The sequence below is a fragment of the Sus scrofa genome, chromosome 18 (assembly GCF_054392235.1).
Source record: "Sus scrofa isolate SSC_HxYL_T2T_F1_AM1 chromosome 18, Sscrofa_HxYL_maternal_Yorkshire_Landrace_v2.0, whole genome shotgun sequence".
Classification (NCBI taxonomy): Eukaryota; Metazoa; Chordata; class Mammalia; order Artiodactyla; family Suidae; genus Sus; species Sus scrofa.
Window position 1 is genome coordinate 41,542,894 of NC_139400.1, and position 72,089 is coordinate 41,614,982.

Here is a 72,089-nt window from a genome sequence, read left to right on the forward strand (position 1 = left end):
CCTTCAAGAACCAGCCACCTCAAGATCTCAACATCATGATCTCAGTTTCAACCCAGTTGTTCTTAATTCTCTTTTCATTGCTTTTGGTGCTGCCTGTTGTTGAAGCAGTAGAAGCTGGAGATGCAATCGCTCTCTTGTTAGGTGTGGTTCTCAGCATTACAGGCATTTGTGCTTGTTTGGGGGTATATGCACGAAAGAGAAATGGACAGATGTGACTTGGAAGGATTTCCTGAACCAAACCTTGCCCTGAAAACCTGTGTGCTATTTGAGGTTCAAAACTGAGCTTTGGTGTCTGAAAGTTACAGTTAAATAGAGTAGTTTCATATTCTTGGTTATTTCCCTATGAATGGGAACAAATTGATATACTAATGGTCAAATGGAAAACAAAATGTTTTCTTCACAGCAAATAATGCATTGAAAAATGCCGTCTGTAATTTGTATTTGCTAGTTAGAAAGAGGGCCAAAAATGAAATGATTGAAATTTGCATTAAGTGCTATTTCATAGTTTCAGAATTCTCAATAGGAAGAAGGAAACACTTGCCCAGAATCCCTGGTAGTTGCCACTGTTAAGTTATAATCACTGCCTCCTACATCGTTGAGGAGTCTTTTCTCTATATTTTTACTGGATTTTTTTGTTGTTGTTGTTGTTATCTCCCAAGTGAATGTTATACTTACGTATTAAATACAATTGGTCAAATATTAAAACATTTCTTAGCAGGGAGTGAAAAGTGTAGAAATTGTATTCAGTGTATCTAACATTGAATTAAAGGAAAGATATAAAGATATGTAAAAAAAGTACTTTATATTGACATTGAAATGGAGAAGAGATTTAATGTTAAAAAATCTTTATATTAACTGACACTCTATTGCGAGAAGTACTATATTAAATATAAACCCATTATGTAACTTAATGTGTGGTGTCCATTTCTGTTTATTTCAGACTGTCTTTATCTTTGTGTGAACTTTTTATAAGCTAAGTGGAGACAAACAAATAGGATACCTTAACCTTAACTGATCACACTAGCTTGTAGAGATACAATCAGTGAAAAATGAGAAATAAGCATCATCAAAGCAGGGGAGAGGCCTCTGGTAGAGAATCTCTAGCTGCAGAAGGAAAATGTAATAGCCTCTACTGATTTACATACCAGACAGATGAGACATATTCTCCCTGATGTTGCTACTTAAGTATCTTCAAACCAGCAATATCACCTGAGGACTTGTTAGAACTGCAGAATCTCAGGCCCCAGCCAGACCAATTGGATCGGAATATGCTTTTGTTTCAAGAGCCCAGGGTAATTTTTATGCACATTCCAGTTTAAGAATATTGTTCTTTTTATTTATTTATTTGTCTTTTTGTCTTTTGAGGGCCGCACCCTCAGCACATGGAGGTTCCCAGGCTAGGGGTCGAATCAGAGCTCTAGCCGCTGGCCTGCGACACAGCCACAGCAACGCCAGATCCAACCTGTGTCTGCGACCTACACCACAGCTCACAGCAATGCCAGATCCTTAATGCATTGAGCAAAGCCAGGGGTTGAACCCACAACCTCATGGTTTCTAGTCAGATTCATATTCACTGCACCACAACGGGAGCTCCAAAGAAGATTGTTCTAACTTGTTTGAACCCCAGAATCACCTGAAGCATTTCATAAAAACTCAGATTCCCAGGTTCTTCTGGTTGTATTGTAGTAATTGTAGGTTGGGGCCTGGAATTTTATGTTTAGAAAAGGATCCCCAGTGATTCCTCTGTATAGATGCAGCCAGCATAGGATTGTATGAGTAAACCAAAATTCTGTAAAGTCTTAATAGAAACATGTCAAGTTTTTCCCTAAAATAATGCATTGTCCAATCTTTAGCTCTCCAAGGGACGTTGAGAGCCTTAATTTTGATCAGAAAGCAGGCAGCAGCAATCTAAAATCCTTTCTGTGCATTTCTCCAGGAGTGAGCTGACCTGGCTTGCGTGATGGATTTGGTTGAGGGTACAAAGACGGACTGCCACGCTATAAAGACATTATAGAAACCACACGGATCTGTTTTTGCCATAGCTGTTTTGTTTTTTCACCAAACACTACACATTGTGTAATTAATAGAACTTTTTTACATGCCTTTTTTTTTTTCTTTGAAAGATAAAAGAATGCAGATTGGGAGAGTCTGTCCTATCTCTTGTAAACCAGCCCATTGGTATTGATGTATAGAAGCTGCTGCTGCTTCCTTGTTGTATGTCTGAACTTGTCCATTGGCATTGGGAGAAATCAAACCTAAAGTGCATTTTTTAAAAAAATAATAGGAAAGAAGTTCCTGTCGTAGCTCAGTGGTTAACGAACCTGACTAGAATCCATAAGGATTCGGGTTCATTCCCTGGCCTTGCTCAGTGGGTTAAGGATCTGGCATTGCCGTTGCCCTGAGCTGTGGTTGTAGGGTACAGACACAGCTTGGATTCTGCCTTGCTATGGCTCTGGCATAGGCCGGTGGCTACAGCTCAGATTGGACTCCTAGCCTGAGAACCTCCATATGCCATGAGTGCAGCCCCCAAAAATAAAAATAATAATAAATACAAAATAGGAACTGCCATTTTCCTATTTTCTCATTAAAAATAGAGACTTGTGAGGTGGCATTCCGGAATTTTGATGTATATAATGGGGAATACTTTTAGCTCTTGTCTTGTCTATCTGGGTTGGATTATATGGTTTTGCCTGAAAAGAGCAGAAACTCTTATGGTGGCTCTTAACATTTTTGAGGCTATCATGAGGGATTTGGTTGAGGGATTCTCCTTTGAGAATCTGAAATCTATGGTTCTTTCCCTAGAAAAATGCACTTACATGCTGGCATTTTTCAGGGTGTTGACAGTGCTAAAGCCTATCTAGAAATCTCTGATTTCTGCTCTCATTCTTTTTTTTTTTCTTTCCAATACTGAAATTCCTTCATTTGCTCTGAGGGGTAATACCCACTGTGGAGCAGTTACAGAAAGAATGGGATTAGCAAATGTCCCCTGAGTGCCCATGATAATTTGTAGATGTCTAGTAAATGCTCCATACGTGTTAGCTTGGTTGAGTCCAGTTAAAAAGAAGACTGATAGCTGAAATATAGCTGAAATCGACAGAAATGCTGATAACCAGTCTATTCCTCTAATGCCAAAAATCAGTGAATTTCCTGTATCATTTCTCTCTGGCTGCTTTCAAGATTTTTTTTCTCCATTCTTAGTTTTTAGAAGGTGATCTATGATGTGTCTTGGCATAAGTATTTTTGGATTTATTCTGTTTGAAGTTCCTTCAGCTTGAACCTATATATTTGTGTCTTTTCCCACATTTAGGTAATTTCCAGCCATTATTTTTTCAATCCTATTGACTACTTTCTTTCTTGGAATTCCTGCCTTATTACTGCCAGATAGAGGTAAAAGTCCAGGGAAAACCTCATTATTGTTCCCTATGTACTCTCACTGACCTTGCATGGGGTACCTGTGGCTATTGGGTCAGAATGGAAGTTCACACTCCTTACAGGGTCTCTACTGGTCCATGGCTATGTGTGAGCCCATTGGCATTTCTGGGCTGCCAGTTTCTCCAGTACTAGTCAGAGATCTGTAAGACAAAAGAAAATCTAGAGAATTCACCATCTTTCTTGTGGGAGGTCCCTAGCCAGTCTGCTTTCTTTCTACCTATCAGAATCTTATTTTGTGCATAAAATGTAGGATTTTTAGCTGTAATTAGTGGGAGAAATAAGAAAAAAAGATGTCTACTCCATCTTCCTGGAAGCATAAGTCTCCTCAGTGCATATTTAAGGAGTGGACTTTCTGGAGGGATAAAACACCAGGTAAATTATCGACTCAAGATATCTTACTCACAAACCTTTTTCCTGTAATCTCCCACATCTACCCTCCTCTTTTCAGCCATCCAATAATATATTGTTTATTCCTATTTTTAACCCGGTAAGTTCAATCAAGAATGCAGGGGTGCACCCCTAGATTCACTGCAGCACTACTCACACTAGGCAAGACATGGAAACAACCTAAATGTCCATCAACAGATGAATGGGTTAAGAAGATGCAGTACATATATGCAATGAGATACTACTCAGCCCTGAAAAAGAATGAAATAGTACCATTTTCAGCAACATAGATGCAACTAGAGATTATCATACTAAGTAGATCAGACAGAGAAAGATAAATACTATATGATATCACTTATATGTGGAATCTAAAATATGGCACTAATGAACCTAACTACAAAAGAGAAATAGACTCACGGACATAGAGAACAGAGTTGTGGTTGCCAAGGGTAGGAAGAGGGAGTGGTTTAGATTGGCAGTTTGGGATCAGTAAATGCAAACTATTACATTTAGAATGGATAAACAAAGTCCTACTGTGTAGTACAGGGAACTATATTCAATCTCCTGAGATAGACCATGATGGAAAATAATATTTAAAAAAGAATATATAGGATTTTCCACTGTGGCACAATGGGTTAAAAATCTGACTGCAGTGGCTCAAGTTACTGCAGAGGCACAAGTTCATTCCCTAGCCTGGCACAGTGGATTAAAGGATCCAGCATTGCCACAGCTGTGGCATAGTTTGCAGCTGCACCTCAGATTCGATCCCTGGCCCAGAAACTTCCATTTGCTGTGGGTATGGCCACTTAAAAAAAAAAAAAAAGTGTGTGTGTGTGTGTGTGTGTGTGTGTGTGTGTGTGTGTGTGTGTGTTGCTGTATTGCAGAAATTGGCACAACATTGTAGATCAAATACACTTTAATGAAAAAAAGAATGCATGGGTGCAAATGAAGTTTTAAAATGAACTGTACCCATATTTTGATTCAGCATTGAAAGTGCAAGTGGCCAAGTGGCAGCTTGTTGAAAAACTAATGTGGTACCACATGTACCAACTGTGAAGAACAAGCCAGGCCCAGGAAATCTCAGAAGCTATACATCACATGCACCTTTACCCTCTAAGGCTTTCTAAGCTCAACAGAAGCTTGTCAAATTCCATTTTCAACCTGAATGTAGGAAAGGTAACGTACCTATATAACTTGAAGCACTTAATGAAGGGAGGATTCACTGCATAGGAACCAAACCATCCCCTCCTGGAGTCACATAATCAGTCTCTGGTATCACAATAGGGATTAGAAGCCCATGCTCTGGAATCCCATAGATCTAGATAAATAACCAGATTCCATCACCTAAAAATGTGATCTTGGACAAGTGACTTAATCTCTAATATGTTAAAAGGGAAAAATATAGTACCTGTCCCATGAATGAAGAATACATGAAATACTAACTATGAAAGACTTAGCATGGTGGATGTTATTACTATAATTGGTATTTGGAGATATTTTCTAGACATTAGGGGAAAAAAACTAGCATCAATTTTGCACTAATACATAGAGAGCATCTTTAGAAAATTATATAAACAAATTACATTTTAAACGGTTTGTTATATTTTAATTTTGACATTTTCCTTTTTGTTTTCTTTATTACAGTTTTCCCCTCATCATCATAGGCTTACAAACTGATAAAACTCAAAGGCATCTGTGAAGAAAAGAAAATGCGGCTTCCCTAAAGTTTCCTCAAGCCTTCCTTTTTGTACCTGAGTCCCTTGAAGAAAAGAAAAAGAGAGAGAAAATAATTGAATCTAGGAGCTGGGAATTCCTGTTGTGGCTCAGTGGGTTAAGAACCCAACCAGAATCCATAAAGATTCAGGTTCAATCCCTGGCCATGCTCAGTGGGTTAAGGATCCAGCGTTGCCCAAGTGCAGGGTAGGTTGCAGATGCAGTTTGGGTCTGGCATTGTTGTGGCTGTGGCGTAGGCCAGCAGCTGAAGTTCCAATTTGACACCTATCCTGGGAAGCTCCATGTGCCACAGGTGCAGCCCTAAAAAGAAAAAAAAAATGAATCTGTTTTAGTAATTCCTAACATTCTCAACCATGTGTCTTTCCTAAGTGAAGTAACAAAAGTTTAGCAGCAACTGCCCAGGTCATTTAGGACATACAAGGAATCTACTTCTGTCTGTGCAGGAAAATAGAAGATCTGGTCCATTTTCCACCAGGAAAAATACTCTTAACCTAGCTTTTCTAATTAGAAGTCAGAATGATATAAGCAACATAAAATTTGTTTAATATTTGTTTCTTATGTGGGGAGTGTAGAGGAAGCCCATATTTTGACTTACATCAGACAGGATTTTTATTCAGAGGTAATAATAGGTCCAAATCAATAAATATACATGCAGAATACCATATTTAAGTTTTTTTTCTAATTTCTAGTAACTTCATTTTTCTAAATCATTTCTATAAGTAATATTCATTCTAACATCCAAAGGCAAAAAGCAGAAGACCAGAAGAATATGACTGCTTAAAAACACTAAAATGTGGTTTTAGCTTCTCACTGAATTATAATATCAGAGCTACAATACCCCCTCTCACACATATTTTCACTAAATCTGTTACATATGAGTGATTAAATTTTTGAAAATATTAGTTAGCATTTGATAATCTGAAATGGAATTATGAAATTTTATATACAAGAGGGTTAATTATTTTTAGAGGGCTAATCATGAAGTACTATTAAACATGGGATCATAAATACCATATTTCTCAATATTAATCAAGATAATTATGCTCTGGATAAATGTGCATAAATCACTTAACAAAAGAAGTTAGAAGCAGGCATGATCACCAAGAATGGAAAATATACCCATATTCCATTTCAGATGATTTAGCAGAACATCCCTTTCATTTTGCCACAAAAATTATCAGGGTATTTTGATACCAACATAAAACAATTGTATAGGTCCTATGATGACATCTACTCCTTTTCACTTGTTTAATCAACACTTTTCAAGACATCATCAGTGCTATTTAGAAAGAAATTAATCAGCTACCGGTGACTGACCTTGAGCCAATAACTTAATCTCCACAGTTTTTTCATTTGTAAAATTATTTATTAATAAAAGGTTCTAAAAGGCTTCCTGGTGATAGAAATTGCAGCTCCATATAAACAGTTTTCCTAATATCAAAAATAATAAGGCCTGGGAGTTCCCTGGTGGCCTATCAGTTAAGGATCCAGTGTTGTCACTGCTGTGGCACAAGTACTACTCTATCATGGGTTTGCTTCCTGGCCCTGGAACTTCCCCAGGCCACAGGTGTGGCCAAAAATTAAAAAAAAAAAAAAACAAGGCCTAATGTGTTTAAAAAATATTGTAATTACCCATTTTCATATGTCAGCATGAGGACCTGATTTCCTCTTGGATGAAAACTGTAGTCTAGTCATTTGGTACATTTTTGGACTTCAATTTAGTGAAGCAGAGGCAGTTCATTTTCTGTACTGAACTCACATGCTGCATTATACTATACAGAGTATGATTCCCTAATCAAGAAGGATTGTCTCAAGAAGGAAGAGTAAAAACAAATTGTAGTCCTGCCACTCCCACTCACAGCAAACACGCAAGCACTAATTGATGTCAGCCTGACAGAATCCAGGAGCAAGCAACTTTGAAGTTTCATGGGCTCAGTCCTTTCTTGCACTGCTGGTGAGACTTAGCTAAGAGACACCATCTCCCCAGTGGCCAAAACAGACATATGAGAGGATGCATGACCCCCTCCTCTCCCTCATACTCCTCATCCAGTCCATCTCCAAGACGTATGGACTCCACCTCCAAATTATGCCTAGGATCCACCCACTTCTCTCCATCCTCAAGGCTCCTCCCCAAGTTCAGACCACCATCATAATACGGATGAGATCCACAGCAGCTCCCTAGCTGGTCTTCTGACTGCTCATCTTAACCCTCTACAGCCTTTTCTAAACACAATGGTGCACATCTTAAAACGCAAAGCTGGGAGTTCCTGTCATGGCTCAGCAGAAACGAATCTGACTAGTATCCATGAGGATGCAGGTTCGATCCCTGGCCTTGCTTAGTGGGTCAGGGATCCTGTGTTGCTGTGAGCTGCAGTATAGATCAGCTCAGATCATGCATTGCTATGGCTCTGGCATAGACTGGAAACTGTAGCTCCGACTCAACCCCTAGCCTGGGAACCTCCATATACTGGAGTGCAGCCTATAAAGCAAAATAACGACAACAACAACAACAAAACCCAAGGACTCAGAAATCTGATCCCGTTACATCCCAGCTCACAACTCTTTAGCATGTATAAATGGGTCTCTATGCTGTACAGCAGAAATTGATACAAAACTGTAAATCAACTGCACCCTTTATAAAATCCTTAACAAGCCTTAGCACTGTTAATCTACCCTGATTTCCTTCCCTACTTTTCTAGTCTCATCTATGTCTATGACCCTCTACCTATCTTAGAGTCTAGTTTCAACTACATTAAGCTTTTCCCTTCTCAGGAAAAAACACCAGGTGTGCTCCTTTCCTCCCTCCCTCTCTCTCTCATTCTCCCCACTTACTCTGCTCTCTGTATGTGCTTGTTGTTTCTTCTGCCCAGCCTAGCTTTCCTCAGTTCCCCCACCTTATTCCTAACTTCTTAGTTTTGAACAGCACTTCTTTAGGACATCTCCCCTGACCCTTTCTCCCTGAACCACATAGCCTACTGTATGCTCACACCGTAGATGTTCTTTGTATCTCCCATCAGGAACACAGCACTCTGTCATTGAATCTCTATTTATCTTTATCTCAATCAAGATCAACCCGTCTTAGGATTCTAAGCTCTGTGAGGACAGAGACTGAATCACTAATTCGCCGATGTATTCCTAGCTTCTAGCACAATGCCTGAAAAATAGAAACTGCTGCTCATTCAATCTTTTGCAGACTGAGTATATGATACAGAGTTAATGTGGCAAAGGGATGCCCCAACCCAGGATACGCAGTGGATCATGGCATCCTCTCAATGCACCTGTATGTGCACCTACCATACTCAGATGGTACCAATCCTTCATGTTTCCTCTAAATACCATCCACTGAAAAACGTCCATTGTGAAGTAATCACAAGACAGTTGTCAGAACACTGTAGTTCTTAGATGATGCTACCCACAGGTGATGTCAAAGCCTATATTTCCTTCAAGTAAGAAGCCTTTATCAGACAAAAATTTACAAAAAGAAGAAAAGATAAGTGGTGCCGCAAAGTCCTTTTACATTTCCAAAGATGACTTTCAAATAAAGAGTCCCCAATCAGGGTTCTACTTCCTGCCTTTAGCTATGGCAAATGGATCATGGAGCCACTCTGTGATTCCACAGAGTATTATACTGGGTCTTTCACCTGGGCCCTATGACTTTCCCCTTCTGAAGAATAAATCAATTTGGTGCCTAGCTATGACTAAAGGTACAAAGAAACAATAAAAGTCATTTAAAAAAAAAAAAAACTTGTTCATCCAAATGTTTAGGCCTCGATAATATAGTTCTCTTAGTTCTCTTATTATACTGGAGTGCAGCCTACAAAGCAAAATAACGACAACAACAACAACAAAACCCAAGGACTCACAAATCTGATCCCGTTACATCCCAGCTCACAACTCTTTAGCATGTATAAATGGGTCTCTAGAAAAATGTGAACCTAATTTCATTGATGCTGCCATTATTCAAAGCATATTTGATAGTCATATTTGGCCTGTGATATGCTCCTTCAAGTATCCCCAATGCATGGAAGATTTTACCATTGAGCATTTGGTTTTGGAAATGCCCCAGAAGTAGATCAACACTGAGCCCTCCGTGTGAATGAGGTAGGTGACCAGAAATAGAAAGAACAACTTGATGAGCTAATTCTCAAATTCTCTGAGAGCTTTGTGCTTCACATTTTACAGACGAAGACACTAAGGCTTGGACCTGTTAAGTTACCTGGAGAAGTAAAGTTGCATAGTTTGATAAAATCAATGACAAGTGACCTCAAAGAAACAAAAAAAAAAAATTTCTGCAACTTATAAGCCAAATTAACGAGTTGTTATGCTTTGTAATGTATTACATTTTTAACTAAAAAGATATGAAATAGCATGAAATAATAATATAGCACAACAAAAAAATGATGCATACCCCCTGTCCTCAGTAAAACTATTCTTACTTTTGCATGCCACCATCCACAAACATAAACTTAACAAAACTGTAATAGACCATACATACCATTTTTTTCTAGCTTTTGTTTAATATTTAAGTATTTAAAAGATATTTTAGCAACCAAATAATATTACATCCTATACTTTCATCATTATTTATTCAATATCAATTTTATAAATAATGTTGGATGTTTCAGTAGCTTCCAACATCTTATCATTTATCGATAACACTGTACCGCAAACACCGTAAGCAAAATAGGCAGTTCTTACCAATTACCAAACAAATATTCCTGTCCTTTGAACCAGCCTAGAAATGAAATTTTCTTAAATTGAGATATAGTTGATGCACAGTATTATATTAGTTTCAGATATATGGCATAGTGATTCAAAAATTTTATAGATTATACTCCAGTTAAAGTTATTATAAAATATTGGCTATATTCCCTGCACTGTACAATATATCCTTGTAGCTTATTTATTGTATATATAGCTGTTTGTACCTCCTAATCCTCTCTGCCTCTGTTTTGTCCCTCTTCCCTTCCCTCTCTCCACTGATAACCATTAGTTTGTTCTCTGAGTTTTTGTTTTGTCTTGTTATATGCATTCACTTTATATTTCAGATTCTACATATAAGTGATAACATACAGTATTTGTTTTTATCTGACTTATTTCACTGAGCACAATACCCTTTAGATCTATCTGCATACATCTTACTGTACTCAAATGACAGTACTCAAAAAATAAAAGAAGGCAGGAAGGAAGGAAAGGAGGGAGGGAGGTAGGAAATTATTCTATTTAAGAGAATCCATAATCATTTTAAAGATCTTTTACTATAATGAGTAATTGTATAGACAAAATAAATTTTCACTTATGCTTTTATTTGCTATAAAAGCAAAAAACAAAAACAAAAAGCATACATACTTGTCCAATTACAAACCTGCTACAGTGGCTTTAGAAAGAGTCTGGTCCTGTTTTCAAGAGAGCCTCAGGGAGGGGCTGAGAATGATTGGATTGTTTTCCTCATACCTCTTTGTTGCTCCTTTATTTATTTACTATCTTAACTGGTTTTTCTTGCCCTTCTGATGCCTTAATACCCATTTATTCTTCAAGTCTCAGACTGGCCTTCTCTTCTGTCTATTCTCTTTATTAGGGAATTCCTTTCTCCATATTACTTCCCCAAGAGTGTGGTCCCAGGGCTTTCTTTATGAACAGACAACTCCAGATGGCTAACCCTGACTCTCTGAACCAACTAGCACTTATAAATGATGCCATGTGAATGGAGAGCTGTTACCTCATGTACACTTGCTAAAATTGAACATCTTCCTGTCAAAACTGAATGCTTTGTCTGATTTCACCCCCTGTCCCCGCTTCTCTCTCTCTCTGTGGGTGGGGGTGTGTGTGTCCCCATCAATCTACTACCCAACCAAGTCTGAACTTGGTCTACTCTCATACCCAGGCAATAATTCTGACCTACCTTGGTTCTTTCTCATTACAGTTCTTTCCATGGACTGCTCTAGCACTCTAGTACTCACCCCTGGACCATTTTTCATAAGGTCAAATATTTTAAAATTGTAAGTCTCTGGCTATCATCAGTCTGTCAAGGAGAAAAAATGAGGGGAGTGGTATGGTACAGGCTAAATCACTGTTTTTCACTGTGTTAATTAGATATCTAGGCTCCACAGAGCTGCCTTGGCAGCTGCCAAGTCAAACAATAAAAGACCAACAGAGTATTGCTCCAGTCCCCAGAGTATGGCTCCTGCCCCAATCCCACTTCACTCATAGCACTTCCACCATCATCTGCTTTTTGTGTGAATCCCAAGTATGAGCACATACAAAAAGGATTTATACCATTACCTTAAGGGGAAAAAATTCCAAAGCCACTGTTAGGTGCCTTTTTAAGGTCTTGTGACTTTGAAAATTCAAGTCCTATGGAAAATAGTAATATAATTGTTAAGATAGAATTAAAGAAATCCCTAGTTTAAGCATCTACTTATTAATATACACCTTAAGTCAGTTCAGCTCTGGCAGCTCGAAAGGAGTATAAAAAGCCTCTAAGATTCCACAGTGTCTGTGACAAAGGTGAGCAACATCTTTTAGACAGCACACTTTCTGAAATCCATAGCATTCTAGCCTTCTTCCCAGACAGATGCACGTTACAATGACATGTTTTCCACTGCCCATTTCTATTTAAACAGAGCAAATGAATCTATGAAAAGAGGATGTTTCTGGGCTCCGATGTTCTATGGAGATTTAAACTTTTTTTTCTTTTTCTTTCTGTTTTGTGCAACTTGGTAACAGTAAATAAGTAAACAAATAGGGTTTAACAGTGTTCCACTAGAAAGTAAAATCAGCTAGTTTGGCCTTTAAGGTTTGGAAGATGAGATGTAGTATAACAGGTTCTGGGCGTTTAGGTCCAGAGACTGGCTTCTGAGAAAAACCATGCAGGAGAAGGTGTCTCAGAGCCATACCTCACACAGTAGAGCAGCAGAGGTTTCATGGGCTTCAAGTCTTGGCAACTGATTTTTTATTTTATGTCTGGTCATCAATTCGACATTTATGCATCTGATTAACTCTGAGTATGGGAATTCATTTCTCTGAGCTTATGATTCTTATCAATACATAAAGATTTTAAGCTTGATGGCTCAGATCTGGTTTGCATGCTGGAAATGTGGCTAGACTAAATTTAGATGCCTTGTAAGTTCTGCAAAGCACATAGTGGATTTTGGAGACATAGAAAAAAATATATAAAATATCTCTTTAATCCTTTTGAACTAACTACACGTTGGCTTAATATTTTGGGTACTGTTTTAGGTATATGGTTCAATATACTTAAAATATTGTTTAAAATACATTTAAACAATATGTATTATTACAATTAGTTTTACTTGTTTCTTATTACTTTTTTATTTTGGCTATTAGGAAATTAAAAATTACATATATGTCTCACATGAAATATCTCTGGACTGGTTTGGAGTCTAGAGGCACTGTGGTGCATCGAAAGTATATAAGATTTAGCATAAGAAAAATCTAAATCAAGTTGCTGGTTTTACCACTTCTTGAGGTTAAGTCATTTAGCACAAATTTCAGCTTTTCCATTGACCTTGGGCATGTTCTTACATCTCTCTGTGCTTCAAGTTTCCTCACCAGTAAAATGAATCATGAGGCCTACCTGATAAGGTTTTGTGAAAAGCAAATAAGAACAATACCTATCACATTATAAGCACTGAATAACTATTAATTATTTCTATCTCTGAACTTGTTTTTTACTATATTGAGAGGAGAATAATACTTCATAGGATGAAGTTAAAATCCAATAAAATAATGTATTTAAAAAAATCATAAAAACTAGGTAAACATTGGAAAATGTTCAGCTCTAAAAGTCAACCCAGGAGTTCCCATCGTGGCGCAGCGGAAACAAATCCGATGAGGATCCATGAGGTTGCCGGTTCAATCCCTGGCCTAGCTCAGTAGGTTAAGGATCAGGTGTTGCCAGGGGTTGCGGTGTAGGTCGCAGACACAGCTCGGATCTGGCATTGCTGTGGCTATGGCATAGGCCAGCAGCAACAGCTCTGATTAGACCCCTAGCCTGGGAACCTCCATATTCCTTGCGTGTGGCCCTAAAAAGACAAAAACCAAACAAACGAACACTTTCTTAAAAAAAAGAAGTCAACCAATCTGTGCAATTGTAGTGGTCATTACAAAATTTCAGTCCTCAAGGATAAACATGAGTCCAATTATTATAGTCCTTCACTGGAGAGTATCAGTATATTGGTTTACTGCACATATTTTTTTTGTATTTCACTAGAGGCTATTTTCAGAATGACTTCAGTAGAAAGTCAAGAGCTCAGGATTGATGCCAACCTTATTCTCAAAGTTGTGTATATACACATATACTGGGCATTTAACTTACTCCCCTGATTTTTTTTTTTTTTTTTTTTTTTTTTGGGTCTCTCCAGGGCCTCACTGTAGCACATGGAGACTCCCAGTCCAGGGGTCGAATCAGAGCTGTAGCCGCCAGCCAATGTCACAGCCACAGCAACGTGAGATCCAAGCCACATCTGTGATGTACATACACCACAGCCCACAGCAACGCTGGATCCCCAACCCACTGAGCAAGGCCAGAGATGGAACCTGCATCCTCATGGATACTAGTCAGATTAGTTTCCACTGAGCCACGATGGGAACTCCCCTTGATAATTTTAATATAGCATAGTTTTCAAGTTGACTTGGAGCTTTCTCAAACATATTGTACTTTAGAGGTAATTTAACATATTGTGCAAAAGAGTTTAGTCATAATATATGGTGCACCTTCTGAGAGGAAGGAAGAGATTATTCTTTAATTCATATTTAAAGTACCACACATACTTGAGGACTTAGTAGGAGAAACAGGTATAAAAGAAAAAGCATTTAATTATTAATTACAATGATTTTTTAAAGGGAAACATTACTCCACCATTAATTACTAAATGCCTGTTACATGCCAGGCACTATTCTAGGCAACAGGGACACAAAAATAGTCAAAATAGACAGAAGTCTTGCCCTTCTGAAGCTATTCAGTACCAAAATCATTGAGAGAGGATTTTTGTTGTTGTTGTCGTTGTTGTTGTTATTGTTGTTTTGTTTGTGTTTTTTTGCTTTTTAGGGCTACAGATGACAGCCTATGTCACAGCCACAGCAATGCCAGATCCAAGCCGTATCTGCAACCTATACCAGAGCTCACCACAGTGCCAGATCTTGAACCTGCACCCTCATAGAGACTAGTGGTATTTGTAACCCGCTACACTACAACAGGAACTCCTGAGAGAGAAAATTAAATATTGAGCATATGCGTATGTGCCCAAGTTAAAGAGTGGTTGTTGGCATGTATCAATACTGAGCTTTTTCGACTTTTTACTAAAATATCATTTTGAACATAGTCTGTGAGTATGATCAAACGTCAGCCCACTCTTCATCAAATCTCAATGTATGTATGATCTTCTATGGTAGTAAGGCTCACCCTGAAACCCCAGCAAGAATCTCACCAAGTCAATACCAGATGGCACAACAAACAAACAATTTATAGGGTAGATTACATGTAAGCTATGTACAAAAGTGATCTTTCTACATGATTCCTAGTTGTTCAAACAAGTGCCAAGCATTTATGTACTTAATTCCCATTAGAATTTATGGGAATTAACAATGCATGAATAGGAAAAAAATATATTTAAATGGAAAGCGAAATCTTGACAAGCCCTAAGATAAAAGTGCCCATTTTATATATGTTGTTGATAAGGATCTCATAAAGTTAAATTTTAGGCCTGTTTAGGTTGTAAGGAGGGGAGCAGATTAAGCATGTACTGACTTGGCTTAATGGAGGCTGAATGTTGAAAAGGCTGCATGATGTAGTGGAAAATATCCCCTGGGCAGGATATCTACAAATAAACTGGTTTTCAGTACCTGACTCAATAACTTACAAGCTTTTGGGGGCAGGAGAACCAAGGCATGTGAAAGTGATTTATATAATGCTAAGTGATAAATATACCTGGACCTGCATGCAGGATATCCCTGGGAGAAGTGAATATCTAATGGATAAAGAATTTATAATTTTATATGATGGATTTGTTGTGTTTAATTAACTGACCAGATTTGCTATGAAGGAAATGCAAGAGACCCATGGTCTATTGGAAAAAAAAACCTGATAGTAAAGACCTGGAAGCTTAAACAGATTTGGTTAAAGGATTTCATACAAGCAGCATACCACAAACCCACAGAAACCAGAGGAGATGCTACACCAACTAAAACTGTCAGAAATTTCCACACTAAGAATTCTCACAGGAGGACAAAATATTTACCTAGGACTAACATCAGTCTGGAACTCTCCACCTTACTTAGATGACTGATTGCCCAAACAACTGGCCACTACAGTCATAACTCTATTCTACAGTTTTAATTAAGATTAAGTGGCATGAAATCTATATTCAAAAAATATTTCAAATCTTGGAACTCTTGGCATGGAACTATTTCCATTTCCACCTCAAAAACCTGTTCACCTGCCCATGTCTACGCAATGCAGTGACATTCAAGGAAATGGTGGATAACAGCTAGTGGTACAGATTATAGAGTTTGTAGATGTAAGGCATTTGGTGTTTTGAATCTCTATAAATAAGACTCACATTTTTCATAATGCATGCAAGTAACAGTATTCCTTATACCCCATGGAAATGATTAATGACCCATTAAAGATAGCTGTGGAAGAGAAAAACTGCTATAAATCACATACCAACTGCCAATACAGGATGCCACGATTCTAGATCAAATCAAGGAAAAAGGTAATCTGAACCAAATTCTATACAGCTAAATTGCATACACCCAGCCCCAGTTATTACCACTTTCTGAAAATGAGCTACCATCCTATCTAAAGTTGGAAGCATTATTCCATGCCTTCCTCATTTTGAAGATTATAAACACTATCATCAACTCTGGCCTTTGTTCAAGCTAAGGGGACTTAAAAGAGTGATTTAGCTTTCTTATTGGATTCAATTAATAAGATGAATCAGCACTATTTTATAGAAGAACCTCTTATATCTAGCTCTGATTTATGTCTAGTAAAGGAGGGGAAGGACTATCTTCCAAAAAGAAGGCAAAGAAAATGCAAGAAAAGATAATCCTGATTTTCACCTAAGAGTCATATCCTTATGAAGTTTTTTTTTTTCCAAGTAGCTAAATGGTCAGTTTCTGTTTCAACCCTTTTCCTGTCTGTGCTAAAGACAATTATGAAAATCCATTTGCAAAATTAAAGAGTATTCATCATTTAAATTTTTCTTTTTATATTATCAAGTTTTCACTTACATATTGGTAAATCAGATTTAATTTTGTTTTTAGGGTATACCATCCTTTCAGCTGTTAAAAAAGTAATGAGCATAAGTCCAAAGCCAAATAAAAGCTGAGCTATTTTTACATGTACTTGAGCACCAGGTTAAGAGCTCAAAGCATTAAATATCTGCTCTTGTCTCATAATCTGCATAAGAGACATTAAGTTATTAGAAAATGGTTTGAAATTACTAAGTAGTAAGGCAAATAAGGAATCATGTAAATTCTAATGTAATAAGGATAAGAAGCAAATAAAATTTCCCCAAATCCAGGGTAAATCCTTGGCCAAAAAAACTTTCTGCCCATAATACAAATAATTATCCCAACCTTATTAAATTAAGAAACATAGAGTTTAGCTGGAGCCTTCTTCACTATTCTTTTTTTTTTTTTCTTTTATGTCCTCCTCACAGTGCCTACCACATCACCCTTTATGCAATAGGTTCATAATCATCCATTCAACAAAAAGCGTGGAGTGCCTTCTCTATGCCAAGTGTGGGCACCAGGGAAGAATAGGGCAAAATAAGATAGCATCTGAACTCTGATAGGTTTCATGTTCTGATGGAGACTATGACATTTGCAGAATGAATGAAATAGTGTTGCACAGGATTTACTCTTATGTTCTTTTACATGTAAAATTAGGCAAAAATCACACTTATTTTCACCAAATGCCAAGCTAATAATGAAGTATGGGAATTACGGTTTTGTCTTTGTCTTGTAGAAATATTACTCTGTAAAGAGAAAATTATAAACTTTAAAAGTAGGAGAAATGAAAGTAAAGGGCTGAGTGGAAAATTAGAAAGCAGGGCTGGATGGTTAATATGGGAAGCTCTTAAATTAGAGTCTAAGGTAACATTCTTTACTTTCAGCCACACTTTAATTATGCCCATTTATCAAAGAGCTAAACACCACAAAAACTTAAGTAACCATAATCTGCTCATATTATCATATAACTGGTGCTTATAATGATAGCCTTAACACACTGTAGGATTAAAGTAACTTCTGAATAATCAAGAAAAAAATGCCTTATACTTCTTGAGTTTTAAAAATCAGGTTGTACTTTTATTCTGCAAAAATTTATAATCCATATAAAATACATATGACTCTCCATTAACCTGAATATTAAATTAAACTTCCCGATTCTTAATTATTTTACCGACACTTGTTTTGCCTCCCTACCTCCTTCCAACACACACACACAATTCACTCTCATGCCACCCCCACATGGGTCACTTTTCTCTTTTTCATGGTTGAGACTAAATTTATCTAAGAAGGAGAAGGAGAAGAAGAAGAAGAAAACTTAGAATATTTTAATAGGACAAGGTCTTTTGATCAAATCGATAAAGTTTTTCAAGACATTGGTAGGGAAACAGATTTGCTCTCATTCACATGATCACATTTAAATAATGTATAATAGAAGAAGAGTTTTACAAGACTTCCAGAAGAAGACATACCATATTCATTTTTGTAATTAATATTCTGTTCGTGAAACGTCAAGAGAATTCATCAAAACCTTCCATTGACAGTGCTGTCCTTAATAGTCCAATAGTTTCTGAGCCTGACCTTATAAGCCTTTAAGCCTGTGTCCCTTTCAGTTTGACTTGCTCTTCTGAAACTATTCTCTCCAAGGTTGCTAATGATTTCCTTATGACCAGATCCAACTGATAGGTTCTAATCATTGTCCTCTTAAACCTCCTAAATATGATTTAGATTGATGACCACTCCCTCCGTGAAATACTCTCCTTCCTCAGAGTCTATGACACTGGTGCTTTTTCCTTTCAGTTTGTTCTAGCTCTGGTTCTTGCATGTTTCCTCTTGTTTCTTAAATGTAGGTATTCGCTTAGCCTTTCAGTTTGTCCAGAAAGAATGGACATGTTTGTTTATTTATTTAACCTCACCCTTATCTTTCAACATTCTGTCCCTTGGGAGTGTAATCCGCCATTTACCCTAGTTCCACCATCACCTACCTATAAGTACTTGAATTTGGGGTCTTCACTGCCAACTGCATATACGATATAAGCATTTCATGTTTCACCAGCATTTCACATTCAATATGTCTAAAATTAACTCATTGTCTTTCTTACCAAACCAGCTCCCTCTTTTAACTTTTGCTATCCCCTAGTGTATGGCATCTCCTACCTCCCAGTTATCTAAGCTCCAAACATTACAGTTCTTATTCCTCATTATCCTTTGTTTCCCTTATTTAATCACTTGATTTAAAAAATATGCTTCTGTCTCCTCTTACCAATCAGATTTATCCCTTTGTTTCTGTTCATTCTACCCACTCTATTTCTACAAGTTCAGGCTTTCCCTGCATTGATGCAACCCCCTATACACTGATCCTATCTCTTGACTTTTCCTTTCTTTTTTTTTTTTTTTTTTTTTTTTTGGCTTTTTGCTATTTCTTTGGGCCGCTTCCGCGGCATATGGAGGTTCCCAGGCTAGGGGTCTAATCGGAGCTGTAGCCACCGGCCTACGCCAGAGCCACAGCAACGCGGGATCCGAGCCGCGTCTGCAACCTACACCACAGCTCACGGCAACGCCGGATTGTTAACCCACTGAGCAAGGGCAGGGACCGAACCCGCAACCTCATGGTTCCTAGTCGGATTTGTTAACCACTGCGCCACGACGGGAACTCCGACTTTTCCTTTCTTGCAAGATCTAGCATAATTATTCCTACAGAGTAAGCGCAACAAATGTTTGTTAAGCGAATTAAATAAAGGAATAAGTTTTAAAGTTTTCAGATAGGAAATTGTCAATACAAATATCAGAAAATTTGAATAGCCTGGATCTTAAATTAAGACGGAAGGTCTTAGAGATGCTGGGTTTAAAATTAAAAATGTATTATATTAACACTTTGGAACCTGTTTTGTGACAGAGTAAAGAGAAAAATCTGACAAATGAACCCATTAGCAGTTTGGAAAGGAACATTCTATATTCTTAATCTTCAAAACATTAAAATTCCGAAGAAATCTCACTGTTTGTGGTGTTCACAATTATGTTCATTCCAGACATCAAAGGCAAGGTTTTTAAAATCTGATGGCAGTCTTCCAGGTCTAGTATATTTTTTCACCATTCTGTTTTTCAAGCACATGAGCACAAAGCCCTAGAAACTTTCAGTTACCTGGATGTCTGTGAAAAAGGGTCACTCTTTTGCTGCAAGCTAGGTGAAAATCATTATCAAAACATAAATGTATACACTCTCTTTCTGTTAGTCACATGTTCTAGGATAGATAATTTTTTTTTTTAATGGTGGTATATGGAAGTTCCCAATGCATAGAACAAAAATACTGCATGTGTCCATCATGAGACTGTGCATCACTTGGCAAAAATCTGAAATGTCCAATTAATTTTGAGAAGAAGATAATTGCTGCTTTTAGATAAAATTGCATATATTTATTACAAGAACCAAATAAAGCAGATTACATCAGTTTTCCTAAACCACTAATCAATAATAGTAAATGTGATATGCTAAGAGCTTAAAAACCCTTAGACTTCTTCAAACTTTTAGAACCCTTCGAATCCAGGGTGTATAGTATTTTGTGGTTTGCTTTGTCTCTTAACTCTTAACCTGACAGTCAACTTTTCCAGGTTTAGTGATATAAGGAATGAAAAAAATTAGCTATGATCAAATAAGGTTATGATCTATACAATTTGAAGCAATAATTTTACATTTTAGAACTTGTAGATGATATCAAGCCTTTGTCTATTAATATAATAAATAATTTCTAAAAATTCTGGTTGATGGAAGATAGAGACTTCAGTGTTTTCTCCAGTAGTTAATGAACTAAATGTAAAATACCTCATTAATTTCTTAAACCCCCTTGTGAGGCAAGAAAATGACACTCTCATCTAACAGCTGGGAAAACTGAAGAGCTAGTGGATGTAACTTCACACAGTTACAAAGGAAAATAATGGCTCTAGTATATCCTGAATTGTGAGCATGAAAGAATATTACACACACTATCCCCTCCCTTGTTTTTAAGGAATCAATCCCTGCTTCTTAAAATTTAAGGATATTTTAATTTTTGGATCTTCTCCCTATACCTTTCGGCAGAGTAAATTATTGCCTCATGGTTAGGCCATGCAGTCACCCTTTTAATTTACTTTTAAATAGCTTTTCCCTAATCCATACAACTGAAGAACTGAACAATCATGAAATTTAACAAACTTAAGTCACTTATTCTATAGATTTCTTTTAACTGTAAAATTTCAGGAAATAATAACTCTTTGCAAAGTACATTTGGACACTAATTGGGAAATAAAAGAAAGCAAATTGATTTGTAGTTCCACAAAAAATGAATTTGACATTTTACTTACAAGTTGCAAACCACTGTATAGTTTTGAGTACTTCTGAATTTATTTCTTTGGAAAAAATATGGAATATTTCCCTCAAATGGAAATGCCTTCAAATTACTTCCAGTACTGCTGTAGAACTGATTTTTCTAGGTTAAGGGAATGCCAAAGTTAGGCATTTAATATACATATATTTGATCATTATGTGTTTTTCTTAACTGGGTTTAGGACATCCCAAAACAGATCAGGAAGGAAAATGTAACATCATCATTTCAGTATTACCAACATTGGGCTTTGTTTAATGACTGTGACATCATGAGAGTGAAGTACTCATTTTTAAGCTTTAAACAGAGAAAGCTTTACCTCCGTATGTCCAATAGAAATACAATATGTAAATTAACCCATTTTATCTGTATGCTGATTGGCTTGAGTTCCCCCGAATGTCACAATCTCACCACCCAGCAATGAGGTATTTTACTGCTGTCTGGAGATCAAATTATTGCTGTAGAAAAGATCTTTTTTTTTTTCCTGTTTCATTAACAGATTATTATAAAGCAATAAGCATGCAGGAGGAAAAGCAGACGTTCTACTTTGGGAGTTAATGAAAGCATGTCTTTTTTTTTTTTTTTTTTTTTTTTTTTGAAGTGTGGTCCTTTAAAATCTTATACCACCCCCCACAAACAAAATTATTCGGAAACGATGAAATAAAGAACTGTATGATTCCAGAGACATCCCTAAGGACCCAGGTGTCAGGCTATGTGGTGTCTTGTGATATCATCGGATCTTTTGGACTGGTGTAAGTTTTATGAATTCGTTATATTCCTAGTATTTTTCTTCTGTAACGACAAAGGGGGGAAAGAAACTCACATACACACATGTGCTTTGACATTTCCAGTCTCTTGCTCAGCCACACCAGCAAAAAGGAAAAAGGCTGTTGCTCAGCGGGGCGAAATGTGAGGAATAGTCATTTAAAATTTGTGTAAGCCTGATTCTATTGCCAGATTCGTTAAGACAGAACGGACATAAATCATTTTGCAGTTGTCCTCAGAACTTAGCTTCTTCTTACTTAAGGCATATCTGCGTGCATTGGAGAACAGAAGATTACCAACAAAGACAGGGCTCCCCTAACCTGCTTTCCCTTCTTCCCCATTGACAAGATTTTTCCTGACTGTGCTTTTTCTTTTCTTTTCTTTTCTTTTTCTTTCTTTTTTTCTCCCCTCATCCCCCTCATACACACCTCCGCCCCCCAGCTAACCTGCAAAGGCAAGGGTCAGCTGAAGAGATCATTAAAGAAGAAACCTAAAAGAAGCTTTCAATGCTTTGGACCACACTAACAGAGCATGGAAGAAAATGCTTGGGGAAAAGCGAGGGTTCCAGGAAGCTAAGGAGGGGGCGGCACCCCGCGGCACCATCGTGTGCTGCCCTAAGGGAAGAGGGTGGGCCTGAGGTCCTAAACAAGCCTTTCCAAACCCCTACTTCCTACGCAGAGAGGGAAAAGTTCAGAAGCAGCCACAAGGGGACAAAAGCCCAATTTCGCCAGTTCAACAAGACAGGACTTTCAACAAACCCAGCCTGCTCTGGAAACGGGTTGGGGCCCCTGTTTGCTCCACAGAGGCTTAAGAAGCCCCTGCCGCCGCCCTCGACACCGCTGCCGCCGCCGCCGCGCGGGCCCCTGCGTTACTGGGGGAGTCGGTGCCGCTGCGACAGGGGAGGACGCGGCTGGAGCTCAAGGAGGCTCCAGCGCGCAGGCGCCGCCGAGCCCTGCCTGGATGCTCAGTCAAGGCACTAAGGCAAAAAAAAAATCAGCAATTTATAGAAAGAAGAAGCTATAGTCTGTCGGGATATCCAACACCAACAGGTAGGAGGATATACTCTCGGTTAAGTTGAGGGGGGGGAAGGGGCTCACAGTGTTGATGAAACTGCAGGTTCTCTGGGAAAGAGCCCTCCTTGAGTGGGTTTTTTTTTTTTTTTTTTTTTGACAATAAACTGCATAATGGAAGTACATTCAGACAATGCATCTTCAGTAGGGCTTATTGAGAGCTGCATTTCTGGAAAGCGTTGCAAGACTGAGGAATATCGGACTGCGAATCACCGGGAACAACAGTTCCCTTGCAGCACAGAAGCAATCTCTCTCCCCATCTTCGCGTATGTAATGCATGTCTCTCTCCCCCTCCCCCTCCTCCACCCCCCATTATAAATCCAGGGGTGGCAGATTTCAGGTTTCGTAATGTTGCATGATGAGATCCGGTATTTACCCGGGGATGTACCGGTGGGGAAATTAAAAGCATCGAACGCAGTTTTGCCTGGGTTTCTATCAGCATATTCTGGGCAAGTGAAAAGTGGCAAAGGAAACATGCTTCGTGGGAATAACAGAGGAAACCGATTTCCCTGGTGGGGCTCCTAGACACCTAGGAGACAATGTGCATTTTGTTTTAGAATGAAGCCACTTGCGATTTGCAACAGAGATTATCAGTGTAAATGGGAAAAGCTTAATTGCCCAAGAAATACAGGTTCATGTCAAATTCTTTTGAATCCAGTCAGCCAAGGTTTACAAATGGAAGTGCTTATTCCTCTGGGTGTTTCCCTGGCCAATATTTACATTAATCATTTTTAATAATCATGTGGGCTTAAAAGAGAAAAGATTTGCCAAAAATGGGGAGTGGGGTGAGGAGGGAAAGACAAAAGATTAAATCGCATCAAATCCTGGGACAAGTTCCTATTAATTTCCAAAGTCTAATGGTGAAATTATGCTTTAAGATGAATCAACAAATACTCCTCTTATAATATGCAGCATGAATAGTGGCACTTGAGTTAAAAGATAGATATTTTGCAAGGGTTCTTTGGATTCATGTCAGCAGAGAAGCTGCCGGGAAAACACTGACAGATACTAACAGACCTCAAATAAATGTGGATAGTCTCCTCTCTGTCTCCTATTAGCAATCTTGTAGATTCCATTGCAACACTAGTGATTAATTCCTGGAGTGGCAGATTTTACAATTGGGGAACATTTTATTCCTTCTCACTTCAAGATGCCCAATCAAATACATGTTCTTTTAAATAGGGACATTTTAAAATCCACCTATCTCGGAAAACTAAACAAGCCAAATCTCAAACAAAAATACTAAAGCAAATAACATTATTCAAAATTAAAACTTTATTTGCTTCCCCATAAATGAACAGTTTTATGTTGGCACTGCCTGACATCATCGCTTGTTAACTTAAGAACTGATAGCTCTTTTCTTTTTTTTTTTTTTTTCCAGATATTCTGATGGCAAATCAAATGGAAGAAAAGAAGAAGCATGACTGCAGATCGGATCACTTCTCTTTGTGGATTACATTTTCAGTAAAATGTATGGATCTATCTTTTCCTTGTTCTTATATCTAGATCATGAGACTTGACTGAGGCTGTATCTTTATCCTCCATCCATCTATGGCGAACTATAGCCATGCAGCTGACAACATTTTGCAAAATCTCTCTCCTTTAACAGCCTTTCTGAAACTGACTTCCTTGGGTTTCATAATAGGAGTCAGCGTGGTGGGCAACCTTCTGATCTCCATTTTGCTAGTGAAAGATAAGACCTTGCATAGAGCACCTTATTACTTCCTGTTGGATCTTTGCTGTTCAGATATCCTCAGATCTGCAATTTGTTTCCCATTTGTATTCAACTCTGTCAAAAATGGCTCTACCTGGACGTATGGGACTTTGACTTGCAAAGTGATTGCCTTTCTGGGGGTTTTGTCCTGTTTCCACACTGCTTTCATGCTCTTCTGTATCAGTGTCACCAGATACTTAGCTATCGCCCATCACCGCTTCTATACAAAAAGGCTGACCTTTTGGACGTGTCTGGCTGTGATCTGCATGGTGTGGACTCTGTCTGTGGCCATGGCATTCCCCCCAGTTTTAGATGTGGGCACTTACTCATTCATTAGGGAAGAAGATCAATGTACCTTCCAGCACCGCTCCTTCAGGGCTAATGATTCCTTAGGATTTATGCTGCTTCTTGCTCTCATCCTCCTAGCCACACAGCTTGTCTACCTCAAGCTGATATTTTTTGTTCATGACCGAAGGAAAATGAAGCCAGTCCAGTTTGTAGCAGCAGTCAGCCAGAACTGGACTTTTCATGGCCCTGGAGCCAGTGGCCAGGCAGCTGCCAATTGGCTAGCGGGATTTGGAAGGGGTCCCACACCACCCACCTTGCTGGGCATCAGGCAAAATGCAAACACCACGGGCAGAAGAAGGCTACTGGTCTTAGACGAGTTCAAAATGGAGAAAAGAATCAGCAGAATGTTCTATATAATGACTTTTCTCTTCCTAACCTTGTGGGGCCCCTACCTGGTGGCCTGTTATTGGAGAGTTTTTGCACGAGGGCCTGTAGTACCAGGGGGATTTCTAACAGCCGCTGTCTGGATGAGTTTTGCCCAAGCAGGAATCAATCCTTTTGTCTGCATTTTCTCCAACAGGGAGCTGAGGCGCTGTTTCAGCACAACCCTTCTTTACTGCAGAAAATCCAGGTTACCAAGGGAACCTTACTGTGTTATATGAAGGAGCATCTGTAAATCTTTAGCCTTGTGAAACACTAACCTTCTCTGCTAAGCAATTGTGGCCTGTAGCCATTTCTTGAGAAGAAAATCAAGAATGGGATCAGCAGTCATAAGGATGTGGGCAACATTCTGCAGTCTTTGCAATAGTTCACCTATAATCCTATTTTAAATCTCAGAGTGATCCTGCTGACTGCCGGCGAAGGTTTGTAATTAAGAAAGGACTGAACCACTGCCCTAAGTTCCTTTATGTGGTTGAAAACTAGATAATGAAAGTAGCAGGTGCTAAGTATCAGTGCTAAATGCTGTGTATATCACTACTTATGAAAAAAAATCAAAAAAACCCAATTAGCATTGGACATCTTAATAAATTAAGTTGACATGAGGTAAATGTGTTGATAAAAACTAATTTTAGAAGTTTGAAGACTTTAAAACATTTCATACTATTATTGTTTTGCAAGGACTAAAATATTTGGGGACTTAAAGTACTGTAATTCACTAAAGATATGCCATGAATTACTGGATTATCACTTTAAAAAAATCGCCTTGTAAGTTTTGGGGAGCATTCCAAAGCAGTATATTGGTTCAAAATAGAGTTTACTTTTTTTGTATTAATACATTACTATTTCTAAATACCACTTTCCTTACCTACTAGTGAAATTGCTAGCATCAAACTGTATTATGCGGTTTTTGTTGATTTGGTATAAAGTTTTTTCCAGTTCATCTCTATTTTATGAATACTAGATATTGGACTGGGAGGCAACATTAATGGTACCAACTGGTCACAACTGAGCAGTTCTAATAATGCAGAATAAACACATGTTGCCTTAAAGGGTTATCTAGTATCTTTCATCTTATTTAGCATTGGAGCAAAGTGGAGTCAAGGGAAATCGAATCAGGAACTGGTCATGGTCATGCCTCTGGAAGTGCATGGGCGATCACTTAATACTTTTTCCTTTTTCCTCACATGGTTTGAAAATTAAGGTGCACATCACTGGGATAATGAGATTTTCTTCTGAGGTGTGATACCCATTCTAGTATGTTCTAAGAAGCAGGCAGTTGATGTGTGTTTATATTTTAAGCCAGCTGTCAAGGGGAGACCACAGCCTTAGTATGACATCCTGCACAATTTGTGAAGCATTTATTCTACTGAAGGCACAGTCTTGTTTATACTTTCTGCACATTCAGTGTATTGGTCGTTTAAATTATTTCAGTTTTAACTTGTGAAAGCTTATTATATGATTTCTGGTATTTTAGAAGTACATTAGAGTCTGTGAGTCTCATTCTTTAAGATACAGATGTGTGAATTTCAATATAAAGTTGCATTTGCCAAAATTTACTTGTGTAGCCTGTTACTTTTTTGGAATAAATTTTACATTTTTTGGCACTTAATTTATTTTTATCTGGGAGGCAAGCACAAACTAGGAAGATTAGCTTTATTATGGTTTCCTTTTTTTTCTTTTTGTAACTGCTATATTCTGGAATTGGAAATCATGAATGACAGGGAGCATAAAGCTGATTAAACTGACAAATAATATCTTCAAAAGCATTATTTGGAAGCTAATCATAATTATCCCTCTATTTATTCTTACAAGCCAGTAATATTTAAAGATGTGTACTTGCTTAGTTGATTGGCTCAGAATTTTAATATAAATATCACATTTTAATTTGAGCCACAGTAGAAATTTTGGATTCCGAATATATGACTTGTAAGAAGAATGGTTTACAATTACATATGACAAAACCAGAAAAGTTGTTATTGTTTTTGTTAATTTTTCATTGTTTTCATTTGTTTGGAATTTTTTTTGGTACTTGAAAAATAAGATTAGGAATCTAATGGAATATAATTCTTTACTGTTAGTGCCTCTGTAAAGAAAGTATAAACATAAGTAAGGAAAAATAAATCACTAAAATCTCAATGATATATGCAACTATTTAGTTTTGCTCATATAAGGACAGCTGAAGGAGTGATTTAGTGAGCACTCTGTTTGAACTCATTTTTACTTTATACCAAAGTTGATTAGATCAGAGACAGTGTAATGTACAACATTGAATTGAATCTAGCAATAAAAGTCCCTGTTGATACTAAAATCATTATCTAAAATATGATAACGGAAATGTTATCAAAAGATATCCTGATAACATTATGTTTCCAACTCAAAAAAAATCTGCAGCAGACATAGTTACCATAACTATATTTTCAAGAACTTTGCTTAAAGATTCAAATATCACCAGCATTCAGGAGATAATTCAGCAATGATCTTGAGGCCAGAAAGACCAGGTTTTATCAACCCTAGTCTCCATTATATAGACAAAAACCCGAAACATGAATTAAGAGTAAGAGATTGAAGAGTCAAGAGCAACAACCAGTGAGACTGCCTGACTCCACCTAGCTATTTGGAATAACATATTTCAACAGTTTTGGTAAGTGACCAGCCCCAGTGATCAGTGAATAATACTGAAATGTAGTGATTTTCATTTAAGCTTACTCTTGACTAACTTGGTATTTCAGCTCAAGAGGCAAGCAGTGTGTGAGAAAAATCCCCAGGTAACCAATGCCATTTGTAAGTGAATGAGTAATGGTAGCAATCATATAAAATAAAAGTCTACTTGAATGTCTTAATGGCCAAATTACATTATCTATTTTGGCACCCATTCCAATATTCAGTATTTAAAAACAGTTGTAACTAATTCACCCTGAAAATGTTATTAATCTTCAACCCATACAAATACATTCCCACTGGGGAATCCAACTTCCCTGTGAGAAAAACCCATTATCAATAATAATGTGTCCCTCTTGGACTAATTATATGATTTGAACAGACTTTAAATTGCTTTCCTTAATAGTGATGATGTGTTTGCATGGATGGTCTATACAATCTCATCTGGTTCCTTTTGGGCACAGTGGATTTATTTGCGAGATTCCTGCCAGAAGCTAGGCATTCACTCTGTGATTGTGAAATCGTATTCAGATATTAACTGAGTCATAAGGAGAAAACCAGCTCAGTTTCCCACATAGTCTCCAATTAAATAATACAAAATTATTAGATTTTAAAATTATTTGTAGGACAACCTGTTGACTGAACTATCTTCTTCAAATGTTAGCTGATTGGATTTCAACACCAGGATTTTTCATAGAGGACAACTGATTTGTTTTTATAGGGATATATGTTGACCCATCATCTATTTGCCTCTATGCCCATAAATACTAACTGAATTGCTTATTCATTTATTCATTCACTCAGTAAATATGTGTTGGGCCCTGGGCTTGGTGCTGGGAGCATAGTGTAAAACAAGGCAGAACAGAATTAAACACGTAATAGCAACAAGTGTTATAACAGTAAATATTTCTAAGCTAATGGCCATAAATAGACTGTTCTCTATTTTCCTGTCAGTGCCTTATCTCTCAGAATCTTTTCTCAGTATCCCCTGAGATTTTTGTATATTTTCTATATATCATACTTCCTCAATTCAGAAGGACCCCCCCCAACTCTGCTCACATTTCATTTAGATGAATCACCATGTTGTGTTTTCCAACTCTGAGTTCCCATGTTGTTAGTGCTATACACAAAATAACAACAAAACCTAAGAGTTAAAGTCTTCCCCTGTTCTGACTGTCCGCTTCCACGTGAGATATTTCAATTCTTTTAAGAGACAGGGAGGAGTTCTTTCTTCCATTCTCAAAACTTCCTGCAAGTTAGTGCGAGAATGCCTGGGTAAAGCGCAATCAAAGAAAGTCTCTAAAATGCCCAAGGGCCCTTCCATGGTGCTCAGGCAAAGATGGGAATGACCTGTGAAACAGGATAAACATCTTTTATCACGGAGTTCCCGTCGTGGCGCAGTGGTTAACGAATCCGACTAGGAACCATGAGGTTGCGGGTTCGGTCCCTGCCCTTGCTCAGTGGGTTAACGATCTGGCGTTGCCGTGAGCTGTGGTGTAGGTCGCAGACTCGGCTCGGATCCCGAGTTGCTGTGGCTCTGGCGTAGGCCGGTGGCTACAGCTCCGATTCAACCCCTAGCCTGGGAACCTCCATATGCCGCGGGAGCGGCCCAAGAAATAGCAACAACAACAACAACAAAAGACTAAAAGACAAAAAAAAAAAAAAAAACATCTTTTATCACAAAAGCATGCTACTCCTTCAATGTTTTTCTTATTCCTTACTGGAGATGCCGCCAAACTCCCCAACCCAGCCCCCACCCCATCAGCTGAAAATTTTGGCCTCCAGAATTTACCTTTATTGCAAATACAATGAAATGTATTTACAACTATGGAGACATATCTTTTTCAGCTACAGCAAGAAAGAGTTTTGTTGCAACTGGGATTACTATAGCTCTTCACTTCTGTGTATTCATCATTAAATTTACTTTGTCCCTTTATTACACGTGTAGCATATACTGTACTGTTATTAAAAAAAGCAAAACAAAACAAAAACTCTAGCTTATATTAACTCCATATTAAAAAGAAAATTTTTAAAAAGGTGATAAATGGTAGTGTTTCAAATACTGGCTAAACACAAGGTAGTATTTATCAGAATTACGGGTTATTTACAATTCTAAAGTCTTGTGAGTTTGGTTTTCTATGCAAAAATTCATCACTTTCATGTTCGTTAATATTCTCTCCTAAATGTTTTGAATGGAAATTACAGGGTCTACTAAAATAATTGTTGCTGACATTTGTTGTTGTTCTCAGTTCTGGGCATGCTAGTATTCTGTGACTTTCCTAATTCTCTCAGTAACTTTTTTCATACCATATTAAAATAATAGAATTGCTCAATTTTGAGGCACACATTCATAATTAGTCTGTATGGTGTTTAAAAAAAAAGTACCATTTGGAAATGACTGGATTTTTTTTTTTTTTGGTCAAAATAGTCAAATAAGCTAAAAGTCTATTGAGGACTGGGGCAATGGAGAGAAGATTGTTTTGATCATTTTGCTATTACTGCACTGTAACAAGCTCTAACAAAATATATTGAAACCAAGAGGCTTTAACTTTATAAAAGGATTATATAAAATAAGAACTTATTTTTAAAATGGAGGAGTTTTTGTATCATCTCCTTTTGCAAATGGGATAATGTCCATTAGCTGCTCAAACTCTTTGGATTAAAAGGCTTTTTTTTTTTTTTTTTTTGTCCTTTTAGGGCCGCACCCGTGACATATGGGGGTTCCCAGGCTAGGGGTCGAATCAGAGTTAGAGCTACTGTCCTACACCACAGCCACAGCCATGCAGGAATGTGAGCCAGGTCTGCAACCAACACCATAGTTTACAGCAATCTGGATCCTTAACCCACTGAGCAAGGACAGGGATCGAACCTGCAACCTCATGGTTCCTAGTCAGGTTCATTTTCCTCTGCACCACAATGGGAACTCCCTGGATTAAAAGGCTTTTAAAGCCAGTTTTTCCTCCCACCTGATTAGTCAACTAATACAAGGGCCGGATCTCTGAAAGGCCCAAGAGGAAAGTAAAAAGAATGCGTTTCCCTCTGAGTGATTGTGAGAAAGGCCTTAAAAGAGTCACAGGTGGTTTAGGGTTTGAAATTATTCACACCTGTCAGTCACAGCTAGCCCACTCCCCCCACTTCTCATTCCACAGGACTTCATAATCCTCAGAAAGATACAGGCTCTCAGGCTTGGCTTGGAGGCAGAAAACAGTTCATCTTTTTTCTCTGTGTATTTAGAAAATTATAGATTCTTGATATAAGTATTAAAATTTAATATTTTAATGTAATGCATGTCCTGGATTTGGGGGTTTTGAATAGACAATAAAATCGCATTTAATTTATAGGGATATTCAAGATCATGGGACTAGTAATCATGGGAAGTAATTTATTGTAACATGGAGAAAAGTTACTATAATCCTAAAAAACCTGAAAGCTAAATTGATAATTGAGCTTCAACTAGTTAAAGTTAATTAGTTATTTCTTTTCATTGCTTTAAGAAAGCAAAAAATTGGACTAAAGAGGAGTTTGTTCTTCTCTTCTCCATCCAAAAAGATTTTGAATTGAGAGAGTTGATTTTCTCTAGGGGGAAAAAAGGAGTTTTTGATCATTTTATAAGCATTTTTACTTAGATATAATTCAATTCAACAATAATTTATTGTGTGCCTACTCCACATATGATCTTGGGCAAGTTATTTAACCTTTCTCTGCCTTCTCAATAAAAAAAGGGGTAATAGAACATACATACACCTTAGGGTTATTGAAGGGATTCAATGAGTACATCTTTGTGAAGCCCTTAGAAGAGAGTCTGGCATCTTAAATTTTACTTTTCATTGCTTCTCTCATAGTTTACCATCTAGCAGCAGAGACATGAACAAATTATGAGACAATGTGATAAGTGCTGTAAGAGAGATATGTGAGATAAGTGTAAAAGAAACACAGACAGGCAATTAACTCTGAAGATGGGAGAAGGAAGGTGAGATAGAAAAGGTGGCAGCTGAACTCAGGCTTGAAGGATAATTTTAATTTTATCTACTTGACAAAGTTAGGAAAGCCATTTCAGGGAAAGGAAATAATAAAGTGCGCAAACTCTAGAGAGATTTGAAAGCTCATGATGAGTTCAACCTAAGAGTCCACTACTAATCAGAGAAGTTTAATGTGGTGCGGCTAGAATGTGGTGTGGCTAGAGCTGAGGTGCCTGAAAGGGGAGGACCAAAATGGCATAGATGTTAAAAAGCACAAGACTTGGCAGTTTAAATCCTTATTCTGTCCCTTACTAGCTTTATGATCCTGAAAAAGTTCATTAAACTCTTTGAGTCTCAATTGGGTTATCTGTAAATTGGGGAGTAATAGCAGCATCCACTATTTTGAAGATTAAATGAGATAATGATGACAACTATTATTAAGTACTTACTATGTGCTAAAGACTTAACAATTTTCATATATGAATTTATGTGATAATCAGGATACATAGATATTATTATTTTCCATACTTTACAAAAGAAACTGAAGTACAGAGAAATTAACTAACACAGAGCAGTAAAAGTCAAAAGATGGTTATAAAGCACTTAGTACAGCATGCAGCCCAGAGTGAGCATTAAATAATAAATATTGGCTCTCATTATTGTTGTTATTGCTGCTGCTATCGCTGTTCATTTTAACAAAACAATGAAAGAAGGATAGAGATGATTCGGAGCTAAAGTGAGCAGAAACAGAGCTCCAGCCTTCAGATTTCAGTTTCATCTTAAGGTTCTCCTTTTCCCACAAAAGGAAGCAAAGAATACTAGGCAGTTGCCTACCAGCCCTCTCCACTTTTACTTAGGATCATATTACCACGGAAATAGGAGAATCCACCTGAACTTTCAAATGATTGGGACATTTAGAAGGACACTGCTCACATCACATCAATCAAATTTTAAAAATGGGCTACACGACTCATCCCACATGGAGTGTTTTACCTACATCTGGCTCATACTCTTCAGTTCTAAATCAGTTTTGTCACATTTTATACAAAGTGGAGATCTGAAAGGGTCTGTTTTCATAGGCTGGGTAAATTCCTTTCATGGAGTCTGTCATCTAGCCTCCCTTTAATGTCCACCTTTCAGATCACCATTCCCAGCCATATCCAAACTACTTACACTTATTTCCCTACTCAAAAAACTCTCCAAAGCCTTCTGTAAATGTAGCATTTATAACTATACAGAGTAAAGGAATGATTAGTGGAGAATGTAATGGCAGAATTCTCTCTCAAGTCCTGCTTACTTAGCATTCACTCATCTCCATGGTCCTCACACTTTCATAACTATCGACTTATGGTCAATTGTTTACACGCCTGGCCATCCTTTGCTGTATTTTCTAAAGGTGCTGTGTTGCCCATTTGAACCCCCCAGTTCATCCCAATTGTTTCATTCGTTTTATTTGATCTCTTACTTTACCTGTAATTGTACCAAGGTGATTCCATATTCTAAAGTGACAACCACTGCCATACTGCCATTCCACTTTGGTGATATTTGTGGTCTCAGTTAACATAGTTTTTATTTCATTATCCTGTGCCATATGGAAAGGGGTGCCAGCCTAGGTGTCAGGAGCTGAACTGCTAACCAGCTATAGGCCATGGTCCATTCATTTGGCCTCTTAGTTTGCTCAGTTATAAAATAAAGCAGTTGATCCCTAAAATTCTTCCAGCCTGGACAAATCTGTGGTTTTGTGTATCTGAGTCAGATGTGTCCCTAGGACATTAATGGCGTGATTATTTCTAACAAACATAGTTTCCCATGGCTGACACTGGCCCACTGAGAGCCATTTCGTACATATAATATTTTATATAACTAGGTTCCTATCTAAGCAGTTATAGGCTCGAACTGATCCCAGCTTGTTGATATCAACACTAGAGAATATCTATAGCACATTAAAATATTCCTTCACTGGGCTTCTGCTTTATTCCTGTGCTAACTTCATAATAGCACTTTTAATTTTAATCAGACAGGCTTGATGCTCTGTTTCCATTTCTAACGACCAAATTATGGATATTCGTGCCCTGTTATTCCTTTTTATATTCTATTCTCAATTATAAATAATTCATGGATTTCTTTTAGGGGGCACTACATTTGTTCCAAGTTCCTGTTTCAAATATATAAAACTTAGACTTTAGGAAGATATTTTAGTACCTCCACAGTTTGTGATTACAGAATGATCTGTCTTTGAACTGTTACTTAATAAGCACCTACTCTGTATAAGGAGCTTTACTGTGTGCTTTAAAAATCTTTTTATTGAATTTAGTATGGCTAAGATCTTTGTATTAAAGATGGGGCTTTTTTTCATTTTTTAAAATTCTATTAAATTAGAGTTGATTCACAATGTTGTATTAATTTCTTCTTACAAGAAACTAATTCAGTTATACATATACACATATCCATTCTTTTTCAGATTCTTTTCCAACATAGGTTATCATAGAATATCGAGTAGAGGTCCCTGTGCTATACAGCAGATCCCTGTTGGTGACTGTCCATTCCGTGTATAATAGTGTGCCTATGCCAATCCCTATTTGTACTTTCAGTTTAAAGACTTGTGAAATGAACACAAGTCTAGTTTTCTTTTTGCAGTTATTTTTGCTGTGCTTTGCATGCATGAAAAAATTGGATTTTAAATTCAACCTGGTACAAAAGTGTTTTTCTATTATTTTTAATCACACTCTAGACTTAGGTTCAAGTGGCTATAATTAACTGCACATTTTACATTTACAAATTCTGATTTACAACAACAAACTGATTTAGTTATACCCATTTTTAATATATCTTCAGTCTAGTAGCTTGTTGACTTTTAAGAGAATGAACTAGAAAAAAAAAATTCTTATCATAGTAGTTAAATTTTTAGCTGCTAAGAAAGAATTTGGTAGGTAACATGGGAAAATATTCATGAGTTCTAGAATTTGTAATTCAGGGAAACAAATGTTCCCATTTTTACATGCTCCTGATACAACCAACTTGCTCCAAGAATTCTGTAAAATTATTGCATCAGTGCTTTTAGATATGATGCCTTTCAGTTCCCTGATACAGAAAGAACCTGCATTCTTCTCTGTGGTACTAATATTTGTTATGCTTGGAAGGTCTTGAGCATTTTCTGCAGTGCCAGAGTTCCAGTGTCTTGTATTTCTATCATAGGCATGAAAAAACTATCATTGTTAGGAAGAAAAAATAGCAAGAAAAAAAGACTTTTTTTTTTTTTTACTGTATTTAGATTTGCTGATGAATATTTGCTCTCTGTTATAATTTTAAGACCAACTTAAATGTATGTATATGACAAAATAGAGCCTCATAAATATTCATCCAAGAACTATTCTATTTTCAGTTAACTAAAACTATCCTTATATCAATAATCATGATCAATTATAGAGTCTTCATTATAATGAACAGGAGGAAATATAAAGAAAATTCCAGACCCAACTTACTCCGTAGATGTTTCTCTACGGCAGAAGACAGAAAAATACAGTTTTGGTTTTTCTTTTTTTTTTTTTTTTTTGTCTTTTTAGGGCCGCACTCGCGGTATATGGAGGTTCCCAGGCTAGGAATCTAATCCGAGCTATCGCCGCCGGCCTGCGCCAGAGCCACAGCAACGCCAGATCCGAGCAGCGTCTGTGACCTGCACCACAGCTCATGGCAACAATGGATCCTTAACCCACTGAACAAGGCCAGGGATCGAACCTGCAACCTCAGGGTTCCCAGTCGGATTCGTTTCTGCCGTGCCATGAAGGGAACTCCAGAAAAATATAGTTAAGTCCATTGCACCACTAGTAGCAGAAACCAAGATGTAGCGAGACACATGTAAGTAATCACCAAAAATATGCCACATAAGAAATGAGGGAGAATGGTAAAGTTGTTCTAGTGACGTGAAATAGTGTTCCTAGGGGGAAAAAATCTTCAACTGTAAGAGAGTTAGAAAAGTATGAAAGTTGGAAATTCCTATTGTGGTGCAGCGGAAATGAATCCAACTAGTATACATGAGGATGCGGGTTGGATCCCTGGCCTCACCCAGTGGGGAACCCCCGTTGCTATGGCTGTGGTGTAGGCAGTCAGCTACAGCTCCTTATTGGACCCCCAGCCTGGGAAACTCCATATGCTATGGGTGTGGCCATAAAAAAAGCAAAAAAAATATATATGTGTGTGTGTATGTGTATATATATATGTGTGTGTGTGTGTGTGTGTGTGTGTGTGTATATTTATATATGAAAGCAATAGGAAAAAAGCATGGGGCTAATATTTTAAGCAGATCAGAATTTGATCTTATTTTAAAGAAACTTCAACCTCTGTTGTGCACATAAGATCAAGTTCAGACTCCGTTATAAGACATTTTATGATATAGCACTGTTCTCCTTTATCTGTATTCTTCTCTCATTCTTTTCTATTTTCCAGTTCTTATCCACACCATATAAGCGCATGTGCACATACCCACAAACACACACACACCACCCCTCCCCTAATGTTGAGGCACATGCTTCTCTTTGTCTCCCAAGCTAACCACCCAATCTATAGCCCCACTCAAATTCCATCTTTGATCACTTTGACCCATGTCAATTTCTCAGTTCTCCATAGGCCTAGATTATATATGATCTGTGTAGTTCTATATGACATGATGCTATTCTCTTAATTTCTTTAGATTTCTCTAGTAAAATTGTAAGGTCATGGGCCTCGTCATCTGCCTATTTTCCACCCATACAAAGTACCTTAGCTTACTACTAGATGATAAATAAATGCTTAAATGTAGAAATATTATTTGCACATAAGGATAGAAGAGCAAAAATATTAATTTTAGAAAATTTTAAATCAGAAATCCTTTTGTGTTGTCCCATTTGAGGTGTTAACTCAAATGCTATTTCCGGGAGTCCTGTTGTGGCACACCGGGATCAGCAGCATCTCTGCAGTGCCAGGATGCAGGTTCGATCCCCAGCCCATCACAGTGGGTTAAAGGATTCAGCATTGCTGTAGCTGTGTCAGAGGTTGGAGTTCTTGCTCAGATCTGATCCCTGGCCCAGGAACTCCATATGCCCTGGGGTGGCCAAAAAAAGGAAAAAAAAAATGTTATTTCCAAAATAGGCAGAGAGAAATAGAGAGAGAATTTGTAATCAAAATCTGGATAATCCTGCCCTCTTCTTTGTAAATGAATATGATACTAATCTTTTAAAGGCAAATGAACTTTAAAGTTTTCTTTAGTGGTGATGAATTTTGAACTATCATGCTTTCTCACTTGGCTCCTTTGTGATCAGTTTCAGACCAATGGCCTACTCGGTTAGAAAAGCTATGTGATGTTTTATTTACAATAGCTCTGCAATTTTAACATAAACATGCTGAAGTAATATGGAAGCTATATATTCAAATTTTAAAGACATTTTTATATTGACAAATTATTCATATTCTTCATATTGGACAACATTCATAGGCGGGCATGTTGTACTAATCAAAGACATCCCTTAATCTCTTCTTCAACAGGGACTTAGTCTCTAATACATCACTTATCATGACTTCAAAAACATCATCATTTAGCTGTAGCAGAATAAGGCACATGAAGGCATTTTTAAATCACTAAGAATAAGATCACGAACAAGAATTAGGCTTATCAAGTAGAAATAAATATTGTTTTAACATCAGTATATTTTTCCTAATAATTAAAATAAAATTGTAAAATGTATTCTAGAGTAACCCAATTTTTACTAGATTATTCAAATGCAGTGAATGAAAAATCTCTTTGAAATACCATTAAGAATATGAGCTTATAATTTTATATTCCATTTTTATGTGCTGAAAATACTAACTTTCTAATAGCAACATTTTTTAATGTACATTCCAGTACCCCTAGAATAATTTTGTTTCATTTCAAATATATTATAGACTGTTAACAACAACATAACAACATAAATGCTGTTGAGTTTGGTATATGAGGCCACTTATTTTATTAAATCATTATTGCGATCATAATTATATATTTTCAGCTGCTCTTGCAGCATGTGGAAGTTCCCGGACCAGGGATTGAACCCATGCCACAGCAGCAACCCAAGCTGCTACAGTGACAATGCCAGATCCTTAATCCACTGAGCCACACAGGAACTCCATGATCACAGCTATTTTAAAGCAAAATAAAAGGGGACAATTTGGGTGTCAGTTAGACATAACTGTAAGAGAGCCTTAAAATCTCATTACTTTGTTAGAGAAATGAATACTCTGGATATTAATCAGTGATAAGTAAAACTGAATGGTTGAACTTCTTGATTTTACAATGATTTAAAAGAAAAAGAAAAAAAAAGGCATATGTCTATATAAACTCCATTCCTATAGCAAATACCTTTTTAAAAAACAAAAAATATTCAGTTCAGAATCTCCCCTGAGAGTTAGTTAATTGTAAGAATCAGGGACAAATAATTATAAACCTTTATTTTATTAACCCAGAAAAACTAGAGTAATGAGTATTTCTATTCAGCTAACCGATCTTAGCTGGTGGTTTATTTCTGAAGGAGTGATCATAAAGATTGTTTAATGATTGTAAATCAATTATCAAGAGAATTTATTCACTCACTCAGCAAATGTTTACACACCATCTACTACGTTCCACTCTATTCAGTGGAATGATACAATAGTGAATAAAACACAGACACAATACACACTTCATATAAAATTGTTCTTATAAATATAGAATAACTTTACATGTTTTGTTAATCTGGACAACTGATTAGCTCAACTCCAAAAAGAATTACACCACTTAAAAAAAATATTGCCATAACTAAGGTTCTCACGCTCACTTTAAAATTTTAATGATTAAAGAAAACAAATTTAACTCATTTATTTACATCTAAAACAACTTGTCTCCCAAATCTGGAAAGCAAATATTCCATCCTTCCCAAAAGGATTGCATTCTGGGTACCTTAACTTCAGGAAAACATCAATTATATCAGAAAACTGCATTTCACAGATAGCAGGCAATCCTAGAGGAATGAGATTATTAGCTTCTAATATATGGGTATACGATTTTGTGCAGTGATAAGTAAAATCATCTTTCTGGCCAGCTCCCCAGGCTTTCTGGTAAAGTCAGGTCTCAGCAACATAGAAAGAGTATTCATCTACCTGGGCTGTATGATTTGGTATATTCTATACTTAGTAGGAAGGAAATTAATTACTACTGATTTGATTAGCATTGGTTTTTTGAATTGCCAGGAAAAGTGCCCAAAAAAATGAAGGAGAGTGTAGATTTCTTTTTTTTTTTCGAGCTTAGAAATATCTTCCTGAAGACACCTTTTCCATAAATACAGGTAGTGCTGGACAAGCTGAATAGAGGAACAGGCTAGAATGGATTCATGGAAAATAGTTTTAGAGTAAACAGTATGTACCTGGGAGACCTGAGAGTGACCCACTGGTAGCTTCAGCCTCTTCAGTAGTCAGGTAAGTTTTGATTTTTCAAACTTGAACAACACAGCACTGAAGTAAGTATAAGATGATGGAAAAACTGGATTGTTTGGAAAGCAGAAGAATTTTACAATCCCTGTTATTTCTCTAGGGTCAGTTCTACTTCTCTACTCCACAATGTACCTGCCGTCCTTTCATAAAATGGCTAAAGGCCAATACTAGCCTGACTTTATCATGTCGATGTCAAACACATCAGCAGTAATAGGATCTGCTTTTGGGGTGAAGAGATTCAAATGACTGTTTTGAGTGACCATGACCAATACAAACATTTCACTATTGAATTTGCTTTTTTAAAATTTGCATGCTTCTATTTTGCAAAAATTTATATTGCTTTCATTTTGAATTTCAATTCTATTTCAAAACTTTTAGTGAGGCTTATCTTTGAGAAATTCAGATACAATTACACTGCATTCACCTCAAAAGAAGGCATGTGAAAAATGGAATTTCCTATTTCTCTTCCCTCATCACCATTGTAAAGACTTGAAATTGCTAGGTGCTTCCTCTTTCTAATGGATATACCATAAAATTAAGATTTTTCAAGTTGATTGTGGTAGAAGGAATTTGAATAAATCCATATGTGAATGGATGCACATCAAAAGGAAAATCAGAGGCCACAAAACCAAGGCTACCAACCCCACATTGGCTTCAGGATCCCAGTGACTCAGTCTCATGAACCATCCGAAGTTAAGAGAAGAGAAAACACAAAACAAAGGTCATGATTCCTGCTGACAAAATAAATGGCATCGTGGGATGAATAATACAAATAGCTATTTTAAGTCTACGAAATAGAGGCATTTCTAAGGCATAAGTATCACAATAGGGATGAATTAATGGGAAAATGGAGTCTGAAAGGCTCTAAAGAAGACAGACCTAAGTTTATGAGTCTGATGAATATTCCTAGGCAGTAATATAACAACAGATTGAATTCTTATTATAGCACATCACATTGTTTCAGTGAAATAAAAGGAATTACAAATCATTGCATGGAGTAAAATTTCAGGGGATCAGGAATTATTTTGTTGGCTATCCTGGAAGTCTTCTTGAAAGGAATTTATGTTTTTTAGTTTCTATATTATCAATTGACAGCAAGTCACTGGTTTGTTTATTTGCATAGAACAAAAAATTCAATGGGGGAAAAATGTTAGTTAACCTATCCATAGGTATTATGTAGCCAAAAATGTATGTGTATTATTCATATTTTTTTACTTTTAAATTGATTTAGAAATAAACTGGGTCACCTTGCTGTACAGTAGAATATGCTTAAGTATCATAATATGACAGAAGTACAGTTCTAAGAGTCAGAAGACCTGAATTCTAATTCAGGGCTACTGATAAGCTACTGAGTGACCCAGCCAATGTCATCAGTCTTTCTTGACTTCAGTCTCATCAATCTTTTTTTTTTAATCATTTTTATTTTTTCCATCATAGGTGGTTTACAGTATTCTGTCAATTTTCTACTGTACAGCAAAGTGACCCAGTCACACATACATATATACATTTTCTCACATTATCCTTCATCATGCTCCATCACATGTAATTAGATATAGTTCTCAGGGCTATACAGTAGGACCTCATTGCTTATCCATTCCACATGTAATAGTTTGTATCTATTAATCCTGGATTCCCAGTCCTTCCCACTCCCTCCCCCTCCATCTTGGCAAGCACAAGTCAGTCTCATCCTTAAAACAACCTGAGACAAACTCTTTCTGCTCTGACAGTTTCTTCTACTGCTTTAAACTGTTTTTTTTTTTTTTATTCTAAGACTATAATAACAAAATTTCAATTCCTATACACTGCATTATTTCTTCCAAATTGATTAAAGAATGATGGACTCATATAGTAACAATAAACCCTACTTCCATAAATAGCACCCAAATGGTCTAAAAGAAATTGTAGAGATTCTAAACATGTGTAAAGAATCTGCTCTACATATATAAAACACTCAGTGTGTGGAAAGGAACTTTAAACAAGTATATATTCTGTAAGTTATACATGCTATAAAATGAAGAGAAAATATTTTTGATGTTAGAAAGAAAGATAATATATCACTTTGATACTTTAAAGGAGATAAGTTTGAGAATGACTGAAATAACATAGTAGGTGGCTGGAACATGACCTGCATCCAGATTCAGATCCCATGGGTGCCAAGAGGCCAGTTATTATTTTATTTATGGTTCAAGGAACCAAATAGTGGCAGATACTAAGTGTACAATGAAAGCTCAAGAGAACTTGGAGAACTCAGATTTAATTGCAGCTTTAGAAGGTACTTGTACCTTGAAATCAACTACAAGGTATTTTATTGAGAGCAGAACTACTGCAGGTAAGGGAGCTTGCAATACGGACAACAGCTGGTTAGGACTAACACACAGAGTAGATGACCATCTACAGTGTATAATTTGAAGGACCTCAAGATTCTTTCCCTCAAAATAATTTTTTGCACTTACTTGGTCTGAAATTACTGCCCTGCAAGAGGAGTAGCCTCCAGAAGGACACTGTTAAATTGGATATGTGTGACACTGGAAATCTGAGGAGGTCCCATATCCCATCCAATTCTTGCCCAAACTTCTAAGAGAACTTATTCTATCAATAACCACCACTCCACGCCTGGAACTTGATCTTTCCCTTTCTATGGGCTTCTTATATTCAGCATTTAAATATATTCACGACTCTGTTTTCTCTAATTTCTCTTCTCAATTCTGTATCTCCCTCCAGTTGCTATGACGTCTCACATTTTCGTAATCAAATATGATCTTCTATTCACTTCTTCATCCATGGCAGCCAGGTTTTCTGCACCATTTCTATTCCCAAGGTCACCAATAATGTCCTGGTTGTTAATCCAGTGACACTTCTTGGCCCTCAGGTTGCTTGATTTCTCAGCATCCTTTAGGATAGTTTACCGCTGTGCCTTTCTTGTTATGCTCTCTGTTATGCTCTCTTTTCCTGGTCTTCACAATGTCATAAGTATCTGATTTTCCTGTTACTTCTTGGCCAGCCTTTTTCAGGCTCCTTTGCAGGTTCTCACTATTCCTTAAATGCTGTTTTTGATCCTCGAGGTGTGATTCTAGGCCTTTCATGACTCTCTCTTAACACTCTTTCCTTGGGCAATCTCATACCATAGAGATAACACTGATAATCAACTATATTAGGGCTGCTATTAACTATTTCAGTATCTTTGTACAAATAGAAAAAGATAACCTCCCCTTGTTTACATCTGCCAAATAGATGTTATCAAAATATGTAAATCTACTACATCTATATAAATAGTGTCACCTTAGGTGTGGCACCTTTGTGACACGCACAACTCATACAAAAATGTATGAGTATCCCGGAAAAGGAAAAAAAAAAAAAGGATTTCCCACTGCGCAGCAATGGGTTTGGCTCATCTCTACAGCACCAGGACACAGGTTCTATCCTCAGCCTGGTACAATAAGTTAAAGGATCCAGCATTCCCATAACTGCAGCATAAGTCGCAACTGCGGCTCAGATCTGATCCCTGGACAGGGAATTCCATGTGCCATGGGGTGGCCAAAAAAGAAAAAAAGAAAGTATGAGTATGATCCCCAAATATACAGCTCTATCTTCAGATACAACAATGACTAACACTTATTTAGGACTTATCATGTGCCATCCACCATGCACCGTTCTAATCCTCACAACAACCTTATAAGTTGTTACTATTATTATCACCATTGTACAGATGAGGAAATCAAGGTGCAAGAAGGTTAAGTAACTGATCCAAGGTAATGGAGCTTTATAAATGGTGGAATCAGTATTCAAACCCAGGCAATCTATATACAAAGCTCACATGTTTAACCATCTTATAATATTGTTTACTGAAGGATTCTTGATATCTCTGGGATACCTCAGACTCAACATGTTCAAAACTGAGCTCTTCATTTCTTACTCAAACCTGCTCTTCTTCCTGAATTCTCTGGACATCAATTGGTCTTGCTTTCTTAATCTTTTTTACCTTTGATCATCAATCAATTTCATAAAATCTATCACCATCCCCTATTTTAGGTTTTACTGATGTTCATGAATCAGAAGACTAGAGAGGAAAGCTTGCACTAGAACATAAGCCCCAAGACCTAGAGATTTTTTTCTTCTTCACTGCTCTATCTACCATGCCAAGAAGAGTTCTTGAAACACAAGAAATGTTTAATAAATATTTGTGGAATAACTGAATTTAGATATGATCTCACTTTTTATTTGTTTTACTTGCCTTTCAGTTGGCCCCTCCATGTATCAGCCAGATACTCTGCCTATCAGACCTCAGCATACAGTCCTAACACTTATCACTACCAGTCAGAATCCCCACTAAAGGCTGGGATCCTCTAGCCTCTTTCATTTACCATTTAACTTCTCTAAAACCAGTACTGGTAAAATATGTATTTGTTGGATGAATAAATAAATGGATACATAAATGATTGCAGAATTTCCTCTATTTCTTGGCTCAAGCAATCTCATTGCTCACCTAAATCACCACAGAAGCTCTCTAACTGAATGAACTATTTTCAGAATTTCAGCCCCCTTCCAGACCATTTTCTATAAATGAGCTTTCTAAAACCAAACTTTATCATGTCTCTGCCCTATTTCAAACCTTTTAATGGCTCCCTAATGCTCTTAGGGTAAAGTCTAAAGTCTAAACTCTTTGATATATATTATAAAGCCACTTATAACCTTAGCCCTGTGTACCTCTATCAACTAATCTATTTTCTTTCTTTCTTTCTTTCTTTCTTGGGCCAGGGATCAGATCCGGGCCACAGTCACAAACTAAACTGCAGCTGCAGCAACCCCCGATCCTTAATGCACTGTGCCAGGTAGGGAATTGAACTTGCATTGCAGCTCTCCCAAGATGCCACCAATCCCATTGCACCACAGCAGGAATTCCAGAAAATATCTATTCTTTCTTTCTTTTTCTTTCTTTTTTTTTTTGACTTCAGATCCAAGCTGTAGTTGCGACCTACTCGAGGCAATCTAGTATCCTTGACCCACTGTGCTGGGCTGGGGATTGAATCTACATCCCAGGGCTCCAGAGATGCCACTGATTCCTTTGTGCCACAGCGGGAACTCCTAATCTATTTTCAATCCATGTTTATATGCCATGCCGAATGTTTCCTATTACCATGAACAAGGCAGGCCCTCTCTTTTCTCAGAACTGTTGTACTTGCCTTAGCCTGAAACACTGACTTGCAACCATCCATTTCTCTTGGTTAAGACCTATCTTCTTCCAGGAAGCCATCCCTGATCCCTCACTTCTGGATTAGGTGCACATCCTAAGTGGTTCCCCAGCCATAGAAATCTTCACTGCACGCTGTTTTGTCTATTTACTTCCCCTCTTGACTAATATCTGTGGTGACAAATACTACATCCATCTAATTCACCACTGACTTGCACAGAAGTTACTATAGTGCCTAGCATCTGGTAGACTCTTGGAGTATATTTATTGGATGGATAATATCCTCTAATTCTTAAGCTCAGAATGGTTTACCAAATAAGCTCACTGTCAAATTAGATAGCTCAAGAACCTGAACCTGAAAGAAGAAAATAAGGGAGAAATAAGTTACAGGAGGAGGAAGTCTTGAGTATTAGTTTAAGAGCAAAAAGTTCTGTATTAGAAGTAGAGCCAATCAGCCTCAAGTAGAAAGGACAAGCTCAGGGGCCACGGGATATGGCTCCAGTACCCATAGAAGGACAGGGGAGACTGAAATTTCTGAAGACTTGGAAATAAATGAGAGGTGAAAGACTCTGGGAACAGACCTAGCTATCAGTTATGGGAGGAAGTCCAATGCAGAGGTCAAAAAAGGACAGCAATAGCCAATAATAGATACTGTTGTATGAATAAATAAATGGATGGACAGATAAGTGCAGACTTCGATTTTTCTGGGTAATGTGCTTAGATTCCAGGAGGGCAGCAAGAGGGTAACCCTGAGAAGTCAGAGAAAGGCAATGTAATACAGCATGAACTCAATTTCTTGCATTCTCTCTCCAGATATACCATAGACAGCCAAGAAATTTAGAGCTTCTATCTCACTAAATCTTCTGCAAAGTAGACACTATTGTTCATTTAATTTTGCAAATGAGAACACTGAGGCTCTGAAAAAAAATAACTTGCTCGTGATGAGTGGCATCAGGATTTAAATACATGTCTGTCTGCTTCCCAAGCCCAATCTCTCACTGTCCATGCTATCCTGCCTCACATCATTATAAACACCATATACTGGTACTTACTCCTCTTTGCCAGATTAACTGCATTAATTCTCTCATTTAAGCCTCCTATAACTCTAATTTGTAGAAACTAAAATGCAGAAAGGAAAAATATTTTGCCTAATGTCAAAGAGGTAACAAGGGCTAGAGTCAAATTTTAAATTTAGGTCCGCCTATCTCCAGAGCTCAAATGCTTAACCTCTGCATTATTATACTGGCTCTGAAAAATAAATCTTTAGCAAGAAAAGAGTCCTGGGTTAGGGTCATACGATTAAAAGTGTGTGTTAAGAGAAAGTCTCTCCATACTGGGCTAGAAAAGAAGGGCTTCAATCTTTCCTGCAGCAAGCACTGGCTATGACTGATCTCAGTAGGGGTGAGTCTAGTTGGGGTGAGGGGTGGTTATTTTGTGAGCAGAGGTCTATGAAGAGAAGGGAGAGGGAGTGCCAGGCAATCTGGATAGAAGCTACTAGAGGACTGATGGTTCCAAGAATGCAGAATTGAGAACCAGGCAAGTTAAATACCCAGCCAAGAATGAATGGCAGCTGATAGAAATAATAAAGAGAAAAAGAAGAATATAGGGAAAGGAATATAATATCTTAATACTTAGAGTTTGGTTAGCAATACCTCTAACCATAGACCAAGACACATTTCCATATTTATATGTGTTTCTGTTTCTGTACACTTTATAGCCTATAACTTTGTCATCTTACAGTGTTGTGATGGGACAGAATTTTCGCTGCTATAACCACCTAATACAGAGTATTTATATTAGGATATTTGAACACAGTCACAGACCATACAATCAAGATGAAGAGACTGGGGGATGATAGCTTATGTAATTCCAGGAAAATACCCACAATATTAAATGATCTAGAAGAGATCAACAATGTGTTGATTGTGAAAGGTTTTTTCCCCCTCTCTCTCAGCTTGCCTTAATTGTTTTCTCCAATGTTTGTAGTGCAATTGGATTATATTAAAAATAATAATGACTGTTAATTAGAAGATTTAAATTAAGCTGCAAATATTTTTCCTTTCTAATGTGCTAATTGCCAAAGAAGAAAGTCTGTGTGGAAACTCTGGAGAGAATCTACTGAATAAGGAAATGCTTTCTTAAGGCAAAATTTCCAACAAACAGCTAATTCCTTTGTTTGTTTCACACATTCATACTGTGGCGGGGGGGGGGGGGGGAGTCAACAGATGATATTTTTATTCATCTCCTTGTTAAGTGTTTGGCAATATAGTGTGATAGTAAGAGTGATAGATTCAAAGTTAGGAATCTGGAGTTGGGTATCCCCAACTACCAGTAACTAGCTGTGTAACTTCGGGCAAATCTCCTTCCTTCTTTTGTCTCTTCGGTAAAAATGTCCTAAGCCCTTTCGTTTATGAGATGCAGTAGTGCTGACCTAATTGATTCTAACAGCTCTATAATGTTAAGTGTTCGAGTACTACTGAAATCCTGATTGTGAGCCTAGCTACAACACAGTAGTAGTTATGAGTAGTAATTCATTTCATAGCAAGTCCCAACCGGTGACCATTCACCCCCTTCCTTCAATACTTAGTGCTTACCTATTTCAAAACAAGAAATAATGCTAGAATGGAAATAGAAGCCAAATTTCCCCACGGAACCCTGAGAGTAGTCCCACAGCACCTGCTTCTCTATTCTGTTCATTACAAAAAATAAAATAGAATCTCCATGTCCATCTGGTATCATTCAAAGGTTGCCAACCTGGCAACATTTGTGGGTATTAAATCCACTGACTCTTATCTAAAGTAAATTTTATACTTTCTGTTCATAGGCATAGCATGAATGAAATGAGATTTTGCTGTAACTTGTTAGGGACATTTATTTCCAATAAACAAATCACAAATTCCATATAACTAATTTTGTCCCATGCTCTTCCGAACAGATAAGAAAAGGCAATCTAAATTTGGGAGGAAAATAAAACAATCCCACCAGTGCTTAGAGTTTATTTTAAAATAATAATTTGATAGAGTTCCCATTGTGCTCAGTGGTAATGAACCCAACTAGTATCCATGAAGCGAGGGTTCGATGCCTGGCTTCACTCAGTGGGTTAAGTATTCGGCATTGTTGTGAATTATGGTGTAGGTTGCAGATGTGGCTCAGATCCTGCTTTGCTCTGGCTGTTGTGTGGGCCAGCAGCTGCAGCTCCGATTCAAACCCTAGCCCAGGAACTTCCATATGCCACACATGAGGCCCTAAAAAGCAAAAAAAAAAAAAAATTAAAAATTAAAAATTAAAAAATAATTTGAAATCTAATGCCATATTAAATGACTGTTAGAAAATAAACCTTCAAAAACAAAACTGTAAATTAGTATTCAACTGGATATACCTATGTATATACACTACAAACTACCAAATCTATAAAACAATGGCCAAATAACTATTTTTAATAAAAAGTTACTATGGCTATATATGCAATCTCAGGAACCTTCATAATAGAAGTAATAAGGAAACAGGAAAACACTGCCTATTCATTCCACTAAATATAGTACCATGAGTATGTATGATCAACCTGATGAGCTGCTAAAATGGTTTTATGACTATTATTACATGAAAATTAACATTCTGTTCATTTTAAAAACATTGTCAAATATCCACTTGTGTTCATCATATTTTTCCAAAAACTAAGAGTGAAAAAAACACTGAATCTTTTGGTATTTTTAATTTGTGTGAGTTTCTATTGTGTCTCCATGTAAGGTGAAGTTTAGATGTCCTGTATAAAATTGATTTCTATCAAATGAAAGAAGGAATCTTAAAAATTTTATAACATCAATATCCTTAGGTTAGGATATCTAAGAAGATTTTCCTTAAGAGTTCCAAGTAGCTCTTCTCCTTTCTCAAGGAGCTAAGTCCATGTTGATGTCCAATCCTGAGTCGAGCCAAGACTTTGCTGTGAGAGAATTACATTATCCTTTGCCCAGAGCTTTACAGCAGGCATTCCTTCTGTGTGTAGCACTAAAGATAGTTTTTCCTCAGCAGTAATATCCTGGGGAGATAGAAGACTGAAAACACATGGCATGTGGGCATATGTTACATAAGAATGGTACAGAAAAGACAACATTTAGTCCCCTCCCCTCTCCTTGCAAAGGCTCGTCGAACTCAGGATGTCATCTCCATCCTCCCAGGGAAAGTACTTTCTGAAAGTAAGTTGGAGAGCAGAGTGGTAGAGAAGACATGAGGTAAGCTTGATCCACACCTACAAATTGTTAACATCGTAAAAAGAGAATTTAGGGCCAATGAAATGCATGGTATTTAAATTAAAATTTTTCACATGCCTCCCTAAATAGAAACAATAATACCTACCATTTATTGGAAGCATTATATGCCAGGCACTGTGCTATGTGCTCTACATACAATATTTCATTTAAAACTAACCCCCCAATTCTGCAAAGTAAATGTTATTTTTTCCTTTTTAAGAATAAGAAAATCGATGCTGACAAAGGTTAAATAATTTGCTCACTCACTGGGGAACTCAAATTTAGGCTTATCTAATTCAAAGGCATGTGTTCTATTCACAAATAACAAAATGTCCTATCAAGTCAACAATCCATGGCTCAAGACTATCACAAAATAAAATGGTAAGGGTTATTCCTTTGTAGGTCCTCAGTTCCATCTTTCAATTCAATTAGGTAGCAAGAATAAAAGAGAAGTTACTAACAGAAGGATTAGAAGACAAGGGGAGAGGGAACAAAGATTAGCAGAGGCGATACTAGTAATTCCTAGGCATACCTCAGAAAATATATGTCCAATTAATGCGCTAAAGCACTAGAGACAGTGGCCATTGCTGTGTATGAAGAAAGAAACAAAGAAAAAAAGAAAGGAAGGAACGAACGAACGAATGAAGGAAAATTTGTCATGAATCTCATCTTGCGTTCCCAAATGACATTTTATACATCGTTCATTTGTTGAGGTTACAGTACTAAGAAGTCCAGAATTTATCCTCCCAGTTTTGCATTTGCAATCCTCAGCATTATGTTAGTTTGTCTTGTGGCAGACAAGATAGAGGCAAAGAATGCTTACACTGAAAACCCTCTGGGAAACAACAGATAGTATTCTGAATAAATCTACAAATTGTATCATAGACATACACAGTAAAGAGAGCTTTTGGTGTAAGGTGATACCTCACAGTAGTTTTGATCTGCATTTATCTAATAGCTAGAGATGTTGAGCATCTTTTCATGTGTGTTTTTGCCCATTTGTATGTCTTCTTTGGAGAAATGTCAATTTAGATCTTCTGTCCATTTTTTATTGGGTTGTTTGTTTTTTATATTGAGCGTCATGCATTGCAGTCAGAATGGCCATCATGAGAAAGTCTGCAAACAATAAATTCTGGAGAGGGTGTGGAGAAAAGGGATCCCTCCTACACTGTTGGTGGGAATGTAAATTGGTATAACCACTATTGAAAACAGTATGGAAGTTCTTAAAAAAACTAAAAACAGAACTACCATATGATCCAGCAATCCCACTACTGGGCATCTATCTTGAGAAAACTATAATTCAAAAAGATACATGCACCTCAATGCTCATTTCAGCACTATTTATAATAGCCAAGACATAGAAAAAACATAAATGTTCCATCAACCAAGGAATGGATAAAGAAGATGTGGTACATATATACAATAGGATATTACTCAGTCACAAAAAGGAATGAAGTAATGCCATTTACAGCAATATGGATATACCTAGAGATTATCATATTAAGCTAGTCAAACAGTGAAAGACAAACATCATATAATACCATTTACATGTGGAATCAAAAAAAAAGGATATAAATGAACTTATTTGTAGAATAGAAACAGAATCATAAACTTTAATAACAAACTTATGGTTACCCAAGGAGGAAGTCAGGGAAGGATGGATTGGAGATTTGGGATTGGCATATGTACACTGTGGTCTATAGAATGATTGGCCAACAGGGAACTTCTGTGTAGCACAGGGAACTCTACCCAACACCCTGTTACAATCTATATGGGAAATGAATCTAAAAAAGAATGGATGTGTGTATATGTATAACTGAATCACTTTGTTGTATAGCAGAAATTATTACAACATTGTAAATCAACTATACTTTAATAAAACGTTAAAAAAATAAAAGAGGGCTTTTGGTTGCTTTTACGACTTTGCTCACCCACATAGAGAGAAAAAAATAGATCTATTATCTCATTTATCTTTTAAATTCACTTTGAATTAGGAAATAATATATTACAGTAAGACATACCAAAGCACACTGGTTATTAAAAACTTGAGCCTCAGAGCTCCTGCTGTGGCACAGTGGGTTAAGAATCTGACTGCAGTGGAGGTGAGGGTTTGATCCCCAGCCCGGCACAATGGGTTAAAGGATCCAGTGTTGCCACAGCTGTGGCTCAGATAGCAGCTGCAGCTTGGATTCAATCCTGGCCCAGGAACTTTCAAATGCCTGGATATGGCCAAAAAAAGGAGAAAAAAAAAAAATGAGCTTCATGTGTTAGATTCCCTAGGGTTTCTTCTTTTTTGAGGTGAGGGGAGGATGGTTTTTCTTGGTTCCTTTTGATTTGGTTTTGGAGGATTATTCTATCATCCCCCCAAAATGGTGATTCTACACTAAGATTCCTATGTTTAGAAATTTTCAGATACCTAGATAAATAATTAAACATGTAACTAGTTTTTTGACTATAATTATTAAACAGTAATTTAAAAGTGTTTATTGGAGTTTCTGTCATGGCTCAGAGGAAACCAATCTAATATCCATGACGACGCAGGTTCGATCCCTGGCCTTGCTCAGTGCGTTAATGATCTGGCAGTGCCGTGAGCTGTAGTGTAGGTCACAGATGCTGCTCCCATCTTGCATTGCTGTGGCTGTGGTGTAGGTTGGCAGCTGTAGCTCTGATTCAATTCCTAGTCTGAGAACCTCCATTTGCCATGGGTGAGGCTCTAAAAAGACCAAAAGAAAGTATTTATTTACTTATTCAACAGTATTTTTTTAAATCTATTACATGCAGGCAACAAAGGATATAGAAAGATTAATAAAATTGCACACCTGCCCCAAAGAAGCTTAGAATGTATTATGATAAAAAAGGGGAATGTATACATTATAGTAATAAAATAATTGCCATATAACTTGTGGAATGTATGTTATAAAAGGGAAAAAGAGCAGTACCAGCTGGGTGATGAGGAATGCCTTGATGGAGAGCCAGTATTTGAATAGGATCTTGAAAGGTAGAAATTATTTTATTTAGACAGATGGGGAGTGAAAAATAGCTGCATTCAGAAGCATGAAATATTAGCAGAGACATAAAGTTGAGAAATTTTAAAGCCTATTTGGGGGTGGCATATATCCTACTTGAACTGTAGTTCAAGATATAAACAGGAAATATTCTCAGGAAAGTAAATTTCAGCTAACAGTTGGAGGCTTGCATTGGCTGACTGCATAGACAATTATAAGAAATCCAAAGAGTGGAGTTATTTGTAGAAGGAATGCAATAAATTCCACTTTTTAGACACTGAGGGCACTAAGTCACATGGGCTGCACCTCACTAAAGTGGAAGACAAGATGATTTACCAAGACAAGAGGTGAATTTGATTAGAGAGAGGAGAATAGGACAGAAGGATTGCTATGAAAATGTCATTATGGCTGTGCAATAGCAAGGCCCCAGCTGAGAGTAGATAGCATAAATGGATATTGACCTAACAGTGCTAGTTTGTCATTTTATCCAACAAAGTCAGAAGAGAGAAATGGGCAATGTGAGTAACACCGATCACGGATGTCAGAAAGTCAAGGCTGCAAAGACTTTCAGGATGCCATAGAAAATACTGAGGACAGTCTGATTACAGAGGCAAGTGAATATACAGGATCAGTGGCCTGGCAGAAGATTGACAAGTCCATGATTTGGGGATTACACAAGGGAAGAACAGAGAGAGGAGGTATGAAGGAGGAGATAGAGGAAGAATCAGAGAACATTTTTTCATTATGATAGATTTCAAAGTATTTTGTGCCAATAGTTAGAATTAAAATGCCAGTTTTTATTTAAAGTGAAAAAAGTTGAAGAAATACTCAGAGAAGATGAAAGGATTTTTTCAGGCAATAAATGGAAGAAACTAGTATAGGATAAGGAGAGGCAGTGGCATAGAGCAGGTGTGAAAAGAGCTGAAATACATAGATATTCTGTAAGAGGAAGATGAGTGGAGAGGTACTGATTATCTCACAGATGAAGGAAGCTGTAAGATCCAGAGAGCTGCAATGTAGGCAAACTGTTTTTCTTAGGATTTGAGACTCGACTGGTTCTGGTAGACCAAGTGAAATGTGGTGTATTCATTTTCTAGGACTGCTGTAACAAAGTGCCACAAACTGGGTGGCTTAAATAAGAGACACTTATCTTCTTGAGGATCTGGAGGCTCAAGGCTGAGATTCAGGTGTGTGCAGGGCTGGTCCCTTCTGAGAATTGTGAGGGAGAATCTGTTCCATGTCTTTCACCTAGCTTCTGGTGCTTCACTGGAAATCTTTGGCATTCCTTGGCCTGCAGAAATATTACCCTGACCTCTGCCTTTATCTTCATATAAAATTCTCCCTGCGTGTGAGTCCAAATTTACCCATTTTATAAAGACACCAAGCCATGTTGGATGAGAGGCCTGTTCTACTCCAATTTGATCTCTTCTTAAATAATTATGTCCACAGCCATCCTATTTCCAAATAAGGTCACATCCTGAGGTACTGGGGGATAAAGCCTTCAAAACATGAATTGGGGAGCAACACAATTCAACCCATGAGAGTGGACTTAGCAAAATGTTTGTGGGATTGGAGCTGTGAGAGGCAGTTTCCCTTGGGGCTATGTTTGGTCTCCATGTCTTTTCACAGTTTCCAGCAATGGAAACAGTAAAGGCGAACTCCTGAATATTTGACCTCATGCAGACAAAGCCTTTAGATAATTGACTGCAGTATTTGCTTTTTGTCTGGATGCTTAGACATTCATATATTCAGAAACACAAACTGTATGCATATAACTGTCTGCTAAAATAACTGTATACCAGTCATTCAAGTGCAAAGTTTAGAAGAGGGAATAATGTAAAGGATGGCAAAATTGTAATTTGATAATCCATAAGACCAGCGTTACCATTTTATCCTGAATTCCCAAGGTGTTCTCTCTACAGAGTTGAACCTAAGGCCCCAAGACAATCAACATAAGGTTGATGAACCACAATTAAAACACATCAAGATCTAAAAGTTATTGAAGACAAATCGTCTTTCATTGAAGAGGTTTCTAGGAATAGAGTAAATGATAGTCCTGGGAGACCAGAAATCAGTTTGGGGAACACCTTAGCCTACTCATCTTCAGGAAAAGCTGACAACATTCAAAATGCTGAGATTTTCAACAATCTAGAAAAACACTCCTTTTATGTCTTTGGTTTTCCAAGGAATCTCTCGAAAGTAAGATCTAAGAATGTATTGATAAGAAGATGTGCCCGTTAGTGTTCAAAATAGTAATAATAAAAAGGCTATAGAAATTTATACGAAAGGCCATGATCTCTGAAACTGTTGTTACAAGTACACAGGGAGCCGAGATGAAAGATTTTACTTTGATTTTTTTAATTTCCATTTTAAAAATTATTCCTAATTTTGTGAACTGTGTGATAATTTGAAAGGTGCTAATTCCATTTATAATTTTGCTTTTAGGAAAAAAGTCAAAGCAAAATGAGCCTAAAATACTCTACCCCTTCCCTTCTCCTCTGGATAACACCAATTCATGACTTGACTTCCCACTATTACCCTTGCCCCCACTTTAAGTAAGCTTCCTTGAACCTTTCCCTTAAAATATTAGAGCTCCAACATGCATATGTATTTGAGAAAAGTACCTCTCCACACTAGATTCTAAATGTCATCAAACCGAGAATGATGTCCTTCTTGCTTCTACTTTATGCCTAGTCTAAATAGGTATTTGATGAATAAATGAATGAATAGACTTTAAGGTAGAAAAAATAAACAGTAAATAATATTCAGTCTAAGCTGCTTAACTAGTTCTAATAACAGAGGATAATAGCATACATATTATATGATTTTTTTTGTCATTTTAGGGCTGCACCTATGGTATACGGAGGTTCCCAGGCTAGCGGTTGAATCAGAGCTGTAGGGGCCAGCCAACACCAGGGCCACAGCAACACCAGATCCAAGCTGCATCTGCAACCTATGCTGCAGCTTACAGCAACTCCAGATCCTTATCCTACTGAATGAGGTCAGGGATCGACCCTGCACCTTCATGGATACTAGGTGGGTTTTTAACTCCTATTTTATGTTTTGTATAGATCCACTTTTTCCTACATCTCTCATACTTTCCAGGGCTTCAGTTACCCGAAGGAAGGGAGAAGTCCATACTAGGGCTACCTAGGAGAAGCTTTGGTACCATCACCACTCCTTCACTAGGAACTAAGGATTCTACTCAGACAGTCAATTGCAGAGTTTTCACACAACTTCAAAATGGTGCAATCCCTCATTAGAGGATCAAAAAGAACTAATCTCTTTTTCCAGATCTTAGTACCGAGGTATTTAAAAATAGAGAGGATGCCCGCTAATTCTAGAAAGGACACAGAGAAAATGTTAACCAACACCTAGAAAAATGGAAAGAAAGCTTTGTTTCACTACTTAGAGATATAAGATAGAAAAATAATCTCTTACCAGATTCGTGTAATTCTTGTATGGGTAGGTTTTTGACTAATGAAATGTCTTTATCTGTAATTGAAACGAATCATTCATTTCCTATGGAAACATCCTACACTTCAAATTCATAGTGAATTTCAAAAATTCATTTCCCCTAAGGAGAGAGAGATAATATTTACACACCATACACACAAACACACACACAACAGTTTTTTTTTTTTTTCTGCACAGTACAATTTGGAAACATAGGTAAACATTTCTATATATATCATAGTTCTGCTCTAATCTCTCCCTATGCACCAGGAAAACTACTTTTCCAGCTGCGAGGAGAAAAGCAAATGTTTAAGGAAAATATTTGATCTAGAGTGAGCTCTTCATGGGCTATGGGCATATATGGCCTTTGTAACACAAGTATATTGTCAATGGTGATGGAGGGGTGGGATGGGAGTGGAAGTACTAATCTTGTATGTAAAATGGAACTGTATTAACCAAAGGCGTGTAGTAATATTTGCATTCAGATAATAAGCTAGCTGTAATTATAAATGAGTCATTTGTAATAGTCTCTATTAGATTTTAAAATATCATTTATAAGGTATGCTTAATTTAATTGTCAAAAGTTTTAGGATAGGTTATAATAAAAATATATCTTAACTATACAGGTCATTAAATATGAAAATAAGAGATATCATAAGTTATAAAAATGAAGGATATTTGCAGAGTAATGGTTGAAAAAGAAGATAATTACTACTACAAACTGAACACTGAATTTGACTCTGAGCATACTTGTATACAGCACAAAAAAGGAAACTTAATTGGTTGCTTAGTTCTTGATTAACAATTTCATGTCAATTTCATGTCCAATTGCACTAGAAGAAAAATAGATCTTTCTTTTCCTAAGTTGGAGGAAAATTTTTTCACATCTTTTGTATAAAAGGAGTATTGAATAGTAACATGATGGATTCTTCCGAAGTGCTTCTGAAAAACGGTGAAATGTTTTTCATTGACTATTTTTTTTTATTTCACTCCTTATATAAAGTGGATATTGAATTGTAATTCATTAAAGGCATTTCTAAGGGGAACTAAGCTAATGCAATCCAAATACTTACTTTGAGTGATCTAAGTGATAGATCTGAAAGGCCATAGAAAACTGTCATTCAAAAGCTGCTTTAACCCAAGGAAAACGCTGTTCCAACTGTACCTTACTCAGAAGTCAGACATGGAAAACAAGTCAAAGTATGGCCCCTTTGGTTGGAGAAGAGACAGAAGAGGCCTGGGACCCTATCTTTCAGTAACCCCTCTTTATTTTACTCGCTCGCCCCATTTTTGGTCAGCTCCAATGATCAGGTAGACCTCCTTAGGGCACTTTTCAAATACCACTGCCCTAGAAAAAAAACGTGTATTAATTGGTCCTTTGGCTATCTCTCAAATAAAGCTCCTTTGACAGGTTCTAAGTAGTCACTAGTTAAAGCTTAGGCTCCATAGTGAGAGTATAGAGTACAGATGTAATGTGTCGGAAAAAAAAAAAAAATCACATGCAAGACACCCTCCCCCACCTTCCTAGAACAAAATAAATCAGAATTAAGACAGTTTCCATGATAGTTCTAATGAGTTTGTTAAACAATTTTTTAAATCTACCTAAGAAAAGTAAAATGTGCATTTTTCTAATTTTGTAAGACATTTTTTATTATTGCTGAAAATTTAGAAAACTCAGAGAATACAAAGAAGAAATAAAAGTGTTGTATAACCTTACTTCCCAGAGAAAATCAATGATAACATTTTATTATATTTCCTTTCTTTTTTTAATGCATTGATACATCTTTGCTGAGTATGCTTCTTAGAAAGCTGTTATTTTTACATGCTATAGGTATTTTTGTAATCTATTAAATGTTTCCCGGCAGTGTCATTTTTCATGGCCTTGTGATAATTGTATGGTTGAAACAATTTTGCAAATATCCAAGAGTTAGCCATGTAGATTGTCTGTACAGTTTCTACTTTATCAATCGTGCTGCAAATGATATCTTTAGAAATACATCTTTTCCTATATTCCTGACTATTTTTTTGGAAATAAAATTGCTGAGTCAAAGAGCAAGCTACATTTAAGTCTTTTGATACCTACCTATAACCAGTTTACCCTCCAACAAAACAAAACAAAGCAATAGTTGCCCTTTGGAGCTAGAATAGCTCTTCAGAATTGTTCTGGGTTGGGCTGAAATGACTGGGGATTTAAGCATCCACACAGATCAAGTGCTGGATGTGGACCCCCTAAGGAAGGAATGTGACTTTGGATAATGATTTCTTCCACTATGGCAATGACTGAATCCCTGCAGATAAAGTAGCCCCAGCATCTGAATCAATAGGTGCTTCACTGAAGGAGGATCCAGGCCTTGCCCAGTGTTCTCCACATGGATATCACCACTACTGTATGAGATTGCCTGATTCCCCTCACCTTGACATCTCTTGTAATCATTAGTTCTTTCATCTTTGTTGTTTTGAAAGGTGAATAATGATATCTTGTTTGTTCGTAATTTTTAAATACTTTATGAATTGCCTATTCATGATATCTGCCCATTTTTCCATAAGGGTGATTTGCCAAGGGTGGCGGGAGGTTGTTATTCTTGTTAAAAAATTCTTTATATACTAAGAAAACTAAACCTCCCATAAACATGCAAATATTCATCCTCAGTCTGTAATATTTATATTCAATTTTTATGGTATTTGACAGGAAAAGCTTTTTATTTATGTGACAAAATATTTTTATCTTTTTTCTTTATGATTTCTGATTTGGGAATCATGCTTAGAAAGCTCCACCTCAAGATTATATCAATGTTGATCTATATTTTATTGGCAATTACACATATACATATATATTTATACATGTATATAAACATATAATCTTTAATTTATCTGGAAATCCTTGCAGATTATATATGGTAAAGATATTTTCCCAAATAGTCAACTGTCTCAACATCATTTATTCAGTTATCTTTCTTTTTCTCAGTGGTTTGAAATGCCATTTTTATCATGTTCTAAATTCTTATTATACTAGTATACAACGGATTTTTAATAATTTGAAAATAATTCATGAAAAATGCTCCCAGTGTGTCACACTGCATAGGATAGTGCTATATATAAACATTTTTAGTCAAAATTTCCTACCATTTCTCAAAAAAGAATATTTTGATATAAAGAAATTAAAATATTAATAGAAATATAATTTCCATTTTTGAATGATGACCTTTAATTATATTTAGCAACTACCTTACCTATAGAATGCTAATATTATCTAGAATCCTTATACACCACTTTGGCACATTTTGTTTAAATAGCTAAGATGATTCTTTCTCTATTACGCCAAACCCATGAGATTAAATCCTATTAAAAGTAATTCACGTTAGCATCATTAAGAAGATAATCCTATTTGGCCTACATACAGTTCATTTCTTTTTTTTTTTTTTTTTTTTTTTAAAACAGTGCAACTTAGCTGTGTGTTTCTTTTCACAAAAAGAGAAAGAAAGATAAAGGGGTTAATCTAGAAAATACTGTCTCTATCACTTCATCCAGCATTCAGAAATGTGTTTTTTACTGCGGCCTGTCTCTATACAATACATTAGATAATGAATTAGAAGCAAGACATCATTTAATAAAACAATTTAGCTACTGAAATTCCATTCTGTAAAGACAGTCACACTCTGCCTTTTACCCAAATAAGGATGCTCAGTCTTCTTATACACTGGAATGCTTCAGCTGGGGCAAGAACTCTGACTTCAGGCCTTGGGTCACCTGGAGGAGTCTGAGAGGTGTCACCAATCTCTCAAATGTCTCATGGCTCCGCAGTGAAACGAAAAAGTTTTCGGGCTCACTCTACTGACATATTAACTCTGCTGTGGTTCAATAACAGTGCTCTTTTCCCAAATAAAACTTAATTCCCAATGCAATAAATTCCTAAAACAAAATATTTCAGATATGCTTGCTTAATACTTTTCCTTCCGTGAAAATGTTCAGAATCATCATGTCCATATTTCCATGTTTATTGTACCAGCACCTGACGCCTTTATCACATGCTAAGAATACATAACTAAAATTATATGGCAATATCTCCACAAATGATACTGTGGTTATCCAGTGTTGGGAGGTGTGGGTGCAGGAATGAAGAGGAGAAAAATTTGATTACTTTCAAATAAACTGAAATGTCTTTATTTGCATCATAGAAGTGTATTGCTGGTAAAGACATAAGATGAAACCTAAGCTCTAAACTCAGGCATCTTATCTTCCCATTCCTCATCCTCTAGAATCCCCCAAAATTATTTACCCCCACAACATACCTTGTTTTTTCTGCTTTTCTATCAAAAGGAAGACGTTTTCTCCTATAAAAACCTGTCCTTCCTGTGTGCTTTCCATGATGCCTCTGCAAAGAACTTGCTCCAATAATTATTCTCTTTTCTTCGTCCCCCGTCCCTCTCCACAACCTTGCGGCTTTGGGCCTATAACAATCATGCCCTCACTTCTGGCTGATCACATATTATGTCTCTCCTTTAAGCTTCTGTATTCTGACTCATTTCTCACTTACTTTTTCTTCAATTCACTAAAATTTGTCTTTAGCATGCTACTGAAACGGTTCCTGCTAAAGATCCAATTACCAAGTCCAATGTATTATTTTCAGCCCTTGTATTATCTGTTCTCTCTGTTACATTTAACACTGGTAACTACACGCCTCCTAACATTTTCTTTCATCCCTCATTCTTTGGCTTCACTCGCCACTCAGCTGCCTTGGATGAATCCTCTTATTCCACCTGCCTTTCAAACAGTAATGTCACTGGGGTTCTGGCGCCAGGCACTGTTTTCTCCTATACACTTTCCTGAGAGGTGTTGTCCATTCCACGATCTCAAAGCAGCTGTACCCTTATGGATCCCAAATCTCAATATCCAATCCAAATCTATCAAGCCTTAGGCTTACCAAATAGCCACACAAGAGAGTTAATTACTTGCTCATTTGAGTCTACGTAAAGATGTAGCAAACTTGGCAGTTTTAACTCCATAAAGTATAGGATTCAAGATATAAGCACCTAATTCATGCTACTTAATTTATAATGCTAATGCGTCTCTTGCTATAACTGAAAAAAATGCTTCACCTACTCTGAAGAAGAGAATTTTTTTTACTCCACCTAACATACAATAACATTGACTTAAGGGGAACAGAACATAAGATATAGTGATGTAGATAACACATAAAATTTAATAATTCAAGACAATTTCCTTCCAGATTCATTAGGTGGGAATTCTCATTTGCATAGTTTTCCAGTTGCTATTTTCGTCTTTCTTAAATTAGTAGGGTCACCTACCCTGTCTTTGATAATAATAACTATGTTTTTAATTGTGTGTGAGTATAAATGTTTGAATCAATTAAAATGTCACTAAGAGACTAGATTCTGTCTTATAGATAATAGGGTCTGAGATGAATTCATTATCTAAAAATAACCAGAGTTTTTGCAAAAAAAAATTGATATACAATATTCCATAAACATATTGTGCAGAAGTCTTAGATGGTGATCATGCTTTCTTGGTATAAATGAAGGCTGGGTGAATAATTTCCAGGCAGTATTATTTAGGTCAAACAGAAAACAGTACTAGCATGAAGATGCTGGAAGCATTCACGTTAAAGAAATGCAGATTTTGAATGTGGACATTATTATCAGTGAATCCATTCAACAATGCTTGTCTTGACTATTTAATTATTATGATTTTTTTTACTAGCGCCTCACTATAATATCTGCTCTCACATATCAGCAAATCTTGATTGTTCTTCCTTCAAAATGTATACAGAATCCAATTATTCCTCATCCCTTCCTCCACTATAACCTTAGAACAAGCCACAGTAATCTCCCTCTGATCTAGGCTACTGTGCTAGCTTAATACATCATTTTCCTACTGGCACCCTTACGACCCTTATAGGAGGATATTCTTCACACATCAGCTAGAGTATCTTTGGAAAACATAAATAAAATCATATCACTCTTCTGCACAAAACCCTCAGAATAGAATCCAATGCCCTTAAAACAGCCTACAAGGCTCTGCGCAACCTGCACCACTCTCTCCCCTCATCTCACACCAACTCCAGGGCCTCGTTTCCTGCCATTCTTTCCCTAAATCCATGTTCCAGCCTAATTGACTTCTTTACTGTGCCTGCCACAGACTCAGGACAAGCTCTCCTAAGGGCCTTGACTCTGCCTAGAATGCTCTCTCCCCAGATAGAACTAAATGTCTTATCTTCCTACAAATCAAGATTCAAATCCCAGCACCACCCACCACCCAGCGACCCTACCATGGTTACCTACCCTTTCTTTTATCCAGGTCTCTTTTTCATAGATGTGAAATAATGCCACATACTTGGACATTTGCTTTTATGATTCTCTTTGCTCAATAACCACTGCACTCAGATTTCTGCATAAGTCTACCTCATTTCCCTCAGGACTCTGCTCATATTGTTTCTCGATCAGAAACCTTCTTTGGTCAGCCCATGTAAAACAGCACACACATCACCCCCTCATCTTCCAGCTCCCTTTATCCTGCTTTATTTTTCTTCAGAGCACTTTTTACCACCTCCCCTATTATCTAAATATTTACTCATTTGCTTATGGTTCGTCTTCCCTCATTAAAACCAAAGGTTCCTTTCTGATAAAGACTTCATCCATTTTGTTCATTGCTGTACCCCAGCATCTAGAATTTTGCCTGGCAAATACCCGGAGCTTAACAAATACATATTTGTTGAATAAACTAAAGAATGAATGAAATGCATTTCACCCAAGGTCAATTCATTCTGAAAATTAATCAGAGGGATTATTTTTGAAATACTCCGTAGATTTCAATATGACCCAAGTTTCACCTATATTCCAGAGAATATATCTGGAGAATGGTCATGTTTACTTCAGTATGATTCACACTGTGTATGTTCACAAGATAAACTAGGATGCAGCAAAATAAACACCAATCTAGATAATGCTGGCCCTCAGAATAATTACAGAGTGGTTCAGAAATACACATTTTAATCACCTACAATAATGAAATTATCCAACAAGCGTCTAAAACCTCTACTCCATCTGTGTGTGTGAACAGTTTGGGGCATTAAGTCCAAACTGAAGGTTATCTCATATGATTATAAAAGCCAGGCAGGTATTCAGGGATCTGCATTTATTGCCTCAAGAAATAAAATGATCAAAGTTCCCACGCTAAGACTAGTATAATTTCTTGTCAGCAGATCTACTCATTGTTTTCCATGAGGAAGTCCTAGGTGATTACATATCTTTTGGTAATAGACTCATTTTAATAAACCCTTTTCCATATTTAAAATGGCCCTACAATACATGTCTGCATCAAAGCGCCAAAGGAACTTAATCATCCCCAAAATTATTTGCAAATTATTATGCTGGGGATTCTATTTATATTGGAAGTATATCTATGTTTGAGATCATTTCTTTCTCTGGAGACCATTCCTTAGCTAAAACAATATGAATTCCCTAGCTGCATTCTCATGTAGCAAATCTATAATGCTCAAATTACGCAGCGTTAAAATGACAAACTTTAATAGATTGCTAAAATAGATAATTTCAAAAACAGACTTTATGGTAAAATGCTAAAAAGTTTTGTTGTGAAGCGATACCTTGGAGATTAGACAAATCTGTTAACTAATGTCTGTTAAGTTTTTGTCACATTATTTTTCTATTTGATGTAATTATGGATATATCTCATTTTATTGCACTTCATAGATAGCGCATGTTTTACAAAGTGAAGCTTTGTGATAACCCAGGAGCAACCTACTGGCGCCATTTTTCCCACAGCATTTGCTTATTTCATGTCTCTGTGTAATATTTTGGTAATTCTCAGAATATTTCAAATGTTTTCATTATTATCATATTTGTTTTGGTGGTCTATGATTAGTGACCTTTGATGTTACCATTGTAATTGTTTTGGGGCACCGCAAACCACACCCACATAAGACAGTGAACTTAATAGATAAAATGTTGCATATGCTCTGACTGCTTCCCTGACAGGCTGATTCCATCTCTCCCATTCTCCTCAGGCCCCCCCCTACTCTCTGGGATACTACAATATTGAAATTAGACCAATTTATAACCCTACAATGGCCTCTAAGTGTTGAAGTGAAAGGAAGAGTCAATTGATGGGACAAACTTCATTGTTGTCATTACTTAAGAAGGTGATGGAGTTCCCGTCGTGGCGCAGTGGTTAACGAATCCGACTAGGAACCATGAGGTTGCGGGTTCGGTCCCTGTGCTTGCTCAGTGGGTTAACGATCCGGCGTTGCCGTGAGCTGTGGTGTAGGTTGCAGACACGGCTCGGATCTCGCGTTGCTGTGGCTCTGGCCTAAGCCGGTGGCTACAGCTCCGATTCGACCCCTAGCCTGGGAACCTCCATATGCCGCGGGAGCGGCCCAAGAAATAGCAAAAAGACAAAAAAAAAAAAAAAAAAAAAGAAAGTTCTGCAGCTGCCCCACCCTTCAGTCACCACCACCCTGATCAGTCAGGAGCTATCAACATTGAGGCAAAACCCTCCACAAGCAAAAAGTCACCACTTACTGAAGGCTCAAATGATGGTTAGAATTTTTTAGCAATAAAGTATTGTTTAATTAAGGGATGTTCATTTTTTGGACATAATGCAATTGCACATGTAATGGACTATATAGTATAGTATAAACATAACTTTAATATGCACTGACAAACCAAAAAATTCATGTGCATCCCTTTATTGTGATATTGCAGTAGTCTGAAACTGCATTATTGCTGAGGTATGCCTATATTCAAAATCTTTATAATACATCGCAAGATTCTGAAGGAGTAGCTTAGGATTGGGTATTTTACAATAGGTATGGTCTGTAAAGAAAATATAGCAAAGAAGAATGATTTTCACATTCACATAAACTAGAGCAGATGACTGCTATCTGCAACTCTGTGCTATATTAATACATACAATAAGTTTCCAAGCTGCTGTTGCTGCTGTCTCTATGTAGAGTTAGCTTTTACAATATGAAATCATTGTCAAACAAATCACTATCACGCTAAAGATGGTATAGAGAGAATAAATCAAGTCCAAATCAAATAAACCTTTATTCTTTCCCTCCAGGAATATCAGAATTCATTTAACTATCCATTTGTCCTAATGAAATGTTCTGTTGTACTCATAATGCAGGTGAGCTGAGCAGCATCGCCAATTTGATGGGCTCTCCCAAACCAGAGCAAATTACCATTCTGGTGCAGCAGAAAGCACTGCAGATCTGGTTACAGCCCTGGATCCTCAGCCAACTATATTGGTTGACTAATTCCTCATGTGGAACATGTAGAAGATAAACCATGGAGTTCCCATCGTGGCGCAGTGGTTAACAAATCCGACTAGGAACCATGAGATTGCGGGTTCAATCCCTGGCTTCGCTCAGTGGGTTAAGCATCCGGCATTGCCGTGAGCTGCAGTTAGGCCGCAGGTGCGACTCGGATCCCGTGTTGCTGTGGCTGTGGCACAGCCCAGCGGCTGCAGCTCGGTTAGACCCCTAGCCTGGGAACCTCCATATGTCATGGGTGCAGCCCTAGAAAAGACAAAAAGACCAAAAAAAAAAAAAAAAAAAAAGAAGAAGAAGAAGAAGATAAGAGGGCTTCTTAGGTCTCTTCTAGCTATAAGTTGCTATATTTTCCCCTTTAAAACACACTTTTTTTACTCTAAAAGGGTGAGGAAGAGAGAGGTAGTTTGTTTCTTCAATGACTACAGCAATAACATCTCACTAAAAGTACAGAGGAGAATTTTAGAGCTATTAAGAGCTAGAGACTGTTAGAGATTTGACTCTGGTGTCCACTCTGTGTTTCCAGAATTTTATCAAATTTTTCTTTATAAAAATCTGATGATGTCACACCTCTGGCTAAAATTTTGCTTCCCCATTTGCTCTAAAGCTGATTGGACATCTTTACACTTAGCGCTAGGGACAAAGATCTGTATAATTTGGTCCAATGAAACACTGCTGCCCCATTTCCTGCCAAGCCTTTCATTCTCTTCATATATTGCACAGAAAATATCCAAAAAAATTCTACACATCTGCACATACTATTCCCCCACCTCCAGAATTCTTATTCCCCCTTTCCCCTGGCAAACTCACATATAGAGGGATGGTCCCTATTGAGTATCTAACATCTGTTTATTTATATTTCTATTACACTCTTCATTACATTGTATTGTAACTTCTCTGTTAAAGTTTGTCTTACTCACTTAACCTTCCTTTCCATGGAAAAGAGATTATATCTTATTTATTTTTGTGTTGTCAGTGCCGAGTACCATATCTGGCACATAGTAAGTGTTCCATAGCTATTTGCTTTATGTGGAACTACAGATAGGTTTAGGCAATGAATAATACATGCTATGAACAAGCTCCAGTCTCAGTTGCTGTCTGATGTTAAAACAGTGACCTAAAATTTCCAAAAACATCCCCAGTATACATATTTTTTTCATCCTTATAACAAATATAAGGGTGAAAAGATTGGGTAGGTTTATCAGTCAGAAAAAAATTAACACATCCTTCACTTAGAATTTTTTTTAAAAAAAGATCAAAGTGTAATTATCAACAGAAATTCATTCATAAACATTTTCGTTTCTTCTCAATGGATGAAACAAATTGACAGAACATCCTTAGTAATAAGAAATGTGGAGAGTTTGAAATTTTGAAAGGTCATTTTTTCCTCAAAAAAATCTGCCTCAGGGCATCTCACTTGCAAGCTCCTTTGAGTCTCACCAATTTCTTGCTTAATGAAGTTAAAATGTAACAGAAAAGGTTTTCTCCCCCAAGTCAATAAATTCAAGTAAGGACTGGTATGTGGGTTAGGAAGAAGTAACTATAAACCTTGTATGTTTAAATTTATTGACACAAGCTATTAATTATTGCTGTAGTAGGAGCAGCACCAAACTGTTTAAGGAAGAGTCTCCTATAAGCAAAAAAATCTTGTCCTGAAACGGCTCTCCAAAATCGAAATAGATTTTTAGAGAGCCCAGAAATAAACCAATGGCTCTATATAGTCAACTAAATTTCATCAAGAGTTCCAAGAAAACAGGGAGTTCCCATTGTGGCTCAGTGGTTAACGAATCCGACTAGGAACCATGAGGTTTCAGCTTCAATCCCTGGCCTTGCTCAGTGGGTTGAGGATCCAGCGTTGCCGTGAGCTGTGGTGTAGGTTGCAGTCGCGGCTTGGCCCCCGTGTTGCTGTGGCTGTGGCATAGGCTGGTGGCTACAGCTCTGGTTCAACCCCTAGCCTGGGAACCTCCATATGCCACAGGAATGGCCCAGGAAATAGCAGAAAGACTAAAAAAAAAAAAAAAAAAAAGGAGTTCCAAGAAAACAAAATGGGGACAGGACTGTCTCTCCTATAAACAGTGTTGGGCAAACTGGATATCCACATGCAGAAGAATGAAACTGGACCTTTAATTCACACTATGTAAAAAAATGTAAAATGGATTAAAAACCTAAACCTAAGACCTAAAACTGTAAAACTACTAGAAGAAAACATAGGAAGAAATTTTTTGAGGTTAGTCTGAGCAATGATTCTTTTGGATATGACACCAAGAGCACAAGCAACAAAAAAATAAGTAGAAAATGGGATTGTATTAAACTAAAAAGCTTCTGCAGTTCTTAGTCTTAGCACAGTCTTCTTGGAAACCTCTGTACCTTGAGAGCCAAGTGAAAAAAGAAGCAAATGCGCAGGCTAAAGCACAGAAGTAGAAAGATGAGTCAGAGGGTCCAAGTATTTCACCCATGAAAGACACAGGAGCAAAAATATTAAAAGCTGGAAGTCCCAGATTGCCCAACTGCCTACTACTTTCTAGAAATGTCTCATTGAATCTAGCACATCCGGTACCGTCTGATCCTTGTGACCACCTCCGAGAGACCCACCTTGATCATACCAAAAGAATTCCTTTTGGTCCTTTGCCCTGGACCTGGTAACATTCTGGGCTGATTCTGTTCTCAGTTGTGGCTGAATGTAACATATATGATAAATCATCTCTTCTGCTGCCTTAACTGAAAAACAAATAGCTTCTGCACAGCAAAAGAAGCAATCAACAGTGAAAAGTCACTTGTAAACCATATATCTGATAATGGATTAAGATTCCAAATATGTAAGGAACTCACAACTCAAAAGCAAAAATAAAATAACCCAATTTAAAAATAGCAAAGGGTATTAATAGGTATCTCTCACAGAAAAAAAAAAGACATGCAAATGGCCAACAGATATATGAAAAGGTGCTCAATTTCAGAGGGAAATGCAAACCAAAACCACAGTGAAATATTACCTCACACCTGTTAGAATGGCTATTATCAGAAAGATGAAAGATATGTTAGCAAAGATTTGAAGAATAGTAACCCTTGCATACTGTTACTGAGAATATATTAGTATAGCCATTGTAGAAAACTGTGTGAACTTTCTTCATAAAATTAAAAATGGTACTACCTTATGATTCAGAAATCTTACTTCTAGCTGTATATCCAAACAAAAAGAAATCAGAATCTCAAAGAGATACCTGCACTCCCATGTTCATTTCAACATCATTCACAAAAACCGAGATATGGAAACAACCTAAATGTCTATGAATGTATGAATGGATAAAGAAAATGTGATATGCACATACAATGGAATATCATTCTTCCTTAAAAAAGAAGGATATCCCACTATTTGTAACAACATGGATGAAACTGCAGAACATTATGCTCAGTGAAATCAGCCAGATGCAGAAAGACAAATAACGCATATCTCACTTATGTGTGGAACCTAAAATAATAAATTTCATGGAAGCAAGGAGTAGAATGGCAGTTACCAGGGGCTAGAGGAAGGGGAAAATGGGAGATCTGGGTTAAAGAGCACAAAGTTTTAGTTATGTAAGATGAATAAATTCTGGGGAGATCGAATGCACAACAATATGACTATAGTTAACAATATTTGATTGTATACTTGAAATTTGCTAAAAGATTTTACATGTTCTCACCACACACATAGAAAAGAAAATGCTAATTATCTGAGGTGATGTATGTGTTAATGATTCGATTGTGGTGACACTTTCACAGTGTATATGTTATGTATATCAACTCATCAGATTGTATACCTTAAATATTTTAATTGTCAAATATATCTCAATAAAGAAATCAAGATGAATTCTACATGAAGTATATGTGGTCATTTCCTAAGAAAAGACAAGAGAATTATGTACATTATAAAAGGCAGCCTTTTACAGTCTTTTCAATATCTGAATCAATTCAACCTACTAAGAGTAAAAATTAGAAAATATATTCTTATAAAAATGCTCCTATATGGACTACATGTGTTACAATGAACATGATATAATATCTAATAACTTATTATACATACCATGTGCCAGGCCTAAATTGCTTGTCATGTAATAACTCAGTTAATCATCACAGCAATCTTTTAGGTAGGAGTTATGATTTCAATTTTTCACTTGAGGAGGCTGAAGCATAGAAGTACTAAGTAATTTTTCATATCACTTGACTAGTTAGGGTCAGAGATACATTTACAAATCCAGAACCAACACCTGCAATCACATCACCCCATTCATCAACACTGGACTATGGTAACTTCTATATAAGAGGAATTTTAAAAAATAAATATCTTTAATAGGTGATCTTTCCCCTGTAATAAAAATGAATCATGCTTATTGCAGAATATTTTTATAATCAAAAAGTAAAATAAAATTATAATTAAAAAGAAAGCAACCCAAAGAGGTTGAAATAGCACAAATTGTACCAAAGTGGCAATAGAACTGACTGTGGAATTTTAGGACCCAGTGCAAGAGAGCAGACCTAATTAACGATTTGTGAGTCATGCTCCAATCTGTAGATGATACTCCTTTTGTTAAGAAAGCAACAATTACCTCAATACCATGTGATGTTTTATGGATAGGTCCAGCTCCAACACCGAAAAATAGGGTATCAGCGGTCAGAAACATCTCTCTGTAGTTATTGTTCTTTCTTATGGTTCACAAAATTATAAGTGCCTGACATAATGGAAGTCTTTTTTTTTTTTTTTTTTTTTGTCTTTTTGCTATTTCTTTGGGCCACTCCCGCGGCATATGGAGATTCCCAGGCTAGGGGTCTAATCGAAACTGTAGCCGCCGGCCTACGCCAGAGCCACAGCAACGCGGGATCCGAGCCGCATCTGCAACCTACACCACTGCTCAGGGCAACGCCGGATCGTTAACCCACTGAGCAGGGGCAGGGATCGAATCTGCAGCCTTATGGTTCCTAGTCGGATTCGTTAACCGCTGCGCCACGACGGGAACTCCTGGAAGGCATTTTTGTGCCAGCAAAGCATGTAGTAACTTTTTCTGATAGGTTCCTCAAATGCTTCATTTTGTTTGAGAAAAACATGGAAAGAATTAGGGTAGCCTCAGGAATGATCGAAGTTTTTCCTATATTTTTTTTCCTGTATATCTTGGATAGAGTGAATATAAAAATTACTGATGCTAAGAATAGGAAAGAGATATCAGAATTGTTCTATGTCTTTTCTTTTTTCATTCAGATGCATATCAAAATCACATAGGAATTTTTTTTTCAACTTTATATAATGATTTTTTTTCATTATAACTAGTTTACAGTGTTCTGTCAATTTTCTACTGTACAGCATGGTGATCCAGTTACACATACATGTATACGTTCCTTTTTCTCACATTATCATGCTCCATCATAAGTGACTAGACATACTTCCCAGTGCTACACAGCAAGATCTCATTGCTAATCCATTCCAAAGGCAATAATCTGCATCTGTTAACCCCAAGTTCCCAGTCCATCCCGCTCCCTCCCCCGCCCCCTTGGCAACCACAAGTCTGTTCTTCAAGTCCATGATTTTCTTTTCTGTGGAAAGGTTCATCTGTGCCATATATTAGATTCCAGATATAAGTGATATCACATGGTATTTGTCTTTTTCTTTTTGACTTACTTCACTCAGTATGAGAGTCTCTAGTTTCATCCATGTTGCTGCAAATGGAATTATTTTGGTCTTTTTTCACGTAGGAATTTAAAAAAAAAATTTTTTTTATTATAGTTGACTTACAATGTTTTATTACTTTCTGCTGCACAGCAAATTGACCAACTTGCAGGAATTCTTAAACTTTTCCTGTGAGTTCTTAATATGTTCATCTTACAAAAAATGGGAATAGTCTACCCTAGCACACTGGAAGGCCGCCAGGAAGCACTAGGAAATTAAAGAGCAAAACTTAAGTTTATAAAATATTTCATATTCGCCACATAATTCATATTACAATATCAACTGTGTTCAACTGTTGTTACCTCAACAACTTAGGTAAGTATCATGTGAGAAATAATTACAGAAGATATATGTATGTATTATGAGTTTCAAAATTCTAAAATAGAAAAGTATAAGTATATATTCATCCATCTAACAGTATAACATTGAAGGTAATAACAGCCAGCCTAGTCATGTCTAGCAATGGTACGTGCAAAATAAGTATTATACACTGAAAATAAATTATCCAAAAATGACACTTTCATTATTCTTTATTACAGAAGTTAAAATGAGACAACATAAATTGGCATGTGTGATATTTTCAATAATCTGAAATAGATTAGAATTGATTGAATACATCAAAATGACATGAGGTAAAACATCTCTGTTTCTAAACTAAATTAGAGTGAAATCTACATTTAAATTTAATGCATCCTAGGCTAGAAATGAAATAGTGGACATGCAGTAATAAATCATGTTGGTATTTCTATGTCCTATATTTAAAAAAACCCACAAAATTTAAGTAGACCCTTTGGTCAAAGTAGACTGAAAATCAGGTGTTAGTCATTAGTCATCATTAGAACTATTAGGATACTTAGAGGAAAATGTTCATATACTGAGAAAATAATCCCATATGGATTTTGTTTGTATCTTTTGATTTACCTGGAGTCAATGCAGTGAGCTACATCAATTCTGTTGTTTTGCCAAAGTAATTAATTGCAAAATGTGTCTCATCCTCAGAGAGCATGCTACTTAACTTTAGGAAGCTTACCACAAGCATGACGGAGAATTTAATTACGGATATATTCAAAAATAATTATATATAGATAAGTATTTTTATAAATTTCTACCTTCATCTTTGTATATGCTGTAAACTGATGCCAAAATAACACAGACTGTATGTTATTTCTGAGCCTTTCCTGCTTATGTTTTCTGGCGTTCATGCAAAAGAAGTTCTTAATCTTTTAAAAACCATGGATCCACCCAGATCCTGATGAGAGCTACATTTCCCTTTTAAAAAATGTACATATTCACAGTTTCAGATCATCTATGGATCAAGATTAGGAAATTGTATCCTAAATCGTGGGCTTGGAGAATAGACTTGTGGTTGCCAAGGGGGCGGTGGAGGGAGCGGGATGGACTGGGAACTTGGGGTTAACAGATGCAGATTATTGCCTTTGGAGTGGTTTAGCAATGAGATCTTGCTGTGTAGCACTGGGAAGTATGTCTAGTCACTTATGATGGAGCATGATAATGTGAGAAAAAGGAACGTATGCATGTATGAGTAACTGGGTTACCATGCTCTACAGTAGAAAAAAAAATGTATTGGGGGAACAATCTTTTAAAAATTAAAAAAAAAGAAATTGTATTCTGTAATAAATAGTTGATTTTTCCAGA

The 72,089-nt window shown here is 36.9% G+C and overlaps 2 protein-coding genes and 1 long non-coding RNA gene across 12 annotated transcripts in view; all 3 read left to right on the top strand.

Annotated features, from left to right (window-relative positions):
- Window positions 1-911, top strand: part of LOC100519283 (small integral membrane protein 30) — a 2,110-nt gene extending 1,199 nt beyond the window's left edge. Inside the window, exon 3 of the mRNA XM_085005764.1 lies at window positions 1-911. This exon is cut by the window's left edge and continues 13 nt beyond it. Coding sequence (XP_084861890.1) covers window positions 36-215 — 180 coding nt within the window. The 5' untranslated portion in view covers window positions 1-35 and the 3' untranslated portion in view covers window positions 216-911.
- A 3,893-nt stretch (window positions 912-4,804) lies between these two features.
- On the top strand, window positions 4,805-6,217 carry LOC110257507 (uncharacterized). The gene is made up of 2 exons (XR_002340211.2): window positions 4,805-4,995; window positions 5,464-6,217. It is a non-coding gene; the product is annotated as an uncharacterized LOC110257507 (long non-coding RNA).
- A 15,344-nt stretch (window positions 6,218-21,561) lies between these two features.
- GPR85 (G protein-coupled receptor 85) lies at window positions 21,562-26,997 on the top strand. 10 transcript variants are annotated; one of them, XR_014834210.1, is made up of 5 exons: window positions 21,562-21,919; window positions 22,374-22,981; window positions 23,148-23,268; window positions 24,384-24,473; window positions 25,585-26,997. XR_014834210.1 is itself a non-coding variant. In XM_085005759.1 (3 exons), the coding sequence occupies exon 3, from the start codon at window positions 24,554-24,556 to the stop codon at window positions 25,664-25,666; it is 1,113 nt and encodes a 370-aa protein (XP_084861885.1). In that variant the 5' UTR covers window positions 22,870-22,981; window positions 23,124-23,268; window positions 24,384-24,553; the 3' UTR covers window positions 25,667-26,997. The 10 variants fall into 10 exon arrangements, 4 of the variants coding, with proteins under 4 accessions (XP_084861885.1, XP_013841148.1, XP_084861884.1 ...); XR_014834212.1 differs by having other exon boundaries at window positions 23,151-23,268; XR_014834215.1 differs by having other exon boundaries at window positions 22,611-22,981.
- The last annotated feature ends 45,092 nt before the right edge of the window (window positions 26,998-72,089 follow it).

What these genes read in the sequence shown, in the direction of transcription:
- GPR85 (XM_085005759.1), top strand. Translation starts at nt 24,554, where the DNA reads ATGGCGAACTATAGCCATGCAGCTGACAACATTTTGCAAAATCTCTCT.